The 72089-nt window shown below is 34.4% G+C and overlaps 2 protein-coding genes across 3 annotated transcripts; one reads left to right on the forward strand and one right to left on the reverse strand.

Moving 5' to 3' along the window:
• Positions 1-39743: 39743 nt before the first annotated feature.
• LOC132599223 (squalene synthase) lies at positions 39744-48773 on the forward strand. Of its 2 annotated transcripts, XR_009566786.1 has the most exons (15): positions 39744-40100; positions 40663-40705; positions 41104-41193; positions 42841-42916; positions 43745-43814; positions 44358-44501; positions 44595-44699; positions 44872-45018; positions 45739-45814; positions 46294-46382; positions 46993-47084; positions 47158-47203; positions 47296-47365; positions 48117-48222; positions 48572-48773. XR_009566786.1 is itself a non-coding variant. In XM_060312503.1 (14 exons), the coding sequence occupies exons 1-13, from the start codon at positions 39906-39908 to the stop codon at positions 47356-47358; spliced, it is 1236 nt and encodes a 411-aa protein (XP_060168486.1). In that variant the 5' UTR covers positions 39744-39905; the 3' UTR covers positions 47359-47365; positions 48117-48325. The 2 variants fall into 2 exon arrangements, 1 of the variants encoding a protein (XP_060168486.1); XM_060312503.1 differs by lacking the exon at positions 48572-48773 and having other exon boundaries at positions 48117-48325.
• Positions 48774-49597: 824 nt separating this feature from the next.
• On the reverse strand, positions 49598-56501 carry LOC132599224 (SH3 domain-containing protein 2). Its single transcript, XM_060312504.1, has 10 exons — positions 56314-56501; positions 53733-53849; positions 53003-53072; positions 52759-52910; positions 51395-51496; positions 51010-51210; positions 50849-50911; positions 50591-50746; positions 50423-50497; positions 49598-49987 (listed from the first exon to the last, which is right to left on the reverse strand). Exons 1-10 carry the CDS (start codon positions 56371-56373, stop codon positions 49871-49873), a joined length of 1113 nt encoding a protein of 370 aa, XP_060168487.1. The 5' UTR covers positions 56374-56501; the 3' UTR covers positions 49598-49870.
• Positions 56502-72089: the final 15588 nt, after the last annotated feature.

The following is a 72089-nucleotide window of genomic DNA, read 5'->3' on the forward strand; positions in this document are numbered from 1 at the left end:
TAAACTAAACGGAAACAGACTTATGATGCCAAGACTGCATAACAACACTGAACTAACCATTAATTTTAACCATCGATCCCAAATATTAACAAACACATAACAAACAGCAAAATAAAATCAGCACCCAAACAAAACTAAAACGAGCTCCTCTAAAACACCAAACAGAGTAGGCATATATGGAGACCTGACTGTAAACAAAATGGCTTAAGGAGAAGAAGTTACCTTCTTCGGGTGCAGCGAAGTGGGATTCGAGCCTCCGATATACCCTTGAACACTCGTTAAATTTGAGTTTGCGATGCTCGGTTTCACAGCAACAACAAAACAAAACGAATACGAACTGAACTAGTATTCTTGACCCAATATTGAAACAAGATTACGATTGCTGAAGAAAACTGATTTTTTAAAGGAATTCTACGCGGTTAAAGGCTTGTATTTTAGAGATTTTTTTTCGGGATTTCAAAGAAAACAAAAGAACACTTATTTCAGAACTTAATTTTTCCCAGGGGTTTTTCTGTGATTAAAAAAAAGCTACAAAATAGGGGCTGTTTTTTTGGGGTTCAAGAACTGTCCCCCCCCCTGAGCGATTCAACTCGTCCCCTTTTATAGGGGTTTGCTTTGTGCTTGAGGAAATAGAGAGAAGGAGGAGCGGTGGAAACAGACGCTCTGGTGGGGTTGAGATGAAAAGGAAGCGGCGGTGGTGGGGTTGGATGCGGCGTGGTGGGGTGACGATGAAAAGGAAGCGGCGATGGTGGGGACAGGGGTAAGTGGGGAGGAGCGGGGTGCGAGGAAGAGGGAGAAGGGAGGAGGAAAGGGAAAGGGAGAGACGAAGAGCGTGGGAGTGGGGTAGCGGTGTGCAGGCGGCGGTGGTGGGGCGAAGGAGATGATGACAAAGAGGAGGGAGCGGCGGAAAAGGGGAGAAGAGAGAAAGAGGAAGGGAGCGGCCTGAAGAAAAGAAAAAGAATAGGGGGGGGGGGGGGATTAGGTTTTAGGAAAACTTTGGGCCAAATCGGGTTGGGTTAAAAAAAATGGGCTGGTTTGGCTAAAATATGGGCTGGAAAAAATTAAAATAATGGGCTGGTTCGAAAAATGTTGGTTAATTGTTTGGGCTGGGGTGAATTAAATGATGTCAGGTAAATTAAAATGTGGACTGATTTATGAATTGGTCCGAAAGTAGCATGAGTTGATTGGGCTACTACATTTAAATAAAAGACCTATTTAAATAAACTTGTGTTAAAATATTACTTAATATAAAATATGCAATTATTGGTGCTCAGATAAAAAATGGCGTTGTAATAGCCGTGCAATAATATTTCGAAAATCCACAGTAAATAAACATTATTATTTAATTATGCAAAGATAAATGCGATGCGTGTGCGTAAGCTAGTAAGATGCCGAAATGATAAAAAAAAAAATTGTGAATAATAATAATAATAACAATAATAATAATAATAATAATAATAATAATAATAATAATAATGGTTAGTAACTGTAATAGAATAATGAAATGCCGATATTGATAAGAGACTAATAATTATAGTAAAAAATAAATATATATTTTAATTTTTCTAAAAATATTAAAAGCGTAAATAGGTATTTCGGAGGAGAGGCGGGACAAAATTGGGTGTCAACAACTTGTCCCTCTTTGCCCGGTAATGATGAAAAGAGTTGTCGGGCAAAGACGTTGACTCAATAGCCTATTTTGTCCCGGCTAAAAGAAACTTGAGAGGATTATGACCGAACTCCGGTCTCTGAGTTGCCTACATATCTCGGGCTGCACGAGAATCAGGTCGAGTGTAGTTCTGGAACAATTACGACACCTGAACCCGATTAGCGCGAATCTTGCAAAATATTGTCCCAGTGTTGAATTATGATAACACTGGGTATTATGATAGAGACTTGAGAATTCAATTGCTGGAATGCAAAAGAATACTTGTGATTAGAGACGAGTGTTCGAGGTAGATCCTTGACCCGTGTCGGAAAGTCTTATTATCCTTCCCGACAAATTGCCCCAGTTCGCTGCCGAAGAAATAGTTCCACGAGTTGATGTGTGATGCCAACTTCGATATTGTCAAAAAAGCCAACAGCTAAAAACAATTGTTAGCAATAAAGAAATATATGTGTAAATAAGACGAGGTTGGAGAAGTTACACTTGCAACCCCTGTTTTGAAAGTTGAATCCACATTCGGAGGTGGATGCCTGAACTGAAATATAAAATACCCGCATTCGGAGGTGGGCGCCTGAACTGAAATATAAGATACCCGCATTCGGAGGTGGGCGCCTGAACTGAAATATAAGATACCCGCATTCGGAGGTGGGCGCCTGAACTGAAATATAAGATACCCGCATTCGGAGGTGGGCGCCTGAACTGAAATATAAGATACCCGCATTCGGAGGTGGGCACCTGAACTGAAATATAAAATACCCGCATTCGGAGGTGGGTGCCTGAACTGAAATATAAAATACCCGCATTCGGAGGTGGGCGCCTGAACTGAAATATAAGATACCCGCATTCGGAGGTGGGTGCTTGAACTGAAATATAAGATACCCGCATTCGGAGGTGGGCGCCTGAACTGAAATGTAAATCCATGTCCACTTCCACGATACAAAAATGTAAATCCACATCCACTTCCACAGTGCAGAAAAATAAATCCACGTCCACTTCCACAGTGCAAAAAATATAAATCCACGTCCGCATTTCACGGTACAAAAAATGTAAATCCACATCTACTTCCACAGTGTAGAAAAATAAATCCACGTCCGCATTTCATGGTACAAAAATGTAAATCCACATCCACTTCCACAGTGCAGAAAAATAAATCCACGTCCGCATTTCACGGTACAAAAATGTAAATCCACATCCACTTCCACAGTGTAGAAAAATAAATCCACGTCCGCATTTCACGGTACAAAAATGTAAATCCACATCCACTTCCACAGTGCAGAAATGTAAATCCACATCCACTTCCACAGTGTAGAAAAATAAATCCACGTCCGCATTTCACGGTACAAAAATGTAAATCCACATCCACTTCCACAGTGCAGAAAAATAAATCCACGTCCGCATTTCGCGGTACAAAAATGTAAATCCACATCCACTTCCACAGTGCAGAAAAAATAAATCCACGTCCACTTCCACAGTGCAAAAATATAAATCCACGTCCGCATTTTACGGTACAAAAAATGTAAATCCACATCCACTTCCACAGTGTAGAAAAATAAATCCACGTCCGCATTTCACGGTACAAAAAATGTAAATCCACATCCACTTTCACAAACTTTAAAAATAAATCCACTTCCACGTCCACAATGTTCATATGAATCCACATTCTTTCCCACGATATAAATCTACTTCTACTTCCACGTCCACATCCACAATGTAAATCCACGTCCACTAAAAAAAATAGTATTGTAGAAAGGTATCCGCATTTATATCCACATCTTAATCCGTGTTCCGTTTGTGAGGGAAGTTAAATCCATAATTATCCCCACAATTTAATATACGACGCAAGATTTCAATCTTGTTATCTTATTAAAAATACCACATTCTAAAAGAACTTGTTAGCGACTTGAAATAAATAAAAATGTACAAAGTGATGACAAAGTTGAGGAATTCAAACCAATAACAGGTGTCCCATGTCAGTATCCACTTTGAAGAAGGTTAAATCCACGATTATGTGCACTTGATCCATCGAGAAATGCCACGAGCTAAAACAACTGTTAGTGGTAAGAATATGTAAATAGCTGGGTTTGAAAGAATTACGCTCGCAGTCCCTAGTTGGGAAGATAAATTCATGTCCACTGTTGCGATCAAAATTTCATGAATAGTGGAACAACGTCCATCGTTTAGCGCAGGCTGACTTTACATCCACATTGAAGAATATTTGCCTTTTGAAGAAAGCTAACTCTTTGATCACGTACATAATTAAAATTTTAAGAAGAGTCAAATATGCACCACATTCATGTTAATGAACCTGTCTCATCAAAGAAAAATTGTGAGTTTAAAAGAAAATTGGTTGACTTGTGCAGGTCGGGGAACTTGGCCTTTGAATTGATCCTTGTTTCGGTCGCGTTCACGTTCTTCGATACCTCATCCCATATTTTGCCTTGCCTGGGGAGTTTCAGTCATAAAAGTGTATTTTGCAAAAATAAGAATAACGAGATTTGGATGATTTCGAAGGGAAATACTTAGTGGCTCTAATAGGTAAAATGATTAGGAAGACTCTATTTTTGAATTTATCCGCATTTTAGAAATATATGGATGGACTTTTATTTAAAATTGTTAAACATTTAAAACCACTTTTATGCTACTTCTAAAAATTTGTCCCAGTTTTCAGTCCTGAAGACACTTGGCTTTAAACGATTGAAAAGTGAGAACTTATAATGAAAGTTTTTGGAAGCGATTTGACCGATTTCAAAATTTTGTCCCAGTTTCAAGTCCTGGAGGCACTTGGTTCTAAACAATCGAAAAGTGAGAAAGTTGTAATGAAATTTTTTGAAAGTGATTTGACCGATTTCAAAAATTTATCCCAGTTTCAAGATACTAGGACATATGAATTTAAAAAGTAGGAAGGCCAAAATCTTATATAAAAATCCTTATGTATTTTATAGGAACCAAAATGGTTGGACAAACCGAAGATATTAAAAATTTCAAAATAGAAGGGCCGAACCCACCTCGGGTTGCCTACGTATCCCAAAGGAATCAGGCCACACGTAGTTCGACTCATACAACAAAACACTGAAATATTTTGAAAAAGTGGCCGAACCCGATGTGGGCTGCCTACGTATCCAACGGGAAGTCAGGCCAAACGTAGTTCGTTAGCAAAATAAGAACTTTTCAGTTTTTGTTTTTAATAAAAGTGAGGGCCGAACCCGATATGGGTTGCCTACGTATCCAAAAGGAAATCAGGCCACACGTAGTTCGACTCATACAACAAAACACTGAAATATTTTGAAAAAGTGGCCGAACCCGATGTGGGCTGCCTACGTATCCAACAGGAAGTCAGGCCAAACGTAGTTCGTTACAAACAAAATGACAGAATCTTAATTTAAAAAGGCCGTAACAAAACATAGAGGCAGCATGACAAAAGGAACTAAATGTTCTAGTTGATGCCTCCGGCCTATTACAAAGGAAATTTAAACTTAAATTACTGAAACTCCCGGCGGGCTGGGGCTAAGATAGAAGTTCAATTCTGCAACTCAGGTCCTGGCTCAACAGCCTATAAAGTCAATATTTCAGCAAAGTCTTTGATTATCACAGCATGATCATCTTCATCTTCCACGAACAGGTTCTTGATTCCCTCCACGATATCATCATAGGCAACCTCAATAATTAGATCTGAAGGTTTTGAGAAAGTTTGATCAATGGTAGGAATAGGTTTTGGCAATGGAACCTCTTTCTTTTTATTCTTTCGTGCTTTCTTCACTTCTTCCTCAGTTGGCTCATATCCCAAACCGAATGTAAACTGTTGCGTAGGGAGAACGACTGGCTCAACCCGCCCATTTAATGTCTTCCCTAGCCCAAATCCAGGTTGGTACCCATTTCTCAGCATTTCTTTTGCAACCATAATCGCGGCGCATGACCTTTTAAACTCTTGAGTTTGACAGACTTCACCCACTTTAATGACATTCACAACCTCCCAAGCGTGGTAAGCTGCTCCGTCGAACCCTCCTTCTGCCTCGATGAATGGGATGGATTGCTCTCGATAGAAAGACGTATCCCCTTCTCCATGTATACATATTTGTTGCTGATCCCACTCGAATTTGACAGTTTGGTGCAAAGTAGATGGTACAGCCCCAGCCAGATGTATCCACGGTCTTCCTAACAGCATGTTGTATGTCGTGGAAATATCCAGTACTTGAAAATCCATAATGAATTCAACAGGACCAATCAACACTTTCAACTCTATTTCTCCAATAGGGCGCCTTTGAGCCCCATCAAATGCTCGAATATTCACATCACTTGTCTTGAGCTCACTAACATTATATCCGATCTTCTTCAGACTTGTTAATGGACAGATGTTAAGTCCAGAACCCCCATCAATCAACACTTTAGCCACAAACATGTTACGACACTTGACAGTTATATAGAGCGCTTTGTTATGCATGCATCCTTCTGGCGGCAGTTCTTCATTATCGAAACTGATTCGATGACTGTCAAGCACGCGCTCGATCATCCCAGCTAGCGCCTCACTAGTTGTTTCACTTGGAACATATGCTTCATTCAAAATCCTCAACAGTGCATTTCTGTGCATATCTGAACTCAAAAGCAAAGAGAGAATAGGAATTTGAGCATTGGTCTTTTTCAACTGATCCACAACTGAGTACTCACTAGCTTTAATTTTCCTCAGAAATTCTTCTGCTTCGAATTCAGTCACGACCCTTTTGGGAGGTACGTTGGTTTCCTTAAGTTGCCCCAATCTAACTAGTTCTTCTGGAGAATAGCACCTCCCAGACCTTGTCATTCCTGACGTCTTAACCTTGTCAGTGATCGTGTCCTTTCCTCGACACTCCATCACAGTTTGTTGATAATTCCATGGTACGGCTTTTGTATCGAGCACTGGCAACTGATTTGGTGCTCGAACTACTTCCACAGGTATTGATGAAGCTCCTAATATCTCGACAGGCACACAACCCCTTATCACTACAGCCGGAGAAGCAACGGCTACAAAATCATGATCCTCCACACGATCCACAGGCACTATAAATTCGGCTGGGTCGTCAACATTTTCATCTATTCCAATCATATTTATCGTGGCCCCATCATGGGTCGGGAGTGGATTGTTAACCACATTTGGTGTTGGTGGTTTGACCGTGATCTGTTTTGCTTCAATAAGATCCTCAACCTTATGCTTCAATGCGTAACAACGATCAGTGGAATGGCCTTTTACCCCCGAATGATATGCACATGTTTTAGTGGGATCAAAGCTTCTGGGTAATGGATATGGAATTCTACCTTCCACAGGATATACTAAGCCTGAAGCTTGCAGTCTTTCAAAAACAACGCTCAGTGGCTCTCCTAATGGTGTGAAATGGCGAAACGGTTTATTTGGGCGAGGTGCGGATGCATTGTTTGGATGATGAGTTTGTGATGGTGGAGTTGGATATGTTGGTGGTCGTGGAGCTCGATATGCTGGTTGTGTGTTGTAAACAGGGTAGGATATTTGTGGTGATTGAGGTTGGTAAGATGACAAAGCTTGGTCGTAGGGATGTGGAGAATATTGGAAATATTGTGAGTGGTGAGCGTTAGGCTGGTATCGCGGGGGTTGTTGATGGTGGTATGATGTGTTTCCCAAGGCCATTACCGATGCTGCTTCTTTCTCTTTTTTCTTTCCGTTCCCGAGAGTACCTGTTTGTATGGCCCTACTAGTAGACTGTAAAGCCGCAAGACTTGTTATTCTCCCTGTCTTAATGCCATCTTCAATCATGTCCCCGGCTTTGATCACCTCTGCAAAAGTTTTTCCACCCATTGTCACCAAACGTTCATAGTATTCCGGCTCTAGCGCTTGAATGAAGAAAGTAACCATTTCTGTCTCCTCCATGGGTGGGTGTACTCTAGATGCTTCTTCCCTCCACCGTATAGCATATTCTCGAAATGATTCGGTGAACTTCTTCTTCAACTTTGTAATTGAGATTCTGTCAGGAGCGATCTCAACATGAAACTTGTAGTGATCCACAAAAGCATTTGCCAAATCATCCCAAGTACGCCATTTGGTTGTATCTTGCTTAGAATACCACTCCAAGGCCTTTCCACTCAAACTTTGATTGAATAGTTTGACTCTTATCCCTTCATTCTTCCCCACACCAATCAACTTTTCACAATAGACCTTCAAATGGAAGAAAGGGTTCCCCGACCCATCAAACTTCTCAAATTTTGGAATCTTGTAACCTGGTGGCAATTCTACCTCAGGAAATGCACATAATTCTTCATATCTCACGCTTTGGTTACTACCAAGTCCACGCAAACTTCTCATGGCATCCTCCAAATGTTTGAGCTTTCTATTTATCATTTCATCATTAATTGACCGTGCCTCATTTTCAACTTCGACATAATGATCAACATCTGTGCGACATTGTCCCTGGATTTGTGTCATGGGTGGAGCTGTGGTATAAGTATATACTGGCGGAACTTGATGTGTATTGGTGACATCATGTGCCGGCGGTATGAACTGAGTTTTTGAAGAGGTGGTTGTAAATAAAAGGGGAGCATTTTGAGTGAGGGGTTCGGAACGAACTGGCTGAGAGGTGGTAAAATAATTTGCTTGGTTAAATTCGTCCAAATTTGGGAATGGATGTGGCATAGGCAAAGTCTGACGAACCCCATGAGATGGAGTCATATGTGGTGGCGTTTGAGAAAATGACCGGTTGTGAAGTACCATGTGACTTAATTCAGCAACTCGTCGCTCCAAACGAGCAATGATCTCCAAATGTGTTTCTGGTTGATTAGAAGATGTGGGATCACTCGTGATCGGCAAACTAAGAGATGTCTCAGATGAAGTGGTTGCATTGATCAAACTTTGCTCCATTTTAGAACGAGTCTTTTTAGTTAACCAGATGATTAGTGATGAGTCAGAGTCTGATTTTTTGGCTCTAGACCGTGTGAAATGTGGATGCTCCGCCAGTTCCCCTTTAGCACAAGTCAACCTTTTTATTTTGAAAAATAAATTTTAAAAAGAAAAAAGATAAAACAAGAAAAAAGAAAAAAGAAAATGAGTCAGTATACGGTAAGGACATATTATTGCATATAAACACATTATTGCACATAATACATCACGTTCTATAATGCAAGGGACCTCTTTATGCCAGAGGTAGGCCTAACGAACATTTGAAGGACAAACATGTTTTTTGATGTGTCATTCCATAACTCTTTCTAAAACTAGTTTACAAGAGTAATAAAAATTTATTACATGCCAGTCAATAATACAATTCAAAGTTAATCTAAGATATCTAATACTGCAACTCCACTAATTTCCTTTGGCTGTCTTCAAACCTCCGGCATTAATTTTGGATGCTCCACAACAACCTGCAACAAAAGGTTAGTTTCCTTGAAATATTTATCTATAGAGTATTAGGTCCACATAATCCACATATTTGTCCTCCAAATAATGCGCATAGATAGTGAGTAGTGTCACTTAGAGTCATAGACTCATTTGGACATTTGGTAAGGTTGACTAATGGACTTAATACACCAATGGTATTAAGCCTCCTAGGTTTAAAATGATGCATGTCCTTACAAGGTTTTGGTTTTCGCTCTACCTAGGTAGACTAAGAATGGTTTTCCTATGACACAAGGCTCCCCCAAGCGGACAACTTGGAAGTGGAAAGTCCGTGGCCGTCGACTGCACCACCGATCGACTAAATCCACAAGACCAATCCAACTAAAAGGGGTAATTTAGTAGTGCACGGGCGCAAACTGCGAAGCCGCTTTAAGTGTGTGAATATGTGTGAGTTTTCCAGGAGTGGAAGAAATATGAGCGGAAAGCCAATTTAAGGAAAGCAATAACATACATATTACATAGAAATGCATATAAAGAATAAAACAATAATAAACATTTAAAAGCATATAAAGCAAAAAATACAAAAAAAAAAAAAAAAAAAAAGCAAAACAAACAAAACATCCAACAAATTATTTATTAACCTAAGTTGTTATGGTTAAGAACCTAAAGTCCCCAGCAGAGTCGCCAAGCTGTCGCACCCCATTTTAACTCGGAGTCAAAATTAGGGAGTATGACGTATTGGTGATTCCTGTTTTTTGTTTATTTATTTTAAGGAGTCGCCACCTAATTAATTTAACGGTGAATTAGGACACCTAAATATTAACTAAGGTAAAGTTAAAAACTAAACCTCCGTTAATGGTCTGCTTAACCAGTGTGATTCTAGGTAAGGGCTCTATATTATCCTAAAGGGAAGGGGTTAGGCACCCTTTAGAATCCGTTATCTTACGGTTATCCGACCAAACTTAGGTTAATTAATTTAGATTAAATGCGAAAATAATATTTAAGGAAGTAATTTGTAAATTATTACTAAGGTTTTTAAAAGGATACAAATATAATAATGCTATTTAAAATAATGCTTATAGATATTACTAATGTTTTAAATGAGAAATATTAGCTAGCATAAGACGAATAGAAAATATGATAATTTATATAGAAAGAAAATTTTAAATGCCGTTTAGCAAAGAAGGTTTGAAATGCTGAGTAATATTTAAAAATATGTTGATATAATTTTAAATACTAATACTATTTTAAAAATAAAACTTGTAAAAGATAATTTACATATGAGTAATAGTTTTAATAGAAGATTTCGCAAATTGGAACTTTGAATAAAATAGTGTGATATGAATATGACAATGTAGAAAATCTAGACTATTCTTTAAATATAAAAGCAAAAGGACAGTGAGTTTTCTTTTAATTATTTTTTATTTGACTATGTTTAATTAAATGCATGATTGATTCGAACTTGGAGGGTTATCTATAAATTATACTTATAATTGCGTATTAGTGGCGTTTTGAAACGTTTTATGATAAAATGTGACTCCTTTTATTTAAAATATATAGTCATGTCATTTTGCAAATTGATTATTTCAAATAAAAGCATGAAGAGAAGAGAATAATTTATGAAATTAATTGTTAGTTCTCTCTTAAGTTAACTACCCATAACTAAGACTAATCCACTAAACTTGCTAAGGTTCACCTAAATTAAGAAAATAAAACAAAATATAAAGTTAGTCACATAATACAAGTTAAAGGCATAAAAAATATATAAAAAAAGGGCCAACTAATATCAAATGGGCCTGCCCGTTTTGGGCCACTGTGATCCACAGCTGCAGTTGGGCTCAGCCCATTTGTACACTGTCGCGCACTGTTCCTGCTTGTTGGGCCTTTGGCCCAGCATTTGTGTTTTCTATTTTTTTTTTTTTTTTGCTGTAGATTGGGCTGGGCAGAGAGTTGACTCGAGAGCTGAGTTGTGTTGGGCTTTTAGCCCAACCAAATGTGGAGGAAAACGAGTCCCTCGGACTCGTATACGATGATCATGCATAAAACAAAAAAAAAGGAAAAGGATTAGCATCTAATCGATGTATAAAGTTAAAACATGTGAAAATATAAATTCAAAAAAAAAAAAAAAAAAAAAAAAACAGATTGTATATATGTTGTGTGTAATTTATGTATATCTCACACATACACATTCACAACTGATCGGAACTCACACCAATATAAAATGATCGTAATGAGCATGACATTCTCAAGATTTCAAGGAAATTTACAATGACACTTTAACTAAAAGGAAAACCAACTTATCTGAATATCCCCTCTAAGCTATCATGCAGAAATTCATGATTTTAATTTCCCAGAAGAACATATAAGCAACGTTAAGTAAGCATCCATTACTAAGGAATCTAACTCCGTGGTTTTAAAACTAAGTTCTTCCAAATACTTGTCCAAACTAACTGGATACAGATTTGCTATGAAAAAGATATACTTCATATATATACTAAATATACAAGCTTGTGTATATGCGTGGCATATAGAGCTCTGAATATATTTGGCATATTTTGACAATATCCCCTGCACGCTTACAATCAGACCGACTGCCATGTATACTTTACTGACGACTCAGCCTATCATGTCACATTAACAGAGAGTTCAAAGCTATTCATAGGGCATCCTTCCAGTGGTATACTTCTCATATATTTGAATATGGATAGACTTAGGCTAGGATAACACAAACATATTTTGACTATGCTAAGTTAAACAAACATTCAACCATACTTCACTGTAAAACTAACTCATCCCAAAAACTTCATTGGACTAACTTTAAGCAGGCTAGGAAATTCAATCTCTTAGCAATCCGGGAGGGTCTTTCTGCTTCAACTATGATCACAATTTCAAATTGAGCAACAAACTGGGCCACTTTGCGTGTAATTTTTTTTTATGCTGATTCAACACTAAGCGGAACAGACTCAATAAATAAACATGACTTCATACCAGTTACCATACTAAGCAAACAAACTAAAAGGGCTAAGTATAGCTTTTACCAACTGACATACTAAACAAAAACAACCTAAATAACTGAATACAAGTTTCTTACCACCTGCAACGTTAAGCAACAAACTAAGTAGCTAATCCAGAACAAACTACTCACGATGGCATAAGAACCAAAATCAAAATAACAAGGGAATGAGCCAGATCTGCTCGATTTTAGCCACTTGAGGGATGAGGGGTACATGAGTATATGCTTGAAACATAAAGGACAATCTTGGATTAAGAACACATTACCATAATAAACATCAACTTCTATACTTCATCACACCAATCACAGCATTACATCCACTATAATAATAGACTAACAGAACCATTACTCAAGCAAACAATAGCTTAAACTAAAACCACCACATACTGGTAATCAGATCCAAATTAACATATATCTGAGTTCTACTTTAGATCATTCAATAACACAGGATATATGCTTAACAGGGACAAATCACACAATGCATTCGTATATATATTTAAACCGACAGGATGGCTATAAGCATAAAGTAAACTACACATTAATCAAGAGCATCCAAACATGTCTTAAACTGAACTAACATATAATGCAGACAAGTCGACAACAAACAACTAAGCAGGACAGTGAAAACTATATTTTACACGCATTTAAACACACCTTAGGGATATGTTGAGCTAAACAGCAAGTTAAGCATGGAAACAGACTACATATCAGGACTGGAAGATAAAGAATATGAAGTTTACTGACCTTGAACTAAAGCAGACATCATTCTAAACCAGCAAAGCTAACCATATATACTTATATTAACATGAAAAACATTTAACTATACCAACAGATGAATGTGCTTGCATTAATATTCAGCTAAACAGGCTCATGATTAACTGAACTAAGGGGGGAAATCATACAAATACAGGGGATAGCTAAAAGTAAAGGAGTTTCACATAGGTGCCAATGACTCAAGCCACTACTAATCAAACTATTTTGCAGGTTAAAATGACCATTACACATGATTTAAATTTATGGAGTAAGGATACATGACTAGGATGAATTAAACATAAACACCATTCAAATAGGATACTAGACAGCATCCAAACTTACATAAGAGTCAATAACATACTTAAGGACTAATCACGACGACAAAACTAACACCAAAACTGAAAACTGGACTATGTTAAAATAATAATGCAGTAAGCAGCTAAGCAAACGACATTACATTAAACTAAACGGAAACAGACTTATGATGCCAAGACTGCATAACAACACTGAACTAACCATTAATTTTAACCATCGATCCCAAATATTAACAAACACATAACAAACAGCAAAATAAAATCAGCACCCAAACAAAACTAAAACGAGCTCCTCTAAAACACCAAACAGAGTAGGCATATATGGAGACCTGACTGTAAACAAAATGGCTTAAGGAGAAGAAGTTACCTTCTTCGGGTGCAGCGAAGTGGGATTCGAGCCTCCGATATACCCTTGAACACTCGTTAAATTTGAGTTTGCGATGCTCGGTTTCACAGCAACAACAAAACAAAACGAATACGAACTGAACTAGTATTCTTGACCCAATATTGAAACAAGATTCCGATTGCTGAAGAAAACTGATTTTTTTAAGGAATTCTACGCGGTTAAAGGCTTGTATTTTAGAGATTTTTTTTCGGGATTTCAAAGAAAACAAAAGAAAACTTATTTCAGAACTTAATTTTTCCCAGGGGTTTTTCTGTGATTAAAAAAAAGCTACAAAATAGGGGCTGTTTTTTTGGGGTTCAAGAACTGTCCCCCCCCCCCCCCCCCTGAGCGATTCAACTCGTCCCCTTTTATAGGGGTTTGCTTTGTGCTTGAGGAAATAGAGAGAAGGAGGAGCGGTGGAAACAGACGCTCTGGTGGGGTTGAGATGAAAAGGAAGCGGCGGTGGTGGGGTTGGATGCGGCGTGGTGGGGTGACGATGAAAAGGAAGCGGCGATGGTGGGGACAGGGGTAAGTGGGGAGGAGCGGGGTGCGAGGAAGAGGGAGAAGGGAGGAGGAAAGGGAAAGGGAGAGACGAAGAGCGTGGGAGTGGGGTAGCGGTGTGCAGGCGGCGGTGGTGGGGCGAAGGAGATGATGACAAAGAGGAGGGAGCGGCGGAAAAGGGGAGAAGAGAGAAAGAGGAAGGGAGCGGCCTGAAGAAAAGAAAAAGAATAGGGGGGGGGGGATTAGGTTTTAGGAAAACTTTGGGCCAAATCGGGTTGGGTTAAAAAAAATGGGCTGGTTTGGCTAAAATATGGGCTGGAAAAAATTAAAATAATGGGCTGGTCCGAAAAATGTTGGTTAATTGTTTGGGCTGGGGTGAATTAAATGATGTCAGGTAAATTAAAATGTGGACTGATTTATGAATTGGTCCGAAAGTAGCATGAGTTGATTGGGCTACTACATTTAAATAAAAGACCTATTTAAATAAACTTGTGTTAAAATATTACTTAATATAAAATATGCAATTATTGGTGCTCAGATAAAAAATGGCGTTGTAATAGCCGTGCAATAATATTTCGAAAATCCACAGTAAATAAACACTATTATTTAATTATGCAAAGATAAATGCGATGCGTGTGCGTAAGCTAGTAAGATGCCGAAATGATAAAAAAAAATTGTGAATAATAATAATAATAACAATAATAATAATAATAATAATAATAATAATAATAATAATAATAATGGTTAGTAACTGTAATAGAATAATGAAATGCCGATATTGATAAGAGACTAATAATTATAGTAAAAAATAAATATATATTTTAATTTTTCTAAAAATATTAAAAGCGTAAATAGGTATTTCGGAGGAGAGGCGGGACAAAATTGGGTGTCAACACATATGATTCCAAAATCTATACTGGATTTGATCCATACGATATCCGAAAGGTACTTGATATGAGTGTTGCTTCGATTTTCCAAAAATGGCTTCTGAAATGTTCGTAGAAGGTTCTGTACTTCAAACGCTCATAACTTTCTCATACTAAATCGGATTGACCCGAAACTTGTTTCTGAGCCTTCAGGTGTCGGTGAGCATACTTGTCCATCGGGTCTTAGAATTGACATATGTTATATATGGATCGGGCCGAACGTTCCCCGACAGTAATATGTTATATATGGATCGGGCCGTACGTTTCACGCCATTAAATTGATATAGTATGATATATGAATCGGGTCGTACGTTCCACGACATTATATTAATACATGACTTCCATTTATAATTTATAATGATGACATACATGATCCTCGTTTTAAAAAGGCAAGTGTTTTGATGTTTTAAAGATCATGCTTGATTCTGGTAAATCTCTGTTTCAGTTATGATCCTCAAGTGTCAATTTGCGCACCTATCTATCGAGTCTTGATTTATATGCATATAGTTTCTCACTACTCTGCTCGTGCACGCCTCAATATGTCTTTCACTGAGTCCCGGGCCAGGATATGTTATCGTGCATATTCCTCTGCATTGTTCACCGAGTCCCTCATGAGAGGGCCGGGTACGGTATATGTATATGATGATATGATTATAGCACCGAGTCCCATGATGGGCCGGGTACGGTATATGTGCACATGATTTCATTTATCGAGTCCCTTAATGGGCCGGGTACGGTATGACTTCATTTACCGAGTCCCTTAATGGGCCGGGTACGGTATGACTTCACTCACCGAGTCCCTCACTAGAGGGACGGGTACGGTATGTATATGTATATGCATGCATGATGATATGAAAGCATGATGACATGATTTTATCCACCGAGTCCCTTAATGGACCGGGTACGGTATGTATACGATATATGATGTTCGCACACATGATTTCATTCACCGAGTCCCATAACGGGCCGGGTACGGTATGTGATAATGATATGCATGATTTATGTTTTAAAGGCAAGAGCCTTGGGCATTCTGGACAGTGTACATGTTTCTGTTTTTCGTATATCAGTTGTGATCCTTTTACTGTGATTCCATGCCTTACATGCTCAGTACATATTCCGTACTGACCCCCTTTCTTCGGGGGTTGCGTTTCATGCCACGCAGGTACACCCAGATGATTAGAAGATTTTGCTAAAAGATGTTTCAGCTGGATTGGCGAGCTCCATTCCATTTCGGAGTGTTGCCGAGTCAGAGTATATATGCTATGATTTCTGATTGATGTTAGAGACTTTGCAGACAGAGTTGTGGGTATAGAATGTCAGTTCTGTAAGCGGCTCCATCAGCTGATGTGTCATTTTGTGTTATGATATAAGTTCTACATGATTACAGATTTTGTTTGATTTGAGACCAACGAGAAAGAATATTTCTGAAAGTTCTGTTATGTATGTCATTTCTGTTTGATTTAAATTTCAAAAAAAATTATGTGTGCACTAAGGGTCAGATGGTTCGCTCGGCCCTAAGTAAGGGTCGGGTGCCCATCACACCCTAGGGAGCCTAGGGTGTGACATTTGTGTTATTCCACAGGTATATCCTCTTGGTTATTTTCTAGGCTCTCTTGCCTTTCAGTTTGTCTATCAAGCTAAAAGCTTCCTACATGAGGACATTTCTTATGTCACAGTTAACGATTCCTTTTCTAACTATTTGGAATTCCATTTCTTGTTCTTCCTATTTATTCAATTTTTCATAAAGTGTTTTTATGATGGAACTATATGTTCTGTCTTTTGGGATCGTTGATTCAATAGAGCTTGCTTTAGAAAATTCGATACTTTCATATTCTCTTATTGATTGATATTTATGCTTGGTTGATTGACCGCTGATTCATTAGAGTTTGCTTCAACTCTATGCCATGAAGTGTTGCTGCTATACAGTTTTTTATTACTGATGATTTAGTTGTTTAGATGAATTTATTTTATTAGTTTTCTGTTTCTTTATTTGGAGTCTGTAAACCTTGATTCTGCTTGTTATGTATACTGATCATGTGGTAGTAGGAGTCTTGCTTTATTTTGGGGTTGTTATCTAGTTGAGAAACAGGTGGTCAACCCTATTTAGTTTGTGTGAAAGAAAGTGTTTTTTATGATGGAACTATATGTTCTGTCTTTTGGGAGTGTTGATTCAATAGAGCTTGCTTCAGAAAATTCGATACTTTCATATTATCTTATTGATTGATATTCATGCATGGTTGATTCACCGCTAATTCGATAGAGTTTGCTTCAACTCTATGCCATGATGTGTTGCTGCTATACGGTTTTTTATTACTGATGATTTAGTTGTTTAGCTGAGTTTATTATATTAGTTTTCTGTTTCTTTGTTTGGAGTCTGTAAACCTTGATTCTTCTTGTTATGTATACGGATCATGTGGTAGTAGGAGTCTTGCTTTATTTTGGGGTTGTTATCTAGTTGAGAAACAGGTGGTCAACCCTATTTAGTTTGTGTGAAAGAAAGTGTTTTTTATGATGGAACTATATATTCTGTCTTTTGGGAGTGTTGATTCAATAGAGCTTGCTTCAGAAAATTCGATACTTTCATATTGTCTTATTGATTGATATTCATGCTTGGGTGATTGACCAATGATTCGATAGAGTTTGCTTCAACTATGTGCCATAAAGTGTTGCTACTATACAATTTTTTATTACTGATGATTTAGTTGTTTAGCTGAGTTTATCGTATTAGTTTTATGTTTCTTTATTTGGAGTCTGTAAACCTTGATTTTGCTTGTTATGTATACGGATCATGTGATAGTAGGAGTCTTGGTTTATTTTGGGGGTTTTATCTAGTTGAGAAACAGGTGGTCAACCCTATTTAGTTTGTGTGAAGTTGAGAAGATATTCAAGTCAATTCCTACTCAAAAGCGAAAAGAAATAAAAGGAAACTTTTTTCTTTGTAGGTTTTCGAGTGTTATTGGGAGAAAGGATCGGACCTAGTAATATAAATACATGCTAGCTAGGATTTATTAAGTAGGACAGAACATAGAACCTAATTAAGAGTATTCCATCTTGTAACTTACTTTCTCTCTTGATATTAATAAAAGTGTCGGCCGTTCTCCATGGACTAGGATCACATCGATCCCAACCACGTTAATTACTATGTTTTTATCCGTGCTAACCATTGGTATCAAAAGCCTACAAGTCGTGAGATCTAGGAGACGAGGAGACTATGGCATCTATGAAGTTTGAGGTAGCGAATTTTGATGGACGAAGTAATAATTTCAACATCTAGAAGATCAAGATCATGGCGTTATTACGGAAAAAAGGCTCAGTTTATGCTTTAGAAGACTCATATCCCAAAAATATGAAAGAGGCTGAGAAACAGCGGATTGAAATGGATGTGTTTAGCACAATTCAATTATCCTTATCAGACAACGTGTGATATGAAGTCAGTACTGAGAAAACAGCTACGGGTTTGGGGAAGAAACTTGAAGATCTCTACCAGAAGAAATCACTATCAACTAGAATGTTGTTAAGGCAGCGTTTACACACCTTCAAGATGAAGACAGGTACAACTTTACAGGATCATCTTGATGCTTTTAATAAATTGGCTATGGATCTTACTCATGTTGATATTCAACAGGGAGATGAAGAACTTTCGTGCACTCTACTGTTTTCATTATCACTGGCATACAAAGACGTAGTTAATTCAATGATGTACAGTAAGGAGGTGGTCACATTACAGATGTTAAGACATGCATTAAATTCGGATGAATTAAGAAACTATATCAACAACGGTGAGAAAGAGGACCATGGTGAGGGTTTGGAGGACCATAGTGAGGGTTTGACAGTTAGAGGTCGCTCGAGCCAAAGAGGGAGAGAAAAATCAGTAGCTAGGTCAAAGTGTAGGAAAATGGTGAGTAGGAAGGATGCTGAATGTTGGGGTTGTCATTAAAAGGGTCACTTTGACAGGGATTGCTCGAATAACAAGATTGATAAAACAACAGTCAGTGCATCTACAGTTCAGGAAGCTCAGACATCTAGAGAAGATTATGTACTAATTGATTCAACAGATGACATTTAGACACACAAGTGGATTTTAGATTCAGTTTGTACCTTTCACATGTGCTTCAGAAAAGATTGGTTTACTACCTATGAGCAGACAAGTGGGACTGTACTTATGGGTAACGATGCAGTATGTGAAATAGCAGGCATTGGTTCAGCCCGTATACGGTGTCATGACGACATCATAAGAACATTGTCTAATGTTCGACATGTTCCCGATTTGAAAAAAAATCTGATCTCTCTTTGTACTCTTGATAAGCTCGGATATAAGTATGCGGGTGAAGGTGGAATCTGCAAGGTGACCAAGGGTTCTCTGGTCATGTTAAAGGCCAAATTAGAGGGTGGTCTTTATGTACTTATGGGCAGCACCATTCTAGGTACTAGGAATGTTGCAACCTCACAGTTATCAGATGATGACAAGGCTAAAATGTGGCGTATGAGATTAGGTCACATGAGCGAGAGGGGGTTAGAAATTTGAGCAACCGAAATCTTTTGAAAAGTGAGAAGATTAGTACATTTGATTTTTGTGAGCATTGTGTCCTTGGAAAGTAGAAACGAGTCAACTTTAGCACGGGCAAGCACAAAACCGAAGTGGTACTTTACTACATTCATTCAGATTTATGGGGTCCATCTCAGGTTCTATCCAAGGGTGGAAAGAGGTATCTTCTTACTTTCATTAATGATTTTTCACGCAAGGTTTGGGTATACTTCTTAAAGGCTAAAAGTGATGTATTTGAGAATTTAAAAAACTGGAAGACATTAATTGAAAATCAGTGTGACAGAAAGATTAAGTGTCTTCGAACAAAAAGATTAAGTGTCTTCGAACAAATAAGAGTTCTGGGCGGAAGCAGTAAATCCTGCTTGTTATATTGTTAATCGTTTTCTAGTGTCGGCGATTGACTTCAAAACTCCAAATGAGGTATGGTCGGGTAAACCGTCTGATTACTCGTACTTAAGAATCTTTGGATGTCCCGTATATTATCATGTAAGTGATGGAAAACTAGAACCTAGAGCTTGAAAAGGTTTATTTATGGATATGCTGAAGGGGTAAAAGGATATAGAATATGGAGTTTAGATCCTCTTAACCTTTTAATCAGTAAAGATGTTACTTTTGATGAGGCCTCTATGCTTGATCCTGGAAAGACTTCTATTGAGTTTCCTGGACAGAAAATTCTTACAACAAAAATGGTGGAGGAAAATGTGAAACTCACTGAGCATGAGGATCAAGTGACTCGGGTGGAGTCAGATAATGAAAAAGCTCACACAATAGTACCTAAAGGTGAACCATACAGTATAGCTACTGGAAGGGACAAACGAACTCTGAAGCCTAATCCAAAATATTATCCTCAGCCTTCGCAAGCTAATCTTATGACCTATGCATTAGCTACTGCCGATGAGGAAATAAAAGATCTGGACCCTCAAGATATACAGAAGCTACTATGCATAGTGCAGCTGATCAATGACGTTTAGCCATGACCGAAGAGATTGAGTCTCTGCACAAGAACTAGACATGGGATTTGGTGAGTCTACCAAAGGGGAAGAGAATTGTTAGTTGCAAATGGGTCTTCAGAAAAAAGATGGCATTCTGGGTGTAGAAGATGCTAGATACAAAGCGAGATTGGTTGATAAGGGATTTTGTCAGAAAGAGGGAATCGACTACAATGAGATTTTCTCACCAGTCGTGAAGCATAGCTCAATTCGTTTATTGCTAGCTTTGGTTGCCCATTATGACTTGAAGCTTCATCAACTTGATGTCAAGACTGCATTCTTACATGGTGAACTTGAAAAGGTGATCTTCATGAATCAGCCCAAGGGTTTCCTTATTGAAGAAAAAGAAGACTAGGTTTGTCAATTGAAGAAATATTTGTATGGTTTGAAACAGTCACCACGACAGTGGTACAAGAGATTTTATATGTTCATGATTACTTAAGGTTTCTCGAGAAGTGCATCTGATAGCTACGTGTATCACATGACGGTATCTGGTAATTCAAATATTTATTTACAGTTGTTGATGATATGCTTATTGCTGCTAATAGTATGAAAGAGATAAATGATTTGAAGAAACTGCTAAGTGAGGAGTTTGACATGAAATATTTAGGTGAAGGTAAGAAAATCCTTGGAATGGAGATTCACAGGAAGAACGGTGAGGTACATCTCTCACAGAAAAAGTATATTGAGAAGGTAGTTAAGAGGTTTGGCATGAATAAATGTATACCCGTTACTTTACCGTTAGCACAACATTTCAGACTTTCTTCTTTGAGGGCACCACAATCAAAGGAAGAGGTGGAGTACATGTCAAAAGTTCCTTATTCTAGTGCAGTTGGTAGCATTATGTACGCTATGGTTTGCACTCGGCCTGATATTGCTCAAGCAATGAGTGGGGTAAGTCGATTCATGTCTAATCCGGGTAAGACACATTGGGAAGCAATTAAATGGATATTGAGATATCTTAAAGGTTCTTCGAATGTTGGTCTAACTTTTTGTAGGATGAGAAATAAAGGCTTCTCAGTCCTTGGTTATGTGGATTCTGATTTTGCAGGTGATCTTGATAGAAGGAGATCAACAACGGGCTATATCTTTACTCTTGCAGGTAGTGCCATAAGTTGGAAGGCAACTCTCCAGTCTATAGTTGCTTTGTCCACAACAAAAGCTGAATATATGGCAACAGCAGAAGTAGTAAAGGAGGCTATATGGTTGAAAGGTTTGGTATCAGAATTGAGTAGGGTCCAACATGAACCAACGCTAAAATGTGATAGCCAGAGTGCTATTCGTTTGATAAAAAATAAGAGATTTCATGATCTGATCGCACCAAACACATTGATATCAGATTCCATTTTATTTGTGATGTTGTTGAACAAGGCACAATTAAGGTCTAGAAGGTTGACATAAAGGACAACACAATGGATATGTTGACCAAGGTGGTTCCTTTTGTCAAGCTCAGTCATTGTATGAATTTGGCAGGAATTCGCATCAACTGATGCATCAGGATGGAGAACGACAGGGTAACGTAGAGTTACTAGTATGTACAAGGTTTCGGTTAGTGTCTCTTGTTTCCTACACAGAGTTAGCTCACGTACTTAGAGACATTGGACTGAATGGCGTTCATATGGAGGCTCGAAATTCATCTCAAGGTGGAGATTGCGAAGTTGAGAAGATATTCATGCCAATTCCTACTCAAAAGCGGAAAGAAATAAAAGGGAACTTTTTTCTTGTTGGTTTTCGAGTGTTATTGGGATTTAAATATTTTCTAGGAAAGGATTAGACCCAATAATATTTATTAAGTAGGACAGAACATTGAACCTAAGAGTATTCTATCTTGTATCTTACTTTCTCCCTTGATATTAATAAAAGTGTCGGTCGTTCTCCGTGGACTAGGATCACATCGATCCGAACCACGTTAATTACTGTGTTTTTATCGTTTCCGCGCTAACAGTTTGTAATGTTCACTTTGGTATCAATAAAATCATTTATTTACCAAAAAAAAAAAAGTACACAACCTTGTTAAATGAAATTAAATGAACCAACAACAACAACAACAAGCCCAGTATAATCCCACTGAGTGGGGTCTGGGAGGGTAGAGTGTACGCAGACCTAACCCCCACCTTGAAAGGTAGGGCGGCTGTTTCCGAAAGACCCTCGGCTCAAGAGAGGAGAAAAATAGAGGAAAAGACAAAAGGTTAGATATGGTCAAGCGTATCGAAAACAATATGAAAGCAAGAAATAACAAGAAATAACAAAACAAGAACGTCATGGTAAAAGGAGTATCAACTGCTATAGATAACTATGAAAATGAAACAATGAAATTAAATGAACCAAATATCAAAATTATTTTATTTGAAGAAAATGGAAAGCAAACAAAAGTCAGTAACAACAAATAATGTCAACAAATGAAATATTTCTGATAAGTGGTCGGAATTAATGGAATTAAACTTTATTCAACTTTGTTTTTGAGTGTTTTCCAATATGTTATACTTTTAAAAACATACACATAGTATTAGAAGGGAAGGGCTTGTTTGAGACTAGCAGTAGGCAACGATCTTTGACGCATCTATTAGCATATATATATATTTTTCTGAAGCTGACGAAAAGTAATTAATAATTTTACTCTCTTGAATTTACTAGGTTAATAGGTTATCCATCATTGAAGACTAAAATAGAAGAAAAAACTTTTTTTTTCCTTTTCTAATACAATGTGTCCGAATAGTTTATTAATCTTTCCCAAACACAAAAAATTATGACCAGAATAAAATCTCTCGTAAGCTACTTTTAAATCATGGCTGACCATAAAATTGTAGTCGCTGGGAAAGAATATATAGAAGTCGACAAAGAAGAGCATCAACGCAAAATTGTCTCATCATGAACAAGTGGCGTTCGTAAATCCACTCGTTGAATAACTCATTTATACATGCTGAATATTTAATCAGTTTAGAGATTGCAGTGGACCATAGTGCATTAAATTACAAAATTCCACATGCTGAATATTTAATCAGTTTAGAGATTGAAGTGGACCATAGTGCATTAAATTACAAAATTCCACACATGAACAGGCATGCCACATGAGCACTTAATCAGAGTCTGCATATTTTATTTTATTGCTTGTTCATTAAACTATTCTATATTCTAGCTTTTGTTCACATGTTGCTGGGACCAAAAAGGTAATCAATCGATTAAATAAAAAAAAGAGGCAGCTCGGACAAGAAAGTAGAGAGAGCTCAATCAAAGACATTTTTCATATAGTGTGTGTTTGGTACGATCAAGAACATTTTTTATAAAAATTTCATGTTTGGTTGGTGAGTATAATTTTGAATCCGCGACTTTTGTAACACAAAAAAAAAAAGTTGAATCAAACTAGCACAAAAAAAAATATTATTAGGTTTCACGCACTAAATTAGTGCGTGAAAGGACCAAACTGCAAAAATGCAACTTGGGCCTTTCACGCACGAATTTCGTGCGTGAAGGAGGGCAACAAAAAGCCTCCCCCTCCTTCCCCACCACAGACCCGACCGTTTCACCCCCACATTAGACCCGCCATTAACGACGATTTCAGGTGGTCCCCAACTCTCAAAACGTTATTTTCTTGTTGTTTTTCAATCAAAAACTCAATATTCTTGGTATATTGAAGTGTAAGAACAAGTTTCTAAGGTTAGATTTTGGAATAGAGCGACGCGGAGCTCATTTTAAAAACTCAAAACACCTTCATTCTAGGTATTTTACTACGAATTTTTTATTACATTGCTAAATATATTATTACCTTAGGTATGGTGGGAGGGATCTGTGGTGGATTGCGCATTTTTTTTGCGCGTTGTTGGGCAGTCCGCACCCACTACGACTGGCCCCTTTTTAAAAAAAAAATTGTTTATCTATTATCAATTAGTTAATTATTTATTGCTTGTTTATTTAGTATTTGTTAATTGTTCGATTAGCGACTTAAGTATTTATTAATTGTTAGAATAGCTATTTCAATTGTTAGACTTGCTAATTATTTATTTAGTTTTTGCTAAGCCAATTGTTTATTTGTTAATAATTTCTTAATTGTTTCATTAGTTAATTAATTGTTTATTTGTTAAATATATGATAATAATTTATTAATTTTTTGATTAGTTACTTAATTGTTTATTTATTAAATATATGATAATAACTTGTTAATTATTTGATTAGTTAGTTAATTGTTTATTTATTAATTATTTATACTAATTGTATGCTAATTAATTGTTAATTATTTGACTTATTAATTTTTAATCTTTATATTTTAGGATTGAAAACCCTTAGTTTAGGATTCATAACCCGTAGCTTAGGATTGAAAACCCTTAATATAATTTTCGATAAAAGATTACATAACTAATATCACTTGTTAATGATTTATTTAAAATACGTAAAACAGATGGGTTACCACAATCCTTAATAAATTTTTCGATAAAAGATTACATAACTAATATCACTTGTTAATGATTGATTTAAAATACGTAAAACAGATGGGTCACCACAATCCTTATGGCATGCACAATATCAACCTCAATTCGGTGGAGTTGATCGTTCTCCACACCATGACAGTGCTTATGAATAACAGTAAGTTCATCACCTTGATATTAAATTATTTGTATATATATGATGTTGGTATTTAAAATATGTTACTTTTCGCGTAGGAGGATGAATGCACTTAATAATGAAGATTTTCCTAATTATTATGAGTCATCATCAAGTGATGACGATGAAATAGCTAATAATGCAGAGGTAACCGATGATGAAGATGATGATGATGTTCAAGTTGGTATGACCAACAATATTCCTCAAAGCCAAAACCAACAAGAACCAATGCACCACCACGTACCACCACCAATGGCTGAAAACCCAACTTCTGAAAGCCCAATTCAGTGGCATTCTAACAATATCCCTTATCTTGACAGCCTGCAGGGTCGTGATGATGCATTTGTCTTCACAAGAGAAGATGATGATAGTCGCCAAAAAACCTGGATTGAACCAAGGGATCTCAACAAAGATCGATGCTACCTTGCAAAGGGAATGTTGTTCGCATCCAAAAAGGCATTGCAACGGGCTGTCAAAATTTATTGTTTTAAGGACATGAGGGAGTTTAAGGTTGATCAGTCAAACACAAAGATATGAAGGCTAGTTTGTAGACGACGGTATCAAGACTGTGAGTGGTTACGTCGGGGAATTATTAAGCCTGATGGCATGTGGGCTATCACAAAATTTCGCGAAAGACACACTTTTGATATGGAAGAAAATCGAGCAAATCATTATAATTTAGATACAAACATGATTGCTCAAGTGTTACTTAAAGACATTACCGAAATGCCAAGGTAACTTATCCTACCTAGTACATTATATGTCTTATATCAATTGAAAGATCATTACTAAATGTTGTTTGTTTAAACTTGTGCAGGTTCCCCATCAAAGATTGTATTCGAAACGTTCAAACCCTATATAGTAAAACTATAAGTAACAGAAAGGGATTTCTCGGGCGTAGACGCGCTTTTGAGATGGTCTATGGAAATTGGCATACTTCTTTTCAATCGCTGCCAAGGTATATGGCAGCTCTACAACATTTTAATAATGGTACTGTTGTAGAGTGGCGGCTTATAGAGGGTAAAATCTTCAACTTTGTATGTTGGACATTCAAACCATGCATTGATGGTTTTGCTCACTGCCGACCAATGATATCTATAGATGGTACGCATGTATATGGTGCCTACAACATCAAGCTCCTAATTGCAATAGGAATAGATGCCAATGGGTCAATATTGCTTTCGCAATTGCCGCTAACGAGAGCAACGACACATGTGGGATCTTTTTGACCCATTTGAAAACTCATGTTATTAAGGATCGTACAGGCATATGCGTTCTGTCTGATCGTCATAAAGGCATATTGCACAATATGGATAATTTATCGGGGTGGCAGCCTCCCTTTGTTTACCATCGCTATTGTTTAAGGCACTTGAAGGCAAAGTTGTAATCAAAGTTTCACAATGGCACTCTAAACAAATTGATGTGGGGGGCTGCGATGGAGCATCAACAACGAAAATGGGCTGCAAAAATGGATCTAATCAGGGCAGTGAGTGAACCCGCATATGTTTGGTTGATGAAGCTCGAAGTTGAAAAATGGACGCTTCATGCTGATTGAGGCAAAAAATGTGGCATGCTCACAACAAATAGCTCAGAGTCTTTCAATGGCTTGCTGAAATCTGCTCGAGGACTACCTGTCACCGCAACGGTGAGAATGACTTTCAAGCAGGTTGTGGAGCGATTTGTTGTTAGGACAAGGCAGGCCAGAGCGATATTAGCCGACGGCGGAACATGGATGCCAAAGCCCTTCAAAAATATGGAGCATTATAGAAAAAAAAAGTGAGCATCACCAAATGACCGAGTATGACGCAATTCAACATGTGTATGAAGTTAGGACGGGTTATTACAACGGTAAGGGTGGAAATGTGCATACCGTTTATGAGGCAACAAGAACATGCACTTGTGGTAAGTGGCAAACGTACCACATGCCCTGTTCTCATGTTGTCAAGTGCTTCGACAGAATGAGAAAAAGGGTAACAAGTTATGTGGCGGGGGAATACAAGGTCCATAGTTACCTTAGAGCATATTCCGGCCAATTCCACCCACTTGGTAATGAAGCTTATTGGCCAAACGAGCCGTTTTCGATGGTTGCCAACAAGGATTACATCAGGAAATTGGGCATTAACTCACAGAGTCGTAGACCCAATCAAATGGATGTTAGTGAAAGAACTTACTCTCGCAAGTGCTCTACATGTAAGCAATATGGCCATGACAAGCGTTCGTGTGGGCAACAAGGCCGTGGTAGTACAAGCACATCTCGAAGTAATAGAGCCTCTAGAACTTGAAGATTGTATTGTTATTGTAATTTATTATTGTATTGCTTTGAATTAGTATTGTAATTAAATGGAATGAATTATTTTTTAATTAGTATAAACCTCTCGTATTGGATGAATTATTACTAAATCAAATATTTATATTTGTACACTCAAATATAATAAAACACTTAAATCAAAACCCTATAAATATGACAAGTTTCAAAACTTACTTCGGGGCACTTTAGAACCCCTAAAACGACGGTCCAAACGTTCAGGTGGACTTGATGTAATGAGCCGACATTATTGTACGCAAGAAAAGATATTAAGTTTTATATAAAATATTGATATTTTGGGGTTTTGAAACATGACTAATCTTTGCCCAAAGTATGGAAAAAAACGTGATTTGAAAGGTAACACACAAAAAAAAAAAAAAAAAAAAAAAGAAGACCTCCTTCACGCACGAAATTCGTGCGTGAAAGACCCAAGTTGCATTTTTACAGTTTGGTCCTTTCACGCACTAATTTAGTGCGTGAAACCTAGTAATGTTTTTTTTTTTTTTGTCTAGTTTGATTTAACTTTTTTTTTTTTGTGTGTTACAAAATTCGCGGACCTGTATAATTTTCTTTCCAAAAGGTATATATTAAGGATTAACAATAACATTACCAAATCGGTAAGTGATTTGATAAATAGATTGAGTATTAAGAGCAATATTGGTAACGGCTAAATGTTAGTTAAAATAATTATAAGAAAATATTTTTCTCAAGTAAATAATGAAAGTCATTTACCTCGTATGATAAGAAAAAAGTGTCTTAGAAAATATCTTTCTAATAATCAAAAGAAAATATCTTTTTCATGAAAAATACTTTTTAAAAAAAGTGACATTCATCGTATCAAATACTATTATGTGCCAATATGAAGTTACCTAAAATTTGGTGATTTCTAGAAAAATCTACATCACATATTTAGAAGTTAGTGAAAATATTAAAATTTTGTGACTTCTACAAAAATCTACATCACATATCCAATTGGCTTCTAAGTGGTCTTGAGTTGCAAACTCGCAGTACTTAGAATTGATTGAGCAATGGGAAAAATCCTAACCCATCATAATTAGTGTATTATACCTACTAGAGAAGGAAGAAAACAGGAAGTCCATTCAATCAGTTCTTTTTATGCCTGTCAACCGGTTCCGTGTAACCGGTTTTAACCGGTAACCGGACCGGTTAAACCGGAACCGGAACCGGAACCGGTATAACCGGTCCGGTTTCAAATTTTTCTTAACCGGAACCGGTTAAACCGGTTTAACCGGAACCGGACCGGTTAAACCGGTTAAAAAAAAAAAAAAAAAAAAAAAAAAAAAAAAAAAAAAAGAGCCGTTGGACTTGGGCCTCGGTAATGGACCGTTGGCAACGGTCCATTTGCAAAAATGGCCGTTGCCAAACGGTCATTTTCTTAATTTTTGGCCCCCAAATTTTTTTTTTTAACACTTTAACCCCTCCCCCACCCCTATATAAACCCTTCTTCATTTTCATTTCAATTCACTCTTCTTCATCTTTCTCTCAAATCTCAATCTCTCAATTATAGTTACTTTGCAATAATTAGCCACAAAGTCTTATTATAGTTTGAACTTTCAATTATTAATTTTGCAATTATAATATTGTTGGTGGAGTTGGTGATTTTGCAACAATCCGAAGTAGCTTTGGTGGATTTGCAATTCTAGCCGTCTTCGCTTTGTTGGAAATTATTCCGGCAATTTGGTACCTTCGTTCCAACTCTATCTTTAATTTTTGCAATTTAATTCTAGCAATTTATTTTTCGAAATTTAATTTACGCAATTTAATTCTAGCAATTTATTTTTTGAAATTTAATTTACGCAATTTAATTCTAGCAATTTAATTTGTTGTAATTTATTTTATTGTGATTTAAATTATTTCTATTTAATAATGTCAAAGAGATTAAGACGTGGTGCCGGTAGTAGTAGTCGTACTGTTAGGGGTGCGCTTAATGAGGAAACATTTGTGGAAGAAACACCTAATTTAGGTATTGATGTTGGTGGAAATAATCCACTTTTAGGTCATGAGGCAATGCAACAACATTTTACCGACACTTTTAATGAAGACTTAGATGATGATGATGATGATGAAACACAACCCCCCGAAAATCCTATAGGAGATACAGGTCCTGCACAATCACATACACAAGACAAACCGCCTAGAACTCGTAGGCCAACAGCTAAAGTTTGGAAATTTATGACTAAGGATAGGGAAAATCAATCAGTTACATGTACCCTATGTGGACAAGTATTTAGTTTTAAGCAAGGAACTGGTAAGGATGGTGGAACGGGTACACTAAATGCTCATATGAGAACCAAACATATGGATGTTTGGGGAGAGCAAACGGGTTCAAATGTGGGGGGGATTCAAATGACGATAGACCCACGAACTGGTAGAAATTTTAAGTATGACAAGAAAAAAGAACGCGTAGAAGTAGCTAAAATGGTAGCTTATGATTGTTTACCATTTTCCTTTCCCTCGGGTTTAGGGTTTGTTACTTACATTCAACGTTGTTATAACCCGTTATTTGAGGGTATTCCTAGAAGTACTTGTAGAGCCGATGTTATAGATTTGTTTAAAAAATATAGATTTTATTTGCGTCATGTATTTAATTCTTTAAATTGTAATGTTTGTCTTACCGCTGATTTGGGTCTTAGTATTAACCATTTAGATTTCTTTGCTATTACATGTCATTGGGTTGATGACAACTGGGTTATGCAAAAAAGAATTATAGCTTTTTTATACGACGAAGGAAAAGGTCGTCACGATGGAAAATTTTTAGCCGATTCAATGTCTACTATAATGAGATTTTTTAACATTTATAGAAAAACACTTTGTATTGCTTTAGATAATGCTTCTAATAATACAAAGGCAATTGGTCTTTTAAAAAGAGAAATAAACCCTCCTCTAAGAAATATTTTTCATGTAAGATGTAGTTGTCACATTTTAAATTTAATTGTTAAAGATGGTCTTATGCATTTTGATGATTCTGTTCAAAAAGTTAGAAATGCTGTTGCGTTTCTTTTTTGTAATGCTAATAGGGGAAGAATTAGAGATTTTAAGAATGCTTGTGTGGAAAATAACCTTAGACCTAGGAAAATTCAAGTAGAAATTGAGACTAGGTGGAACTACACTTACATTATGCTACAACAAGCATATGAGTATAGGATTCCCATACAACAAGTTCACAACAAATATAATATTGATAGTGAGGATTGGTTAACTTATAGGCATTGGGAAGATGTTAAAGAATGTATTGAACTCTTAGAAAATTTTTATAATGCAACTCTTGCTTTTTCTAGACAATTCTATCCCACGGTAACCGGAATTTTAGCCTACTTAGCGGAAATAGCTAGAGTTTTACAAGAGTATAAATATAAACCCGATTATCAAGTGGCTATTTTTGAAATGATAATCAAATTTAAGAAGTATTTTTTTCCCATCCCAACTTTATTTATATTGGGTTCTCTTTTAAATCCTTGTTTAAAAGTGTCTTATACTAAAAATTTGGTTAGTCAAATTTATACATTTTTAGAAATTGAAGAGGGAGTTCAACCATCTTTAGCTGAAGCCGATCTCGCTATTGATGATGAGTTTAGAAGAGTTTTTACTCATTATTCTAGTTTGGAAGAACGTGCTACACCAGTTGCTCCACGCCCTACTACTTCTCATAGTAGCAAAAAGGGCTTGTCGGGTTTAAAAGTTTTACATTCACAGCCTATATCTTCTTCTACTGCAAACTTTGATGAATTTAACTTTTATTTGATGCAGCCAAATGTGGATATCAGCCAACTGGATGAGGTGGACGTCTTAGCATGGTGGAAGAAGTACAAGGCAAGCTATCCGATACTTTCAAGAATGGCTCGAGATATCCTTACGGTTCAAGTATCAACCGTGGCTTCGGAGAGCGCATTTAGCCAAGGAAGACAGCAAATTGGAGACCATAGACATTCATTATCCGGCTTTAGCTTGCAAGTACTAGTGTGCATTCGAGATTGGATTAGATCGGAGCGACGCAACCAAAACTCAGAAGCGGAGCAAGGCGAAGACGAAGAAATTGAAGATTTGATAGCTAGTGGACCGGACCAAATGGAAGACTTTGAAGATATTTCCATGACCGAATATGATGTGGGGGAAATTAACGAAATGGTTCAAAATTGGTGATTTTATTATTCTACTATTTTTGTATAACTCATGTATTATTTGCAAGTTAAAAAAAATACAACTTGCAAATAAATGTTATCCAAGAATGAATAAAATATATGGCTCATTGAGCTTTCTTCTATTTATTTGTGTTTATATTTTTACTTTTATTAAGTTAGGAATATACCTAAAATATACTAAGAATATACTTAAGTTATATAGTATACTTAAACATATATAAGTATATATAGTATATATAGAAAAAATAGTATATATAGTATATATAGTATATATAGTATATTCTTAGTATATTTTAAGTATATATAGAAAAAATAGTATATATAGTATATAAGTAAGTATATATAGTATATAGTATATAAGTAAGTATATATAGTATATAGTACATATATACAAGTATATATACTATATATATTAAGTTATACACATATATAAGTAAGTAAGTATACTATATATACTTACTATATATACTTACTTATATATAGTATATAGTACATATATAGTATATAAGTAAGTATATATAGTATATAAGTAAGTATATATAGTATATATAGTATATAAGTAAGTATATATAGTATATATAATAAGTAAGTATATATAGTAAGTATATATAGTATATATATTAAGTTATACACATATATAAGTATATATAGTATATAAGTATATATATTATATAAATATATATAGTATATATTGTATATATAGTAGATATGTATATATAGTATATATATTAAGTTATACCTATATATCTATTAAGCTATCCTATATATAGTATATAGTACATATATATAGTATATATATTAAGTTATACATATATATAAGTATATATAGTATATATATTAAGTTATACCTATATATCTATTAAGCTATCCTATATATAGTATATAGTACATATATATAGTATATATATTAAGTTATACATATATATAAGTATATATAGTATATATATTAAGTTATACACATATATAAGTATATATAGTATATAAGTATATATATTATATAAATATATATAGTATATATTGTATATATAGTAGATATGTATATATAGTATATATATTAAGTTATACCTATATATCTATTAAGCTATCCTATATATAGTATATAGTACATATATATAGTATATATATTAAGTTATACATATATTTAGTATATATATTAAGTTATACATATATATAAGTATATATAGTATATATATTAGTACATATATATAAGTATATGTAAGTTATACATATATATGTGTATGAAAAGCATTATTCTGTATTGCTGACTTGCTGTTAGGCTGTTAGTCAGTAAATATTTAAACTTTAATTATAAAATTGTATAACATATGTAAATATACCTACAATATACAAATAAATACTATAATATATATATATAATACAAAAAAAAAAAAAAAAAAAATTTAACGAGTCCAAACCGGACCGGTTCCGGTTTGGACCTTCAAACCGGTTAACCGGAACCGGTTAAACCGGAACCGGTTAGGCGGTTCCGGTTTTGGAACCGGAACCGGCCGGTTTCCTAACCGGTTACCGGTCCGGTTCCGGTTGGAACCGGTTGACAGGCATAGTTCTTTTCCGTAAAAAATAAAAAATCGATCTGTTCAAGTAACACCACAGAAAAATGGTGGAAAAACAATGAGATCGTGCCGACCGCGACTTTAGGTTATTCATCTTTCGTCAAACAATGCGGGCTGTAATTATCTGGCAAAAAAAAAAAGGATATTAAAAAAGTAAGGTATGTACGCATATCTTTTCAGGGACCAGTCTGATGCTATAGAAGTACAAATCATCGCAATTACTAATTACTAATTAGCATGAATCTATTTCACTTTCACAAACAGTTAAAAAAGAGGAAGAAAGATATTTATAGAAATAGTCGGTCGAATTCACAATTTACTTTTTTTAATATGTATATATAAATTATTCATTTTATTTTTAATTTAAACGGTTGGATGAGCGGCTACTTAAATTAATTCTTAAAAAGAAAATGCATAAGGACTTCACTCACAGGTAGTATTTGGTAGACGTTGAGTATTAAATTAAACTCGACAGCACATAATATGAAATTGTAGTTGGAAAAAATTATTAGTATTTTAGTTTTTCTTCCTTTTTTTTTCTTCTCTTTCTACTAATATAGTATATTCTTGCTGTCATAGTTTATTTATGTGGCACGGTTTGAATTTTGAGAATCAATTTTTTTTTAATTTGAACTATAAATTCAGGCAAAATTTAAAATATTAGAAAAATTGGTCAAAGAAATTTTTTGATCGTCTAGAAATGAAAAATGTGACAAATTGAGAGGGTTGAATATTATTATATTGCCGTTTATAGAGAAGACATACATAGGTATCATCGTTTCCACAAATTCATCATTCAAAAATATCCTTCACATACTGCCCATTTTACAACCGAACACTCCCCCACGACGCCATTCTTTCACATAGTGCGTACACAATTTGGAATCTCCCACACAGAGTTAGCTCGCGTACTTAGAGATATTGGACTGAATGGCGTTCAAATGGAGGCTCGAAATTCATCTCAAGGTGGAGATTGCGAAGTTGAGAAGATATTCATGTCAATTCCTACTCAAAAGCGGAAAGAAATAAAAGGAAACTTTTTTCTTTGTTGGTTTTCGAGTGTTATTGGGATTTAAATATTTTCTAGGAAAGGATTAGACCCAATAGTATTTATTAAGTAGGACAGAACATAGAACCTAAGAGTATTCTATCTTGTATCTTACTTTCTCCCTTGATATTAATAAAAGTGTCGGTCGTTCTCCGTGGACTAGGATCACATCGATCCAAACCACGTTAATTACTGTGTTTTTATCGTTTCCGTGCTAACAATTTCTAATGTTCACTTTGGTATCAATAAAATCATTTATTTACCAAAAAAAAAAAAAAAGTACACAACCTTGTTAAATGAAATTAAATGAACCAAATATCAAAATGATTTTGCTTGAAGAAAATGGAAAGAAAAAAAAAGTCAGTAACAACAAATAATGTCAACAAATGAAATATTTATCTGATAGGTGGTCCGAATTAATGGAATTAAACTTTATTCAACTTTGTTTTTGAGTGTTTTCCAATATATTATACTTTCAAAAACATATACATAATATTAGAAATGAAGGGCTTGTTTGCGACTAGCAGTAGCTGGCAACGGTCTTTGACGCATCTATTAGTATATATATATATATATATATATATATTTTTCTGAAGCTGACGAAAAGTAATTAATAATTTTACTCTCTTAGAATTTACTAGGTTAATAGGTTATCCATCATTGAAGACTAAAATAGAAGAAAAATCTCTTTTTTTTTTCCTTTTCTAATACAATGTGTCCGAATAGTTTATTAATCTTTCCCAAACACAAAAAAGATTATAACCAGAATAAAATCTCTCGTAAGCTACTTTTAAATCATGGCTGACCATAAAATTGTAGTCGCTGGGAAAGAATATATAGAAGTCGACAAAGAAGAGCATCAAAGCAAAATTGTCTCATCATGAACAAGTGGCGTTCGTAAATCCGCTAGTTGAATAACTCATTTATACATGCTGAATATTTAATCAGTTTAGAGATTGAAGTGGACCATAGTGCATTAAATTACAAAATTCCACACATGAACAGGCATGCCACATGAGCACTTAATCAGAGTCTGCATATTTTATTTTATCGCTTGTTCATTAAACTATTCTATATTCTAGCTTTTGTTCACATGTTAATGGGACCAAAAAGGTAATCAATCGATTAAATACAAAAAAGAGGCAGCTCGGACAAGAAAGTAGAGAGAGCTCAATCAAAGACATTTTTCACATAGTGTGTGTTTGGTACGATCAAAAACATTTTTTATAAAAAATTCATGTTTGGTTGGTGAGTATAATTTTCTTTCCCAAAGGTATATATTAAGGATTAACAATAACATTACCAAATCGGTAAGTGATTTGATAAATAGATTGAGTATTAAGAGCAATATTAGTAACGGCTAAATGTTAGTTAAAACAATTGATATGAAATAAAAGTTAACATAATTATAAGAAAATATTTTTCTCAAGTAAATAATGAAAGTCATTTTCCTCGTATGATAAGAAAAAAGTGTCTTAGAAAATATTTTTCTAATAATCAAAAGAAAATATCCTTTTCATGAAAAATACTTTTTAAAAAAAGTGACTTCCATCGTATCAAATACTATTATGTGCCAATATGAAGTTACCTTGGCAGTGAAGATAATAAAAATTTGTGATTTCTAGAAAAATCTACATCACATATTTAGAAGTTAGTAAAAATATTAAAATTTTGTGACTTATACAAAAATCTACATCACATATCCAATTGGCTTCTAAGTGGTCTTGAGTTGCAAACTCGCAGTACTTAGAATTGATTGAGCAATGGGAAAAATCCTAACCCACCATAATTAGTGTATTATACCTACTAGAGAAGGAAGAGAACAGGAAGTCCATTCAATCAGTTCTTTTTCGTAAAAAATAAAAAATCGATCTGTTCAAGTAACACCATAGAAAAATGGTGGAAAAACAATGAGATCGTGCCAAACGCGATTTTAGGTTATTGACTGCCAAACTTCATACTCCATTTTAATGGGAAGCTCATCATCTTTCGTCAAACAATGCGGGCTATAATTATCTGGCAAAAAAAAAAGGATATTAAAAAAGTAAGGTATGTACGCATATCTTTTCAGGGAGCAGTCTGATGTTATAGAAGTACAAATCATCGCAATTACTAATTACTAATTAGCATGAATCTATTTCACTTTCACAAGCAATTACTAATTAGCATGAATCTATTTCACTTTCACAAACAGTTAAAAAAGAGGAAGAAAGATATTTATAGAATAGTCGGTCGAATTCACAATTTACTTTTTTTAATATGTATATATAAATTATTCACGGTTGGATGAGCGGCTACTTAAATTAATTCTTAAAAAGAAAATGCATAAGGACTTCACTCACAGATAGTTTTATTCAAATTTATTTGGTAGACGTTTAATATTAAATTAAACTCGACAGCACATAATATGAAATTGTAGTTGGAAAAAATTATTAGTATTTTAGTTTTTCTTCCTTTTTTTTTCTTCTCTTTCTACTAATATAGTATATTCTTTCTGTCATAGTTTATTTATGTGGCACGGTTTAAATTTTGAGAATCAATTTTTTTTTTTTAATTTGAACTATAAATTCAGGCAAAATTTAAAATATTAGAAAAATTGGTCAAAGAATTTTTTTGATCTAGTCTAGAAATGAAAAATGTGACAAATTGAGAGGGTTGAATTACTATTATATAGAAAGGTGAGTGTGGGCACCTTTTGGTGGTCCGTTAGCACTTTTTCGTCGTCCATTTGTGGGCCCAAAAAAAAAATTGTGGGCTCACATATTTTAAACAACTACTAATATTTTAAAAAAAATTGTGGCCCACATATTTTAAACAACTACTAATATTTTTTAAAAAATTGTGAGCCTCATATTAAACACCAACCAGTAATAAAAAAAAGAGAAGAAAAAAAAGTGGAACCCACCACAGCCAAACTCACGGAAAAAAAAAGTGGATCCCGTATTAACATAATCAAGCAATATTAAAAAAAAAAGTGAATCCCATATTAAAAAAAAAAACAATGTTAAAAAAAGTGCTTAGAAAATCAAACAATTAAATCAATAATGATGGATTCATTGCCACATGCGTATCAACCCATTAGAGGGAGCAAATGAAATTATTGTACAGCAACATACTTAAAATACAAAAATGCTTAGAAAATCAAACAATTAAATCAATAATGATAGATTTATTGTCACATGCGTATCAACCCATTAGTGAGAGCAAATTAAATTATTGTACAACAACATACTTAAAATACTTATAAATATATATATATATATATATATATATATATATATATATATATATATATATCCGTTTTTCAATTTTTGAAAAAAAAAATTGTGAGCCCATATAGCCTGATGGATTCATTGTCACATGCGTATCAACCCATTAGAGGGAGCAAATGGAATTATTGTACAGCAACATACTTAAAATACAAAAGTGCTTAGAAAATCAAACAATTAAATCAATAATGATGGATTTATTGCTACATGCGTATCAACTCATTAGTGGGAGCAAATGAAATTATTATACAGCAACATACTTAAAATACTTTAAAAAAAAAATGTGATCCCCATATTAAACACCAACCAATATTAAAAAATTCAAAAAAAACACCAACCAATTAAGCATTTAAAAAAAAAGTGCGGTCCCCATATTAAACACCAACCAATATTAAAAAAAAAAAAAAAACACCAACCAATATTTTTTTTTAAAAAGAAGTAAATAAAGTGGAACCCATCATCTCCAAACTCACGAGAAAAAAAAGGTGGACTCCATGTTAACAAAATCAAGCAATATAAAAAAAAAAGTGAATCCCATATTAAAAAAACAAACAATATAAAAAAAAGAGTGCAGACTTTGTATTCATAGCAAACACTAATAAAATAAAGTTTTAAATACGGAGCACAAACTACAATGTTATATTAATCGTGTTTTGAACATAGTATCCCATATTGACAAAATCAAGCAATATAAAAAAATTAAAAAAGGTGAATTCCATATTAAAAAAACAAACAATGTAAAAAAAAAAGTGCAGACTTTGTATTCATAACAAACACTAATATAATAAAGTTTTAGATACGGAGCACGAACTATAATGTTATATTAATCGTATTTTGAACATAGTATATATATATATATTATATGCATAAAAATAGTGCAAACTAATAATGTCCAAAAGGGTGAGCCCCATACTAAGCAACACCAAGCAATATAAAAAAAAAGTGAACCCCATATTAAAAAAAATATAATGTTTTAAAAAAAAAGTGCAGAATTTATATTCGTAGCAAACACTAATATAATAAAGTTTTAGATACGGAGCACAAACTATATAGTAATCGTGTTTTGAACATAATATATGCATAAAAATAGTACAAACTAATAATGTCAAAAAAAAAAAAGTGCGCCCCATAAAGGGTGGACTCCATACTAAACGACATCAAGCAATATAAAAAAAAAAAAAAAAAGTGGATCCCACCATCTCCAAACTCACGGTAAAAAAAAATGGACCCCATATTAACAAAATCAAGTAATATAAAAAAAAAAAAATGTGAACCCCATATTAAAAAAAAAGTGCAGACTTGTATTCGAAGTAAACACTAATATAATAGAGTTTTAGATACAGAGTACAAACTACGATGTTATATTAATCGTGTTTTGAACATAGTATATATATATATATATATATGCATAAAAATAGTACAAATTAATAATGTCAAAAAAAAAAGTGCACCCCCTATTAAAAAATCAAACAATATTCATGTAATTTCCAATGTATCTCATTAAGTCAATAATGATGAATTCATTACCACGTGCGTGTCAATCCATGAAATTGCTTTTCTTCAAAAGGTTAAGTAGTCAAAACATACAGTTTTCTTTCTTTTTTTATATTAGTATGAGATATAATCTAGATATTAAATTGTTATATTTGCTATTCCGCCATGTCATTTATTTGTTATGTTTACTAAAATAAATATACTTAAAATATTTATATTTTAAAATAACATAGAATTTAATTATTTTTTTATATTTATTCTTACTCTAATAAATGTGAAAATAAATTAATGTCGTAAAAAAAAAATTATCAAATGGAGATCAAATAATCAATAAGGTAAATTAGTCAAATTATAATTCTAATCGACGTTTTCTTAAAAAACCATACAAAAGACAACATGACAAATAAAATGAGCTAAACCGAGAATATTTACTAAAAATAAAAAAATAGTATTTCTTCGTTTAAATAAAAAATCAATTTATACTTTGTTTCGTTTTAAACATGTAAAATTAATTTAATAATTTGAATTAGAATTGTCCAGATCAAAATTTGATAAAAAAATAATAAGTATTTTACACCTTTAAATTAATTAAATTAAAATTGAAAATATCAACTGATGCTTAAATATTGCTATTGTTTTATCTCAAAGAGAAGAAAATAGTTTGCTTTTAAACAAGTCTTTCTCTTTTAAAAAATATTAATAAATTTAGCGATTTTGTGTTCATAACAAATATTAATATAATAAAATTTTAGATATGAAACACAAACTATAATGTTATATTAATCGTATTTTGAACATAATATATACTTTTTATATATATATATATTCAGTATTTAAAAATAAGTATATATATGCAGGCCGTCTAGTATTATTATATTGCCGTTTATAGAGACATACATAGGTATCATCGTTTCCACAAATTCATCATTCAAAGATTTCCTTCATTTTACAACCGAACAGTCCCCCACGATAGTGCGTACACAATTTGGAATCTCCGTTTCCCTTTCTGGATCGGTAAATTGATAAGCGTATTGGAAGAATGGGGAGTTTGAGAGCGATTTTGAAGAATCCAGATGATTTGTATCCATTGATAAAATTGAAACTAGCGGCTAGACACGCCGAACAGCAGATCCCACCAGAGCCACATTGGGCCTTCTGTTACTCAATGCTTCATAAGGTTTCTCGTAGCTTTGCTCTCGTCATTCAACAACTTCCTCTCGAACTTCGTGACGCTGTAAGTTTTTTCTTTTACAAAAATGCATGTTCACTTATCTTATCTGTGTGTGCACACGTATTTTTCTTATACAAGTTGCTTAATTAGGAAAGAATAGTTTATTTCCTGCTTGTGAATTGATCCGAATTGCTTTCAACTATCGTTTTGCGATAACACTTTCTATTTTCTTCCGTTTCTGTTTTGTTTTCAATCTATCGTCTTTTGGATGCACATGTGGCTGATCTGTGCGTGTATTTGACTATTTGTTTTATACAAGTTTTTTTTTTCGTACTATTCACCCCATTTAGGAGGATTTATAGTGTTTTCACACTTCCCCTCCAGTGTGACTTGAACCCAGGACCTACCGGTCGTGGGTGGAGGTGCTTAACATCCTCGCTTGTCTTTATACAAGTTTGGATTTGTGCTTAATTAGGAAATAATTTATTTCCTGCTTCTGTGAATTGCTATAAACTATTGTTATTATGCTGATTTGTCTTAATTTGCTGGATTCCGTGTGTTCTTATTACTGATATTTTGAAGGTTGATTTTTAATTTTATTTTTAACTTTCATTGAACTTTGTAGGTATGCATCTTCTATTTGGTCCTTCGAGCACTTGACACTGTTGGTAAGCTAAGTTACTATCTTTTTATTAAAAAAAAATAAAAAAATTAGGAATTCCGAGGTATAATAAATTATTGAAAACTTCAACTGCGTAATAATTAAAAAAAAGGAAAAAAGAAAGTTATTCTTCAAATACTAATTAGTTGATATGTAGTTTAGATGATTCCGAGCTGCCTATCAGCTTTCTGTGGAACTCTTCTTGGTTATGAACAAGCTTTGACTAACTTTTATTGCTTCGTACTAGTGTGAGTTATCATCTGTCACTTTCTATTTCATTTTATTCTAGACATTCATAAGGGATTTAAGCGTGTAATATTAGTTGATTCAAGGGTTGTGGCAGTCATATTTCAGTAGCACATATTTTGCTTCTTTTTCATAATTGGAGGTTCTTATTTTGGACAGAGGATGATACCAGCATTCCCACTGATGTTAAAGTACCTATTCTGATCTCTTTTCATCAGCATGTTTATGATCGTGAATGGCATTTTTCTTGTAAGTCTCTGAATTCAACTTGCCGATCTCCCTAAATTCTCAATATCGCTTTTCACTTATAATGGGTGTGCTTTTGCAATCGAAGAATCCAAGTTGGAAAGACTTCAACTACTTTTTGGAGGTTTGTATGGAACTTTTTATTAATAAGTTAGATAAAAACCAATGCAAAATAATTCACTGGCTACCCAAAAATCTTTCTCTTTTTCCTCTGGAGTCAAACTTCTATAGGCTGCGCATATGCAGAACGTTGGCAATGATGACATGGACCATGTTTGATAGTTGAAAGCGCAGAATGCATCAAAATAGATGGTAGTTGCCTAACAAAGAAAATCAGAGTTTTGACGTTATAACCTCTTGCCTTTTACTGATTGTAATCAATGTGAAAGAGGTTAAGCTAATTGTTAAGTTTATAGCAAACATGTCACCCATCTATATTACCTCCAGCCATGGTGTTTAATCTCGTCCCACACTGTTCCCATTTATCAAAAGTGCCTTTGATCATCTACTATCAAATACATTCTGTTCATAACTCAATGCCCACACTTGTGACGCGTATTCGCAATGAAGTAGTAGCAGTGTAGCATGTGGTTGATGCCATTCTCTGTCTTCTTGTACATACTGCACCAGCTGACCATAATGCACTCCCCTCTTCTCAGGTTGTCGGATGTCAAAATTGAGCCCCGCCTCTCACACTTAGTGATAAAGGCCATAGCTTCCTTTTGAATGTCCTAATTAATACTACATTAGATATACTGTCAGCATGCTTAGTCATTCAACACCAAACAACTCATAATACTTGAAAATTATATTATGTCTCAGCACACCCTCTCACATGTGGGCCTGATTTGGACCAGACACATGGAAATATATTTTGCTCTTTTTAGGTGGTGGTGAGATTTGAACCCAGGCCCTCTGCCTGTTTCTGTTATCAGGTTGAAGTGTCTCGTCTAAAACCTTAAATTGTTAGAGAGAGCACTTTTGATTACGTAATTATATTATTTCTCAACAACCTCATTGAAAAAATAAATCCATACTTTAGGGGGAAAAGCTCGAGACCCTATCATTACTAGCTCATCATCTGTATGCTATGGAAGCTATCACAGTGATCTGCATTGCTAGTTATACACCTGCCGACTCATGTATGAACATGGAGGAGCCTTCCCACCCTGGCTGGCTAGTGGCCAGCTTTAAAATATTGACATGAATAAGATAATATATACTAGTTCTAGGACATTTTGGTGGGTCATCTAGTCCAACTTTTCACTTGCTCTGGGTAGATAACTTATGTTGATTTTATTTCTTTCTATATGTAAATAGCTGGATGACAGCTTCAAAATCTCTGGTTTAACAATGATTTCCGCATTACTAGTGGTTGTAAAACGTCATGACATGTTGGCCTAAGGGGTCAACCTGACTCAAAGGTAGGATGCTAAGGGGAAAGGAGCAAGCTAGAACTCCTGTAATTTGTTATACTTATTTATACTGCAGTTTCTTACCTTAAATGGAGGCTTTTCTTTTTCTATTTGTTTGTGTGCATTGCCCTCCCAACAAAGACATTCTGCCTAGGGTGGACCATGATCATTTTTTTTTCGGAACTAATTTGAAGTATTATAGATTGATTTCCTAATCCCTACTTCAACATGTTAGGTGGTACAAAGGAGTACAAGGTTCTCATGGACCAGTTCCATCATGTTTCAACTGCTTTTCTGGAGCTTGGGAATCAGTGAGTTCTTACCCAGCTTGTATGCATTTCTGATATAGGTCTTGCTCAATTGAGAGGTTAGCTTTTTTGTTTGAGAAACTCGTGGGGGCCAACCCTTAGGACCAACCGCAACCTTCGAAACTCGGGGATAATGGGCCTGCCCTTCTTATTTTGTACAAATACTAATAGTTATCATGTAATATCTGAAATCACCTGAGTGATCTTATGATGACACTAATTTAGAAGCCTCTTTATACTTGGAACCTTAAGAGTTTGATGGAATAGGGAGCATGAAGCTTTCTACCAGACAACAACATACCCAGTGTGGTCCCACAAGCTTTCTACCAGACTTTGGATATCATTTTGATGAAACAGATACCTATTCATCACTGTAACAGTTTTCTTGTTGCCAGAACTAGAGGCTTCTTGGGTTTTACTTTCTCGTTCAAATAAGTACTTTGTGCAAATTGCCTGTTTGTGATGATTGTTCCCTGGCAATCCAAGCCGATCGAATGACAAGTCTCACATCATTACGAGTCAATATTCAGACAGACAATGAATATGATGTAGCAGTATGTCCTCCAGAATTTAAACTCTTTTGCAAGGCTTGGAGAAAACCAAACTCAACTCTAGATCCACGTGATACCTGTCCCTAATATGAAATCAGACATGTTACTTATGAACGGTGCAGTTCCTCTGCCCTCCTCAACCCTAAAAATTGGGAGAAAATGTTATTCATGAAACAAAAAATGTGAACTCGAATTGTAGTCTGAATTTTAAAACATATGAACTCTGTGTCCCATTGTATTAGTAGGTTATAATGAAGATTGTGTTTTTATACCTGTGCAGTTATCAGCTGGCAATTGAGGATATTACCATGAGGATGGGTGCAGGAATGGCAAAATTTATATGCAAGGAGGTATGCAAGATGTACCATAAAGAGCAGGATTAGATTATCTGATACTCACATAATTCAGCTTATACTTGTTTGCATTTTTGTTTTGTATGCGTTGGCTTGATCTCTAAGTTTTCCCTTTTCATGCAATTTCTCGTCTTCAAGCCATTGGATTCCACCTCCTCAAAAGTATAAACCACGGTTTCGGCTTCAGTACATGACGTGGTCATTACTAGTCTTTATGCTATTTGAGATTAGGTGTCTTTTTCACCTATATATTTCTTGAACATTTTATCGGAAGATTGTTGGTCTATGATGTTAAGCGTTCTTAGCCCGCACAAATACTGTCATCATTGTAGAATTATCATCTCAGCCTTTGCTTGTTAAGCAAAACAAGGCAATTAACATTAGCTAAAATCTTGTATATTTTGAGAGGTAATTTTTTAAACTTTAAGAGTGCCGAATGTGTAGCTACTTTACTGAGTTAATAATTTTTGCTCCAAGCTTCATTACTAGAACGCTCTTCAATCCCTGTGCATTTCAGTTTCAACAAATCTCTTCCTGCAGGTGGAAACAACCGATGATTATGACGAATATTGTCACTATGTTGCTGGGCTTGTTGGGTTGGGATTGTCAAAACTGTTCCATGCCTCTGGGAAAGAAGATTTGGCTTCAGATTCTCTCTCCAACTCCATGGGTTTATTTCTGCAGGTACCTTAGCATGTGTGGCAGGAACAACTGCCCATCATTGAGATTCTTCTTTGTTGAGGGCAGTAATACTAACATATTTGCTAAATATTGCAGAAAACAAACATCATCAGAGATTATTTGGAAGACATAAATGAAGTGCCCAAGTGCCGTATGTTCTGGCCCCGTGAGATTTGGAGTAAATATGTTAACAAGCTTGAGGTTTGAGTTCTTCATCTCCTTGGTCTTGTATGAGCTTCTCATTTTGTTTTTTCCCCTGCCATCATAGTTATCAATTAACTTGAGTCCATTGTAGCAAGTGCTGTTGTTTGGTCAAAGTTCAAAGATGGGTTTCATTCATAATTTAACTGACATCTCTGTTTATTTCCCACAGGACTTAAAGTACGAGGAGAACTCGGACAAGGCAGTCCAATGTCTCAATGACATGGTCACCAATTCTTTGTCACATGTAGAAGATTGCTTGACTTACATGTACAATTTGCGTGATCCTGCCATCTTTCGATTCTGTGCTATTCCTCAGGTATATCCTCTTGGTTATTTTCTAGGCTCTGTAGCCTTTCAATTTGGCTATCAAGTTAAAAGCTTCCTACATGAAGACATTTCTACTGCCACAGTTGACGATTCCTTTTCTAACTATTTGGAATCCCAGTTGTTGTTCTTCCCATTTATTCAATTTTTCAAAAAGTGTTTCTTATGATGGATTATGTTCTGTGTTTGGGGGAGTGCTGATTCGACAGAGTTTGCTTCAGCAAACTCGGTACTTTCATATTGTCTTCTTGCCATGATTGATATTCATGCTTGGTTAATTGGCCATAGAGTTAACTGTGGTGAATGAATAGATAGTGTATCTTAAGACCAATTGTTTATTAACTTTATATAGTTGGGATAGACTAGCCCCTTTAGACTCTAATGTCGATCTTTTGGACTTTGTAAGCTCTTTAGTCATTGCATAGGACACTTGTAAATGAGCTTACAATCTCACTACTTTTTTAACTATCTAACTTGCATCTTCTTAATGCCATTTATACCATGTCTTACTTTATCCGGAAAAAAAAAAAAGAGGCAGTGCGCATTTCTGTAAACATGGTCTTGTAGGCTGGGGAAGAAGAAATTTGCGTTACTGTTTTTGTTCAGTTATATGCCTTTTACAGTATCCAGAAACATTGTTTTTGCACTAGTATTTTGCTGAGCATCCTTCTTGACTATGCTTTTGCCTTGTTGTATATTCTAATGGTACCAGGTCATGGCAATTGGGACATTAGCTATGTGCTACGACAATATCGAAGTCTTCAGAGGAGTGGTAAAAATGAGGCGTGGTAAGAACTATGATTCTCATTTATCAACATGCATTTCTTGTGAATTCATACCCAATTGCGATCTGACCCCTTGAAGTTCGGCCAAATTGTTTTTGCATCCCATCCTTCTGTCAATAGCAATTTGTTACCCAGATATAATGTGCAAAATGACTTTCTTCCACTAGCAATCCATCATGTAATGGAGGCACTTTAATCTAAAACTCTTTCTATTATACATTCATCGATTTTATAGGATCGAACTTTCTTGTCTTTCAATCATTTCTTTCAGAACTCTTTCCACAGCTCCCTATATCTATCTATGTATTATTCATGCATCTATATGTTCTACTACATTTGCAGATTGAACTTATTTAAAATAAATTTCGTGTTTTTTGAGCATTATTGTGGCTTTCTGTTTTTAATATATCTATCCTTGTTCGGCTTCTTAATATTTCCATCATTCCCGTCATAGTTAATAACTTTTTGTTTCTTCTTTCTAGGTCTGACTGCTAAGGTCATTGACCGGACCAGGACTATGGCAGATGTATATGGTGCTTTTTTTGACTTTTCTTGTATGCTGAAATCCAAGGTGTGCAACTTATTTATTTTTTACCATGCCTAATTACCCAGTTGTAATGTGCTCATGTTGAAGTTGCTTGGTCATATTGAGGATTACCCCCTCCCTTTTGCTTAATATTTAAAATCCATGTCTTGTCTTGGAAGAGGTATATGTGCAGTGTGCCTTTGTGGCTCGTAGTGATTATGTGGACCTTGCATCATGCTACTACAAACCTTGTGCATACAAATTGTGATAGGGCTTATGAACTGTCTTCCTACTACAGATGCCTGTCACTCTGTAGATTTAGAGTTATCTTCCAGAAATACTTAATTATTTAGTGCAAAAATTAGTTATCCTTGGAGTCTCTCTCTCTCTCTCTCTCTCTCTCTCTCTCTCTCATGTGGAAAGGTGTAACACAAGAATAGAACAAATTAATACTCCTCTAAACGTAACATGTGCCTAGTACAGTACTAATACCTACTATTTGAACTGGTGATACAAAATTTGGTGAAGCTTTTGCTTAATGGGCAAGAGAAATGGGTTTTCAATCTGTCTGCTATCTGTGTTCCTTTTTTTTATGTCAAAGTTTCCTTTCTTGATGAAAAGACATGCTACTAAATCTGCCTTTTTATTGTCTTAGGTTAATAATAATGATCCAAATGCAACAAAAACTTTGAAGAGGCTTGAAGTGATCCTGAAAACTTGCAGAGATTCGGGAACCTTGAACAAAAGGTTTGTACATATCCTAGTTGCTCTCATCTTCACAATGCTGTGAGTATCAACTAATGCATCTTCTTATCACCAGGAAATCTTATGTAATCAAGAGCGAGTCTAATTACAGTCCAGTTCTGGTAAGTGTTTAATGCTTATTGTTTGTTCAGGCTTTAGATACAATTTGCCTTTCTGCAGTAGATATTTTCTTATTCTCTCATATTTACTGCAGATTGTTGTCATTTTCATCATACTGGCTATTATTCTTGCACAGCTATCTGGAAACCGATCTTAGACCATCTGTAAGTATCATAATGACGATTTACTTGAGTGGCATGCCAATCTGATCCATGCCTCATGTTTCAGAAGTATACCTTCTATGCACCTTAACTTTCGTTTTAATGATAGGCCTGTGGATCATTACAGGACTTTTTTTCTTGGCCTTCAAAAAATAAGCACGATAATTTTCCAAATCATGTTATTTGTATTCTCTCTTTCCTTGAACGTAATTGACAATTTATTTCGACTATGTCATTCTTCTGCCATCACAGATTTCGAATTCTAAGTGAAAATTCTCTGAACAAACTGTTGACTTCCTGGTAAATGTGTAAGGTGATATTTTCCTCTATTTAATATGTCAAACGAAAATAATAATGCCTCATTTCCTAGTTAGTTGAGTTTGGTTGTATGGATCCTAACTATTCATTTCACTCCAAAGATATTGTTTGATCATAAAATTGACTAGCTTCACACTGGTTGTCAACCTGGCACAATTCTTCTTCTTTATTCAGGCTTGAGACTGGTTATATGAGCAAGCTCACATAGGTGGAAGTGCCAATGTTTAATATGTTGAAACGCTAAAATTGTAACGTCATATAATTGGTTAGATTCATTCATAAGTCAACAATGTCATTAATTATGAGTAGCATCTTACTTACCTAGATTTAAAGTAAGTGAATTATGTTAAGAGTCAACAAAGAGACGTGGAAATTGTAGCCTTTTCAGCTTTAACATGGAGATCGTTAAACCAGTTTTATTTGTCCTACTTTGCAGATTGGGTTACAAAAAAGAAGTCTGGTCAAGGAAGACAGCACAAGCTCTTGGCCAATTATGTGATTAGTGAAAATTGTAATGTTTGAATTACTATGTTCATCAAGTGATAGTGTAATAAGAACAGAGGTTCAGAAATGGATAAATAAAGAGAAGTTACTCTGATATTTTAATAATAGAGAGACACAAGCATCTCATATCTCTTAGAACAATCTGTCTGCATACAATAGATGGTTACCATACAATCCTACAATACTAAGATGCATTATTTATATAATAGGATGACCCATAACTACTAAACTACATTTATGATAGGAACATATAACTTCTAGTAACCGTAAGAAATTGCCTAGCAGATAACTTTCAGTAACTTATTAAGTAATTGCTCAATCCTCCAGGATTTCTATATTTCTTTGCTTCTTCCTCCTTGAATAAGTATGAAATATACGTGGCTTATCATAGTGCACCTTCAACCTGACAAGATAATTGCAAGCCTATTTTCGGTACCTTCAACCTGACAAGATAATTGCAAGCCTATTTTCGGTAGCTTGTTGGGTATGTACTTGTTTGCAAGCTACAAAAGCAAATTCCAAACTGTTGTAGAGGCACTTTACTGTAATACACATTTCATTTTAATAATGTGTCCATTTTTGTGGTAAATTGACGTATATTTTTAGAATAGCCGTTGTATTTTGACTTCCATATTTTCAGATATTTTCCCGGAACTGGAAGCAATTGCAGTAGTGTCTTTCTCATCTCGTGTGATCGTTAAAGTGTGAATGAAAAGTGACGACCTTTTTACGCAATTATTTGAGGTGAGACTAGTCTCTAGGTGGGTGCAATATTACTCTAGAGCCCATAAGCTCTACAAAATTTTATTGTTCAATATACGCAAAGGAAAATACTTTTACTTGAGGCATAATTTAAATATAAAGAAAAACATTTCAGATTTTGTTTACATGAGGACCATAACCGGAACATTGGAACAGTCATCCTCATCTGCCAAAGATAGTTTTTCGGTTCTACATCCAAAGGTGTAGCCTAGTAGTTAATAAAGTGAGAAGAGAACTATAAGATTTCAAGTTTGAATCACAAGTGGAGGTGAAAAAACTCTGATTACTTCCAGCGCCTCTTAAACCTTGGGAGGTAGCAAGTTGGCCTGAATATCACTGTTACTAATTTTTTCTTTTTTTAAATTCTACTGGTAAGTGAATTGAATATGTTAGGACCTACTCAAACTCTTCAATTGACCAGCGTAGGTTTATCCTGATATTTAATGTGGTTTTCCCTTGATGGTAGCGCGGAACGCCTCCTAGTGGCCGGTCTTTGCAATTAGAAATGTTTCGATACAAAATTCTGCAATGTTTATCAAAGTGGTGCTATCCATCACCTTCTAAAGGGACAGCATATTATTTGCTCCCATTCTATGAGACCCAAAAACAAAGAGAACAAGCTATAAAAATGAGTTTGCAGAGAAACAGATGTTACTAGGAATCTAGGATAGCCATTGCTACAAAATTACTCACAACAATTGCAACATACAACAGTCATCTCCAAGTCCTTAAACGGGGGATATAAAGAAGAAATTACCCACAAACGGAATAAACGATCAAAAAAAGAGGGAAGAAAGAAAGACCCCTATAAGAAGTATTTAAGGGAACAACATAGAGAATGTTGCAAAAAGGCAGCAACGATTGCAAGCAGCAGAAGATACAGAAATCCGATGGCACCTTTAGAATAAAAAATATCCCTGCATTTCAGAAAACTTCGGCCACTTTGCTAGCTAGGACACGATCTCTTCTTTCAATGTAACCAAAAGGGAACCATCCTGCTCTGCCCTTGCATTCACCTTCAGCCCAACCATTGTTAGAAACCTGCAACCAATGAAACACATTGGCTAGTTATCTAAAAATGATTTGGAGAAAAGCAACCATTTGAAAAACATCCACTGGGGGAGTTGACGGAGAGAATTGTAACAAGAAACAGATGTTACAGAGCAGGCGACTCCCAGGTACAATATCGCTCTCAAATGTATCTAATACTTCTAGAAGACTATTATTCGTAGAGGTCGCAACTGAACCAATACGCAAACTATAAATGTAGATACGGAGTAAAATCACAAGCTAAGGAGATTCAGTAAAACATCTGGAACTGCTATATCACTGGAACCCAAAAGCTTCCAGAAAGTCTTCTAAATGCATCATACTATACTTTTGTTTAAGTCATTTCTCAAGTTTGGATGAGAAATACCATAAATAAGACACCACCCTGCAGAAGTGAATCGAGTAGACCAAAATAAACTAACAAACCTTGCGAATAACGATATATTCTCCAACAGACAAATTAAGCTCCACATCAGATTCAGCTTGATATGGGTACATGACCTGTTACCAAACCAGAAAGAAGCAAAGTTATTGAGCACTCAACACCGAGTTTGGTAAATCGTTTCAAGTTACTTGAAAGTTCAAAATACTCACTTCTCCGAGAAAGTAACCCATACTATCAGTTGATCCATTTTGTACGGGTGAAGTAGAGACACCATTTACTTCTTCATATGAGGGAGGTGGAGGCATAGTATCCATGCTAGGAGCAGGAGCAGGAGCTGCTTCAATACGCTGGCGCTCTGATAACATCTGAATCATAAAAAAACAAATTACACTTAGTTGCTCTAGAAAAGTGGAAAAATCAGAAGGGGTCCATCATATTCAGAATTCTTTTAAAAGAATCACACGTACCTCGGCTTCTAGCTGATCAAGAATCTGAAGGATTCTCTGATGGTATGACCGTTCTGATTCAACCTAATCATAAAGATGAATGATATTTAAAATAATCAAAATTACTTTATGTGGTACCTTTTAACAGCACCATATTCCATAGCTCTAAAAAGGAAGGTTACCATGGAAATCAATCGTTGGAGTGTCAATCTTTGCTGCTGAGCTTCAACAGCAGCCATAGCTGCTGAAGCTTCTTTTCCTAATGTATTCGTGTTTGACTTCAAGTCTTGTAGCTTTGCCTCAGCTGCCTCCAGTTTATATGCCATGTCAGGATGACCTGTTCCTTCTCTCAATTTAGCTTGTCGTCTGGATACTTCAACAGCCTATCTAGGTTAGTCAGAAAGGAGAACTGGCATCTAGCAAGTGCAATTAACTTCTCCAAATTTTGTATTGTCATCAAAGTAAGTTAAAGCCGCACCATCAACGAAGTATGTAAAAGAAGAAATTTGCACATCAATTGCTTTGATGTCCTGCGTTACAATTTAAAACAGTGAAGCAACTAAATACCTGTGATTCTGCCTCTTGTCGCATTCTATCATATCTTTGAGCTAGATGTCGAGCATCTTCCAATGGAGCTCCCATCACCATGGCCCTTAATGGTTCTGCAACCTGGAAAGACAATATCAACAGTCAGGGAGATGGCTTGAAACAGACTGACATGCTAGACATAGAACAATTGGAGGGTCCTCGCACAGAAATGCTAAACGGTTACCAAAATGAAGTGTGTTTTTGGACCTAAACTTACGGGGAAAAAAAATGTCTCAGATCTAAAAGAAATAACATCTGCTAGAGCTCATCAAATTTTGGCTGTACAAATAGAACATAAACCAAAATCATCAATTGATTGAAGCGGCGAAATTTTAAAACCTTAAAGAACATTGTTATCTAGAAGGATACATACAACTCCACGTCATCTTTCATCTAATGGATTCATTCCAACCCCCTTTCTTAATTACCCAAATGAACTTCAAGTACGACCAATGGCCCCAAATTCTTGATAACTAGGCACTTGCACTGCTAACAAGTTATCTTATCCCCTTGGTCAATCTCAAGAACCTGCAGCATTTCGCTTGACTTCATTTACTGTGATGAGGTCTAATTTACCCCAAAAGAAAAGCTTGAACATGTCCAGGGTTCATCAAGAGTAAAGAGTACAAAGAGATAGCACGTGACAAAGAGATGAACTAAATAAGACATCTCCCGCTTGGTTTGTTACGCGTAAGGAATGTAATGAATACCATTCTCATAAAAGTCCTTCCGTCATTATCTTTGACAAAGAGTGAATAGTGCTCAGCATATTTTAAGAAACTGACATTTTTTTTTTTTTTTTTTTAAATCGCTAGTATGAGTTTGCTCATATTGGTGGTCCCAAACCCAGATAAAAGAGGAGGATAGTAGTATATTTCCAGCTAGCATATAACTTTCCAATTTACGATAAATTCTTAATACATAAAATGTTTAATAAAAACTTAAACACTATATTTCCCTGGGAAAATCACATCATGGCCAAAAACAATAGATAGCGTAGCAGGAAAAAAAAAAATGGTCTTCAACAATAACAAGGGTTGTGCAGTACAGGAAGTAGTGGTCGAAAATGCTTCTCCGAATTATTTGATGCATGGATTAGAAGAAACAAGGAAGCACTTCAGAATAGAAACATACGCATGCACAAGACATAGAAAGGTCCCACAAGACAAAGAATTTACAAGTACAGAGTACTTTCGGAGCCAATTCATTTTAATTTCTGCCTAATACCAAACATAAACCACAAAGAATATGCATCTAATACAGCAATTAGATAGATCTACTTGTTCGAGAGAGTGACGTTAAATATAATTGAGAAGGTTATAAAGTTGAGACTATTCATTAACCTGCGTTCCAAGGGCTTTCAACAGATTTCCTCGCTCCTTCTCCATCTGTGCACGAGCACGTGAAAAACCTAATGCAGCCTTTGACAATGTTGTACCACTTGTACATGTATTTTCAGCGCCATATTTCCTGCTATCTTCTGACAGCTTAGTTCCTGTTGGAGAGAAGCTCATTTGTCAACTGATATATAAAGTTAGTTTTTGACCTAAAAAACAATCATCAATGTGGAAGGGGTCAGAAAATGACCTATTTCAATTTGTTTAGACCCAGTAACAATATAACCTTCAACACCACGAACAATATCCCTTTGAAAATGCTGCATTTCAAAAGATGACAAATGTTTTCAAATTCAGGCTATAGCTCAAAGTTTCTGTATATGTATCTCCAGTTGGAAAAGAGAAACAGCAAAATATTGACAATAAAATAAGCTCAATGGTTCAAAGTAATGGGACTCTTTAGGAGCCAATGTAGACTTAGCTAAGGATAAAACATAATGGAAAGAAGCGATCTATGTAGGAATGACGACTAGTTGGGTTAAAACTAGTTATCTTTGTAGGTGTAAGTGTGAGATTTAGGAAAAAATCTAGTCTTCCTTAAAAAGCAAATTCTTTAAAATTAGAATAAAATGGACTTTGATTAGGGCAGAAATCAATAGAGATGATTTATATAACTAACCCCAACTCATTTTCAATCGAGAAGTAGTAAAGTGATTGATTCAAAGTAATGCAACTAAAGAACTACAAGAACGTGGCTTAGTTCATCCACAGAAAGAATCTAAAAATGAGAATATTCAAAACTCCGATTATGAAAAACTGCATTCAAACAGATATACCATCAGCAGAAGATAAAATGTTTGATTAATGTAAGATACAGTATTACATAAACTAGTTTGCAAGTGAGACTCAACTTCCTAAATTCAATACAAAGGCTCCTACAAATCAGGGAAAAGGGAGAGTTATCAGCTGAAAAGAGCAACCTTTGCAGCACGAGTGGATATGTAAAGCTTTTCAAGCTTATGATGCTGCTGGAGTTCAGCTTCATCAGTTGCAAGATCTGAACCATATCCCCCTGCTCCAAACTGCTTGAGGACAGCCTGAAAAGAGAGAAGTGAAGAATATATTAAGTACTTCCAATAACAGCAATTTGATAAGTTGCAGCAGCTAAATACCAAATTACTATTCATTCGAGAAAAAAAGCGTAAAATAAAAAAATTGAGGCCAGAGATGGATGAATTAGAGTCACAAATCATATCAAAGCTAAAGCTGGACAAGCTATCCTGGATCAAGAATCTATAAATGAAGGAGGAGCATGGTAGACGAACTGATAAATATTGTAATGGACATGTGGGCCACACAATAGATAATAACATAAATTATGAGTAGAGAACTTCGAACTCATTCTTCGAGGAGAATAACTGATCTCCTAAAACAATTCTTCTCAAATTTCAATTTCCTATGCTATAACGACAGTACTATAAAATATGACAGAATCTACAACATTTTGCAATATGTGGACGAGAAAAATCACTCGAAAAATAAATTGAAAAAGCATTCAGAATTTTGCAGCAAGATTGTTTACAAGAATTTGAGTACCACACACCCAAACTACAAGTCTACAATATAACAACAGGTTTCTCGTTCATGATTTTCAATATCTAATATTTCAGAAGACCGAACAAGCTTAAAAGATAGTACAAGTGTCATACTAACTGAAGAGAGCCTAAGGCAAGTCATAAGATTTCACAATGTAGACATTTCAGAACAAACAATGCATTCTCATCTCCATAGATGATGAGTTTATCATCTTAAAGCATCAAAAAATCTTTGGTTGTCAGACCTAGCAAAAAGCATAATCGTCTAAAACCAGGGAGATTTAGTACACATTGCAATACAGACTCCTTGAATATTTTAAAAATACATCAAACAAATTTAAACTTCCACTACCATTTTTTTTTTTTTGGATATGACAAGAGAACCCGCAGCCACTACCTTTCGGGTGCGCACAGGGTAAACCCCGCTCCTGTGCAATAGCCCGCAAACTACACAGGAGAGATAACCCGCACTAGGCAAGCCCCGTGCGACAAGCTCGACCCAGAAGGCAAATCCCCAGCTGTCGTAGGCAGGGGTTTGAAACCTGAGACCTCCATTATGGAAGTACCATGCTTAACCAACTGAGCCACCCTTGCGGGTTAAACTTTCACTACCATTGCAGCCCGATGCACTAAGCTCCCGCTATGTGCGGGGTCCGGAAAAGGGCCAGACCACAAGGGTCTATTGTACGCAGCCTTACCTTGCATTTCTGCAAGAGGCTGTTTCCGCGACTCGAACCCGTGACCTCCTGGTCACATCACAACAACTTTACCAGTTATGCCAAGGCTCCCCTTCAAACAATAAGACATATAATATAAAATTTATTATCTTTGAGCATTACTAGGATATGATACTATTTTCAGGGTCGTTTGATTTAAAGACAAGTTATGCTAGGATTATTTATGTTGGGATTAGTTAAGCTGAGATTAGTTATCCTGGTGTTATTTCTGTTTGGTGTGTTGTATTAAAAATAACATGCATTGCATTATTTCTAAGAAGAAGTTGTTTGTTTACAAAAATATCCTTTCAGAAAAAGGGTTTGAGGGACCTGAGGGGTACTTTTGTCATTTTTATTGTTTTATCCAGGGATAGCTAATCCCGGTACCTTTTTTTTCCTTTTTTTTTTTTTTTTTTTTTTTTTGTGGGGGGTGGAAACTGGTCAAGTTTAGTCCTGGTACTATTATTCCACCATCTGGCGGGGATAACTTATCCTAGTACTATTATTCTTCCACCATCTTGCAGGGATAACTCATCCCGATACTATTTCTAATCCTGATATAACTTATCCCAGGATTTGTAACCAAACAAGGGATAAGGCAGTAATAATTTATCCCAAGACTATTTATGCTTGTCCAGCATACCAAACGACCCCTAATTAAAAAAAAATAGTCTACTAAATCAATCGAAATACATTTTACCAAAACTAAAATTATCAAACATCAGATATCATTGAAATGAATAGGTGTAAAAGCTATAGGTGCACATGAATCAACAAATAATTGAACTAGGAAATATCCGATATTCAGAACAGGGCTACAATAGGCACAATTTCACAGATCAATCGAATCACTGAACAATTAAAAAGTAAAAATTGATGCAATTAGCTAACAACGGATCAATAAATAGACAACACAAACACCAAAATCCTATAGAATTTACAAATTACGGAGTGAAAAATATAAGATTTTAGCTCAAATCTTATATTTGTATTAAAAATTAATTTAACATGTATAAGAAATTTATTCAGAACCTAATAAGCCGCCTTTTCTAGAATCTAGAACTCTTAAATTCAAAAGGCACGACTCTCATTTCTCAAAGATCAATGCAATTACAAAGTAAAAAAAATCGATGTAATTAGCTTACAAACGGATCAATACATAGACTACGCAAACATTAAAAAACTAGAGAATTTACGAATTACGTAGTAACAAATAAGTATTATATGTAGATAAAGGAAATGGATCATACTTGTTGTTGACGAGCGACTTGTTCCCTAAGCCTAGTAGCTTGTTTTCTGATCGCGTCCATTGACGAAACAAACAGGACCTTCTGAATTTATAGAAATGCAGAGAGATTTGAGATTGTGCCGATTCGTCGAAGGGTGATGTATTTCCTTTGGACTGCCAATTTTCCGAAATGGGAAAATTTGAATGGGGCTGTTTTCGAAAATAAGGAAAGATGACTTGAGTAGTTCTGTAAATTGTATTGTTTCCCCTGAGGTTTGAAATTTGACGTGTTGCCCCTTCTTGCTTTTTTTTTAAAGAATACGAAGAAGATTTTTTTTTTATTTGTTTATAAAATACTCCTTAAATAAATACTCCCTCAGTTTCATTTCACGTGAACAGATTTGACTAATCATTGAGTTTAAAAAAGAAATAAAAGTTGTGTAGGTATAAGATTTTAGAAATGTGTGGTCTTAAACATGTTATGATGTTTGTGTCAATAAAAACTTCTTATTGCTAGCGGGTAAAGTAGAAAGTTTAAGTTGAATTGTTTTCAAATTTCGAAAGGATTCATTTGTTTTAAAACAAATTAAAAGTTAAATTGGATCACATAAAAATAATTATCATCCATGCGACGATTTGAAAACCGCTTTACCTTCTCCTATTGTTAGTTTCTATCCAGACCTAATTGTATTGAATCACAACATTTTTATTATTATTTAAAGGACTGTTAATCTAGAAATGATTTTCAGCTAATTTAATGTAAAAGAGCACAGGAGTGACGATCATTGGGTTTTTTCATGTAGCAGCTAGAGGAATGTTAATCATTTGTCCAGGTGGGAATATTGGTATTCCTAAAACAGTTGTCAATAATGCTGTTGGGTGATAACATTTTTTGTAAGAGCCAGTGGTGTGTCGTTTTAATATGATTTGATTGAAGCTTAAAATAAAAAGGCAATTTGGAAGTAAGGCCTAATTTGTTTGCAATGAAGGTTTGAATCTGAATCATTTAGATTTCAGTCTATTAAATATATTTATTTTAATTAAAATTTTGTCACTTTTTAGGTCTTAACAGATCTGATTCATGTGCAGAAGTATTAAATGTATTCAGATGCGGGTCCTAAATACAATACACCTTTCTCTCTTTCTTTCTCTGTCCAACTATCAACAGATTATTTGTTCTTAATTGGTAAAGATTTCAAAGAAAATTTACATAATATTTTGTTTATCTAATTTGTGAAAGTCACAATATTCTTACTGCTTGCTTGCTTGATTCACTAAAGTGCGTTTTTTTTATTTTATAAATAAGTATTTTCAAATATTTGTTTGAAAACTTATACTCCGTGTTATCCAATTACCAGTTCATTATTGTTACTCTTTTTACTCATAATTTGCATTAGCGGTGAGTGCATACTAAAAGATTAGCTTTATTATCACTTTATTCCAAGGCCAAGTAGCTATATTGTCTATTAATTTCTATAGTTATCGTGTAATCTACTTAAAATTCTCTGAGTTATATTATGAGATATAATTGTTTGAAATTTATATATTTAAATATTTTTCTTATCAAATAATAACTTTACTTTGTTTACATTAAGTTTTTCTATTTAAATGTAATGTTTAATTGATATTTTACTTGAATTTTGTATCTATTGTTTTTATATATAAATAATGTATATCTATTCAAATGCTTAAAAATCAAACAATGTTATTCATTAGTGTTCAGATCTATAGACAGTATCTTAATATTCAGATGCGCATTCAGATTCAGACATTTTAATCTTAATGAAAACAAATGCAGCCTAAGTTGTGTTTGAACATAAATTTTACTTTTAAAAGAATTTGAAGTTAAAATAATGAATCACATTATGGGCGAGTTAAGACGGGCTGAGGCGATGAGTAAGTCATGACCAATTAGTCAATTTGAGCTGACCTTTATTACAGATTTATAACCCAATTCGTCTAACTCAATGTCATTTTCTTCATTTATTTGGTTATTTTCTTATCACTTGTATATCAGACTAAAGCCTTTTCTTCGTGGAGAGAAAATGGACAAACACAAATCAAACCATAATAAATAAATAAATAAATAAATCAAGTTTTTGACAAAATGCTTTTGTGGATCAACTAAGGATAGCTATGTAACCTCAATTTACCAAAATTCTTGGATGGGAATTTATTCCAAACCCAACTCACCCAAAGATAGATTTGGCATAATATGTTACACTTGTATGGGCTGAATTTGATACTCTTTAAGTCATAGGCCCTGTGTGTGGGCTGGGCTGTGGCACCATAGTCTATACATTATTCAATTTTCTGTGTTACCGTGTGTGTAAATTACAGAAGGAGTTTGGTTTATTCAATGTAAAATTTTCACAAATAGCTACCTTTTAGCTGTTTCTAACAAGCTATAACTATAAGTTTATTATTTACAATTCGTAGCTGGTTTTTCCTCTATTTAGGTCTTGGACGCGTCACATAAATATAGCTAAAATATAGACTAAATACACGGAACTGTTGAGCAAATAATGCCCCTATTTAAGGGGAAAAAAAATCAAACTAAACAGAAATCTGTTTTTAATGTTCCATAAATCAGGCAAATCTTATTCTCTTCCATATCTAATCACATAGCTCATTCAACATATAATCATTCACATAAAATTTGAATTCAAAAACTCTCTTCATATCTTTTCCCAAAATATAACTAAAAAAAATCTCTTTTTAATGTTCCATAAATCATGCAAAGCTTGATTTGTTCATCAACTGAATTACACGTTTCACCGTGTAATTGCAACTTTTTTATTTTTTATATTTTTCTGAACTTTTTAGTTGTTTTTCATATATTTTGGCTATATTTTTAATTGTATTTTGATTATTATGTTCAATATTACTTATTCTGGTTTCTGTTGACTATATTTAAGATATATTTTTCATATATTTTGACTATATTTAGAAAAATTTCAGAAAAAAAAAAGTTGCAGTGAAAACGTTGCTACCTCAATTATGAACTCAATTATGACTATATTTTGGCTATATTTTTTAATTATATTTTGATTAATATGTTCAATATTACTTATTCTGATTTCTGTTGACTATATTTCAGATATATTTTTCATATATTTTTCAAAATTTCAGAAAAAAAAAAATCAGTGAAAACGTTGTTACCTCAATTATGAACTCAACTTGAATTCGATATTTCAACAGATGAATTCAAATATATATATTCGTCGTTTAAAACGCAAAAATAACAGAGAATCTTACATATTTTAGGAAATAGAGTTGAATTTTGGAGGTAAAGGGTTGAAATTAATGAACAGTTAATACAAAGTAAAAAAAGAAAGTGAAAGAAATCAGAAACTGATTTGAAAAGCACGAAATTAGGGGAGATGGGGAGTTAGAAACGTGTATATTTAGGAAAAGAGGGGAGAGAGAAAGTGTGCAGCTAAAAAATAGGGATGTGGGGAGTGGTAAGTTAATTGGTAGAAAAGTGGGTAGCTATAAGTTGTAAAAATATAATATTATAGTTACTAAACTTAATTATTAAAAAGTATAGTTATGTTTCATAAATATGTAACATAGTAAGCTATGCCAAGTAAAAATTACTTATTCATACCATTTCACTCGTGAGAGAATACAAATTGGTTTATACAATGAGTTTTAAGTTTCGTGCTGATTGTATAGAATATATTTAAACAATTATATAAGCAATTATTGATAATTTATAAAACTTATAACAGGTCATTATATTGATCGTGTAAAAAATCTTTACACTGTCAGTGTATATAACTTAATTCATATACCATTACAATAGAAGAATAATTTACCTCATACAGTCGCTGAATGTCAGAGGAACCCCATTAGTTTTAGAAGATTTATGAAGAAGTTCATTTATGAGATGATCAGATTGATATCTTAATTTTACCTTCTGTAGTATGCTATCTAGTTGTTTATACTCTTACCGTTAAAAGTAATGGAGCTCCACGTAGGCCGGATAGACTTCATATGTCAAATTACTTTGAGAAATATATAAATTCGTTCCTCTACTTTTGATTTTGACTAGCGAGGTTCGCCCCGAAAATATCTTTTAAAACTCTGTTTTGACTATAATTTATAATTGTTATTCATGATACGCCAAATTGTTTATATCTCTATTATAGTCAAGGACAGACATAAGACGATTAGCTAACGATAAAAATATAAATACCCCAATAATGCAACAGAAGATAAATTAAAGTGCTTCATATAGTAGAAGGCCGACAGCCCGACACAAACGATGAGGCGAAAAATCACTTTCTTTTTTCCTAGTGATATATTTTAATTACTTAACTGGGTGGGTTAGTGGCCGAGTTAGATAACTACAATGATCTAACAAAGACTCACTTCGATTTAGATACCTCTAAAAAGTGCAATGTCGTGCAGTTGCACTCGAATCGTCTAGCACATAAAAAATTTTAGCCCCACTTTGGAATTTGATGAGAAATAGATGCTACATATAACTATGTTTGCTTAATATTTTGACGTAAAAATAAGTACTTAAAAATATTTTTTTATTATACTCAAACACCACAAAATGCTTAAAAACACTTAAAATAAGTCAATCCAAACAGGCTCTAAGTGTAGTTATATTTTTAAATGGAGTGGTACTTATATAACCTTTAGGGGAAAAGAAATGAAAGAATTTGGGTCATAGCTTAAAATACCATATCATGTGAAAAGTCAACTTTGAATTTGCTTATCGAACAGATTTAGCTCGCCTAGAATTGTGAATTCATTTGGAAAACACTTTAGGACATACTTTCATTTATCAAGATGAATTCTAGCTTTCCCCGTCCAATATTTTACAGAGAAGTCTTAAGAACTGTATTTTTTTTTCCTATCTAACAATTCCAACTATTACTTCAAAGAAAAACTGCTATCTTTTTCATGTTTTTAAGTAGGGAATAGTATTACGTACTGAGTAATATACTGTTAACAAAAAAAGTAAAAAAGTAAACGAGTGTTGACTTTTATTTTTTAATAACATTAGGGGATCAAGGAAGAAGAAAGGAAATAGTCAGAATAAAATCCACACTTAAAAAGATTGGCCTCTATACAGTTACTGGACTATAAGTTTTGGTGAGTTTTGAGATTTATTTATCCGTTTACTTGGAAAAAATTTACTATTTGTGCCTAAAACAATTGACACTAATTTTATGAAACTTTTTTTTTTTTTTTTATCTAACAAGGTGATGGACTCAATTAATCTTACACGTTTGGGCCCATAATTTTTTAATCCACTAATTTATGAGACATACCGAAGTCTTACCCGACTAGTGTCAGTCGTATGATGTCTTGCGATATTGGTGATTTTCAAGACTACTAGTGCCTTTTTAATTCCTTCGGAGAAATGCTAGTTGAAGTGAAAAATACTCCACATATAAGCAACCATATTACTCTCGACCTTCTAGTTCTATTTTGAGAAGGACAGCATAGTGGAAGTGCAATGCCTGCCAAACACGAAAAAAGGAAAAGAAGGAATAAAAACACTTTCACCTATTTTCCGTTTCTTGTTGTTGGATTCTTGCTTACTCCTATCTTAGATGTGTACGATGTTAACATCAACCTCATTTTCTTTTCTCCCAAAAAGAGAATATTTCGAAATTCATCTATAATTTGGAATTTTTCGTTTTTTCAAATTTTGCACAAGTACCAAACTTTATTGAAATTTCCAAAAAAAAAAAACATTTAATTTACAAATTAGCGAAATCAATGAGACCGTAATCAAATCTTTTTTTTTTTTTTTTGCGTGTGTGTGTAAATAAAGAAAAGTGATAGGAGTACCCACTTGTGAATCACTTATCCGATTAAGTGTACGTCGTATCTTGTATAGCAATTGTATAGTATTAATTTTATTGTTACAGATGACATAGATCCCCAACACCAACCACTCAATAATTCCTTTTTTAATGCGTAGCTACTGGAGTAGTAGTATATAGCAGAAAATTGGCCAGCTACTATTCATCAAATTGTGGACATGTGACTAGTTAGTCAAATAATGTTTGGTGATAATTTGGTAAAATTGATTTGAAAAATATATGTACATAGCATATTTTTACAACTGACGTAAGCACAGCACGTCTACAGTACTAACACGCACTTATTAAAAATTACCAGTAACACACTTGTTATTATGCCTTAATCTCAAGCCAGATGAAATCGGTTGTATAATATTTCTGGATATTACCATCCCAATTAAGCCCGTTTCAAATCTATATTATACAAATTATTAAAAATAAATAATAGAAGCTCCATATTTTGTACGAGTATATAAATATTTGATGAGACTATAAATGTGTGACACACAACATCATCCCAGTATTTATAGCCGCCAAGCCACATGCTTCTTCGTATGTGTCTCCAAACTACAGGTAAAAATTGTAAATCGGCCAACAAATACTAAGTCAAGCCTCACATCATCACGCTGAAAATTTTATACACATTATTAAGCTAAACTCACCTAAAAATATTCTTAACTAAGTGCGATATTACATTTTATTTTAAGCCCGTACTGTCTTCCCAAACCTTATAAGTAATTTCTGTTTTCATTTTTAAAATCTTCACGTGGAACTTTTTATATATACACAATGTAAGAAGAAGAAAAAAGAAGAAAGAAGAAAGAAATTAAAAGATGACAAATATTACATGGCTAACATTCTTGGCGGAGAAAGGACGTAGGATGCAGGCCCCATTTTGTCGTTTCCAATCGTGCTAGTTTGACTTAGACTTTTGACTTGCAATTTTCACATAATTATAATTGTATATTGATATTTTTTAATGAATTTTTCTTTATTACATGGGAAAAGGAAAGGAAATAAAAAAGAAGGCAGACTATGAAATTGAACCGATTCAAATGGTTTGAGGACACGTATATTTTATACGTAATATACTTGTTAAAAATTTCGTTAATTACAAAAGGTTTGAAATATATAGAACTTTTAAGAATATAGGCTCATTTAAAACGAGAAAAAAGGAGCACGAAAATTGTCTTTCATGGTCCAATGTGGTCCTCGTTGTTTACTATCGTTGACTAGCAATACTTCTTAATTAGTGTTGTTAACACTTAATTAGGTTGGCCAAGGGTTCATCCGAACCTCCTTCAGCAAAACATTACACTGTATATACAAAGTTAAAATTATTTTTTACGTACATGTAATATATGTTGAACCCCCCTAGGCATCTTAGTGTGTCTACTTCTTTATATTTTTAAACCCCTTAATAAAAATCCTGGCTCCATCACAGACAATAAGATGATGGAGAAAATGGGATTATTATGGCATCGACGTAGAATTCGTAAGATTTTCATTAAGCTGAAAATTAGTATAACACTATAAATGATGATTGAATCTATATATAATATAAAGTTAGGCATAAACAAGGTGATGTAATGCCTCTCTATGGCTACCATTCATATTTATCTTTTTTCTCCTTTTTTTGTCTTTTTCCCTCTCCTTCATCCTATTAATTTTATTTAATTTATATTAAAAAGCCTATATGTCTCTATTAAATTCTCTAAACGTAATGTTCTTCTCCCTTCCCCCTAATTAATTTGTATTCATGTGTATTAATTTCCAGAGGATAGGAGAAAAATAACGTGGATAAAGATAAGAAAACGTTATGGTCCTTCTCACTTCCCTCTAATTAATTTTTATTAATGTGTTAAAGATGGGAGATAAAAGGACAAGAACCAACTACCTGTGCCTATTTTTTCTGTAACCTCACTCTTTCTTTGGATGCAAATCTATGAATGCATGTATGTGATTTTTTTATATAGAGAATTCGTTGAACTTTTGTAGAAAGCTACCACAATAAGTAGTTGCTTATTTCGCGAAGTTGATGTATCTGCGGGAAATGTTGCTAATTTTATTGTATATTCCTGAGGATTATATCTATTATAGGAGTTCGGAGCCTAAAGGGTATAAAAATACACGGTATAAACCAAAAGGGGATATCCAAAAATTTACATATCAAAACGGGTATAATGTGGACTGATCCACGTTATACCCCAAAACTTTTTTCAACTGTTAGAGCCGATCACCGGAAAATTTAAAAAAAAAAAATTGAAACGTATAACGTGGACGGATCCACGTTATACAAATAATTTTGTATAACGTGGATCAGTCCACGTTTTACAAATATTTTGTTTAGCAAACGAAATATAGTTATTCCTCGATTCTATGCTTTAGTTACATCTCATCTTTTTTTTTTCTTTCTTTTTGTTGTTGTTGTTGTTGTTGTTGTTGATACGTGATCAAGATAGGAACCTTTTCCTTTTGTATTATACGGGGTCAGGTCAAAGAAATATGTGCAAGAGAGGGAATTATAAGCTAATCAAATTTTCACCAACAAGGTGAAAGTTCATATATCAAAAAATTAGACAATTGAGATCTTTTATATATTGAAATCTCAGACTAAATTATGCCTCTAATTAAGTTTCTTCTTATTTTTTTGTTTTGTCTGCTAGATTGTTGTGCTTAATAATTGGTCTAGCGCTCAATAAATATATGTTACCTTCATGGAAAATTATTCATGTGGTCTTTCATAAATATCGATCTTTTAAAAGATCTATCTTCATTCTGGCACCCAACACTATATAAATCATCTACCAAATATAATTCACAATATTTGCAATTATAAGAATAAAAACATGCAGTAAAACGAAACTAAAAAAAAGGGAAGTATTGGTGCGCAAATTTCTTTTAATAAACCTTTCTTACTTTTCGTATTTGAACTTCTCTTACAATTAACTAAATTTTTGTTGTGATTTTTTTGTTGACTATATATTCTGCTCGATTTCAACTTATGATTTGAGAACCATGAAAGTTATACTATCGTTGTAAATTATTTTGGATGCCAAATTAACGAGATGCAAAATAACGGGACTTATTGGTAATTTTGAAGCGAGTCATAAAGGGATCAAGACTGAGTCGTAAAGGGATCAAGACTGTTGACAATGTGAAATCATACGAGTAATCATAGAGTTCTGATCTTTGCATTTTTCTTTCACTTGGAAAGTTGTTAATGGGTGTGTAGTTTAAAGGCCATTATTTTTCGGATCCAAAATTCATATGGATTAAAATCGTAAACGTTTTAAAAATTATTTCTTGAGAGACAAAATAATTACCAATAACTTACTTTAAGTTTCGGAAACATACTTTGTGATTATTTTAGTATTCATAAAATTGAAAATTTTATATTATAAATTTAAGGAGGTCTTATAACTGCGCGAAGCGCGGACATATTCACTAGTCTATTACAAAAAACGAGACTGATCTAAATCATATGAATAGCTAGAAGTTGCTTTGAATTAAGACAATTATATATATAATTGCCAAAAAATAAATGTAAACTCCTCTAGGTATGGAGGAATGGAGCATATGAAAAAATTGAAGCGAATGATTCATATGAACGACCATCTAATTGCGATTAACTATAATGCTGAGTCGTTTTTGTAACAAATCCTATGATGTGTAGCATGAGTTTTTTCTCATAATAGACTCGTGAGATTAGCAAATTTGTAAAGTTCGAAAACTCAAAACTAGTAATAAGTGCCACCAGTATAAAGCGCAATGATTTTAATTAGTACAACTAATGTCAATTAATTTTAGATCAAAAGATTGATAAAGATCCTGGCCGAAGTTAGTTTTTTTGTTCAATCATGCGATTGAAATGATTTATTCATGTCATATATATGTCTGTCTTTTTTCTCTTCTCTTAAAAAAAGGTAGGTTCACGTCAAACTTTCTGCATGTGGGCTCAGAGGCTATAGACTATAGTTAGCTGCGTCCCTTATAATCGTTAGCTCGGTCTTGAAATTTATAACTTAGAGTAAAAAAATTATAACTGTTGCGAGTGGTACTAATAATCGATGTCTTACCACTTAGCTATACGCCGCAAGCATATTTGGAACGATAGGAACGGGAAGAGGGACACTATAGCGTGCCACATAAGTCATGATAATCATTAGTATTATGCCTCAGGCGAAACAAATTATAGGTTGTGACAAACAGTCTGTATAGGACCTCAGATACATATTCACCGCGACATGCCATTCCAACTTCATGCTCTCAAGTGTTGTAGAGAACACTATGGACTGAAGCATTCTTTTCGGATTCACTCAGATTTATACAACATTAATTTATATTGTAATTATCATTGTAGCACGTATGCAGCTCAGTCCTCAATGGCCAGACGGACTTGATGTCAATCTTTTCCGGATAGAGTTAACAAGAGTAAAAATTTCTATAATAGTGATTAATTAATTTATGTAAGAGCCAATGTCATAATGTTGCATTTCAAGTTGTCCAGCATGTTTGACTAATGAGCCATCTGTCTAGGGAACTAGTAAAACTATGTTACTAGACTATTATTACTAATCAAGTTTGACGTAAGAAAAAAGCCAAACAAAACAAAAAAGAAAAAGGAAAGAAGTAAAATACTACTCGTACTTATCAGAAACAAAGAAAAGTTTCACCAAAAAAAAAAAAAATGAAAATTCGACAGATAGGACTCACATGTGGCGCTCCTCACTTCTGTGTTGTAGCTTCCGCTTTTGACTTTTTCACAGAATTGTATAAGAAATACTCTTAGAGCCCGTTTGGATTGGCTTACAGCTTAAAGCTGTTTGCAGCTTATAAGCTGAAAAAAATAAGTTGGGGTAGTCCAACTTATTTTTTTTGGCTTATAAGCTGTTTTCAGCTTATAAGCTGCTTTAGATAAACTAAGTCAAATGGGTCCAATTATTTTTTTGAGCTTATTTTAAGCATAAAATGACTTTAAGCTGGCCAGCCAAACACTCAAAAAAGCTGAAAACAGCTTATAAGCTAACTTATAAGCCAATCCAAACGGGCTCTTAGACTCATTCTCCAGTCACTTTCTTCTTCTAATGAACAAAAATAATTACGTAAAATAAAAAAGATACAAAATGAGAGGAAGTGGTGGGGCGACCGGTGGCTTTTCGCCCTTTGGAAAAGTTTGGTAGTTGCCGGCCTCGCACGATGTGAACTATTCATGAAAGACACGCCTCCGACTATCGAACAACTAGTTTGAATTGTTCCTATTTTGACATAAGTTTGGTAAAATCGAAGATAAAATAGACACCATTAACAGGATTGGTAAATATTTATTTGCATTCAATATTTTTACTAAATCGAATAATTTAACCGCAATAATTAAATATTAAAGTCTATATATATTACTTAACCAATAATTAGGAGACTTAGTCTACAATTTATTACATATGTTGTTTTTGTTATATAATCATTTTTCATATGATATCAGTAAGAAAGTAGCACAAGATCTTTACAGGGTCTTTTTCTTTCTATTCATATTGTATGCTTGCATAAAGAATCATTTCCTCTTGGGGTGTGTTTGGTACGGAAGAAAATGTTTTTCTGGAAAATGTGTTCTTGGAAAATAAGTAGACACTTATTTTCTTGTGTTCGATTGAGTAGTGAAAAATAAGTGAATTTCTTACTTATTTTTTCATGTTCGGTTAGTTGGTAGAAAATATTTTTCGAAAAATACCATTCATGCCCCACCAACCCATACCAAACCAACCCCCGCACCCACCCAACCCAAGCACCACCCTCCAACCACTTCATTTTCACCCACCCCTACACCACACCACCACCCACCCCAACCCGCACCGCCGCTCTATCCAACCCTCACACCCATCAACCCCTCATAAATTTTCTATTTCATATATTTTATTTAACTTTATAAAAAATGGAAAAAAATTAATTATCCACCCCACCCCCCCAACTACAACCCAGCTCCCAACTACGAGACACCACCCACCCCACACTAAATTTAACCACGAAAACTTTTCATTTTTATAAGGGTAAAATTAAATATGAAGTAGAAAATTCGGGAGGAGGTAAGGTGTGGGTCGGTGTAGGGAATTTTTCAAAACTATTTCTTTTAAAAGTTTTTTTTTTTTTTAGGGGGTATTGGGCGGGTGTAAGAAAACCAAAATAAAAGAACCTTTTATTTAAAAAAAATATTTTATTGGGGGAAGGGGGGGGGGGGGGGGCTTGGGATGAGTGGTGTAGAGAACCCCAAAAAAATAAATTTAAAAACTTTAAAAAAAATGGAGTGGTGGGGGGTTAGGGGTGGGGTGGTGGGTGCGTGGGGTTGTGGGAGTTGTTGGAGTTTGGTGGTTGGGGGCTGAGTTTGGTGGTGATAGGGTGGTTGGTGAAATGTGAATTGTTGACTTGTTTTTCCTACTTTGATTAGGGAAGTCATTTTTCCCATTTTTGGAGAACTTTCCAAAAGAAAATATTTTTCAAACTTTTTGACCAAACGAACATGAGAAAATTAGATTTCCTTCATACCGAACACACACTCAATAACCATTGTTAAATGATAATGCGTATGAAAAGATATATCTGCTTTGATATGTTTTCTTTTAAGTCGGGGGTCTATCGAAAACAACCTATCTACTCCACAGGGTAGGGTTAAAATTTGTGTATACTATACCTTTCGTAAGCCCCACTCGTCGGATTACATTGTGTATGTTGTTATTGTATATGTATGAAAAATATATGTTGTGTATATAGATTTGGTGTAAACATTGAATAAGGATAAATACTTACATAGTATATTATTGTGGCTATATATTATGTGATGTTTATAAAAAAAAAAATGTTTTTTTGTATGTTATTAAAGGGTTGAAAATTAGTTATACCCTAATTTTACTTTAAAAATCAAACTCTTCGTCCAACGTTGAATAATAAACATTTCCCATAGGTCGTAACCCTTCTGAGGCCTCATTTGTTTTCATTAAGATTAAGATGTCTGAATCTGAATGCACATCTGAATGATTAAGATGTTTTCTCTAGATCTGAATACTGAATGATTAAGACTATTTGTTTTTCAATATCTGATGTGCATAACATATTTTTTAAAACATAATAAATATAAAATTTAAATAAAAAAGTAACAAAAATTAGAAAAAAAAATACAAATTTAATAAGATAAAAATATTATTTGACAAAAAAAAGAAACATTTATGTTCACTAGTAATGGTGGAGATGCTCTGTGATAGTGGTAGGTGGAGTAAGTTCGTGGTGGTGGGTGAGGTGGGGGTCATAGGTAGGGGTAGGTAGGGGTGGGAGGGTTGTGGGAGGTTGAGTGGTGGTGGTGTGGCAGGTCTAGGGTTAGGGTGGGGTTAGTTGGTGGTGAGAGGGTGGTTAGGGGGTAAGGTAGGTGGGTGGTAGGGGCAGGGTGATGGTTGTGGGTAGGTGGGTTTGGTAAGCAGGGGGTAGGGTTGGGGGTGGGTGGTGGGGGTAGGGTAGTGGAGGGTTGGGTAGGTGGTGGGTGGTGGGAGTAGGGTGGGGTGAAGCTAGTGGTAAAAATTATCCATACAAAATACCTCCTAATCATATTCAGACTTTGTTCAAGATCTTAATGATTAAGACCTATTCAGATCAAATAAGTGGTTAGACCTTAATGTAAACAAATGCACTTAATAGCTTAAGATCTGAACCATTCAGATTTAGACCTCCATTAAGTGCAAACAAATGAAGCCTTAATTGACTTCTTAAAATGCTTAGTTTACCCTCTAGATTCACACACTGAGATTTACACCAAATTAATTAATGCAAAACATGAGTCCTTCATACACGTGTAATTGTCACTTAGCTACAAGTTAACTGTGTGTCCTCTCACCTCCATTCTTAACTATTAAAATTAGTTACTTTCTCCATTTCAATTTATGTAGCATTATTTGATGACACGAAGTATAAAAAAGAAATGTGAACTTTTGAAACTTATTAGTTAAAACAAGCTTTAGATATTTATATAAATATAAATCATCTCATTAAGCTAGAGTAAAATAAAGTTTAAAATTAATTTATTTTTAATATAAAAACCTGATATCGTTTTTTAGACAAACTAAAAAGAAAAGTGTGATTTATAAATTAAGATTAAGGAAATACTTGATTTCGTATAAAAATACCAAAGTGCATGTAAGTACATTAACCAATTTGGACTCAATTGGGCTTGAATTCGAATTTTTGGCGCATGACTAACATTCAATCAGGAGGATGATTGATACTAACCGAAAGTTCCAAAAACAAACCGAATAACAGCGGCGCAATCAACGCGGTAAAGTTTGGCTATTTTGCCAAAATATACCTAAAGAAAGGTATAGTTTGATTTTTAATTTTTGAATTTTCATAGCGCCATGGTTTTCTAACTGTTCACTCACGGCCCTCTTGTCTTTTTTGATAGGAGTGTTTATTTTGCTTTCATTTATAGTTTGTCGTTCTTGACATTGGAAATGCTTAGACCATCAATATCATCAATCGATATATTACATCCCCTCTTTTTTACAAATTTGAAATTCAAATCATGAAACAGTTTAAAGTTTATATGCATCCAAATAATGAAAATATTAAAACATTTACTCATGGATCATAGTACTACAATAGATTAGAAAGGAGTATACTGCATATGTCTATTAATTTAAAGTCTATTGTTATGTGATTATTTTGTTTCCACATTTATTGTTACTAAAGCATCAATTTAAAGTTTAGACATTATCCGAGATTAATTTTTAGCCACTCACATCAGAAACCTATTGATTTACATTAGGCCAACTGATTGGAAGCAGAGAAGGATCAAACTTGTCCCTCTATTATTCGTAAAGATTTAAATTTGTCCTCCACTATTCCATCCGAATATAAAAACCTTTAGCGTTACCTAAAGGTCCAAAAATACTCCTCTTCACTAACGACCGTGAAAAATTATTTCTAAATCAACTACCTTTTCCCCTCATTTGTATCAAATTTACTCTTTATTTAGAGGGCAATATAGTTGATTCATTTCGAATAACACAAACAATTTTCTATTAGCATAGACAAAATTGTTCCCTCGTAAAAATTACGAAAAAAAGCAAATGCTTCTCGATACACCACAATGAAAGCAATAATCATTGTGTTGCCCAACTAAAGTTTTGAATATTGACCTATATTACCCCCACCAAGACAATAATCACCTCCTCTCAATATTTAAATTTGTTGAAAAGATCTCTGTTATTCTGTTTAATGCGTGCTAATAATATCTACTAATATTTGCTGGCAAATAGTACCACTTGTGACTAAGTACAGGACTTTTTACTCTTCTAGTTGTTTGGTTTATGGACAAATAAAAGATGTGTACTATGATATCTTTATGAAACAAACATTCCGATAAAACTCTAATATTTTCTTAAATCAACTAAAAACCACTAAAGAAATGGTTATCCAAAATTTCGAAAAATGGAGGAATGTTTTCAGAATTTTGTATTTGAACTTCATCAAGTGTTTGGACTTTGGAGTGATAACTTCATGAAGTGCCTACATTACGAAAAATTAATATTGGATCTATACTATATCGAATAATGCTATGAAATTGTGCAATGATTTATTTCAAAAACCAATTTCACAAACTAAAAAGTAAGTTTTCACAAAAATTGTTATTTTGCCACTAACTTCAACTAGTTTGCACGCCTCTAAGTCTAAACCAATTTTTTCGAATAATTATGTCAATCAAAACTTAAATTTTTTTGAACTTATATTAAAATTTGAACCATGTGTAATATTGCAGACTAGTTTTAATCGGTGGCCATTGGTTGATAAAATCGAGGTCCATTTGTTGCTTAACTTTGTATATTTCCGCGTATATGCTAGTGAATCGCAGCTAAAATTTAATTGCTCCTTAAACTTATTAAGAAAACGTCAATTGGAATTCAACGCGATAATAACTTAAAGTCAATTTAAG

The sequence above is a fragment of the Lycium barbarum genome, chromosome 6 (genome assembly GCF_019175385.1).
Source record: "Lycium barbarum isolate Lr01 chromosome 6, ASM1917538v2, whole genome shotgun sequence".
NCBI classification, from domain to species: Eukaryota; Viridiplantae; Streptophyta; class Magnoliopsida; order Solanales; family Solanaceae; genus Lycium; species Lycium barbarum.

Coding starts and splice junctions, on each gene's coding strand:
- LOC132599223 (XM_060312503.1), top strand. CDS start 39,906: ATGGGGAGTTTGAGAGCGATTTTGAAGAATCCAGATGATTTGTATCCA. Junction 40,706..41,103: donor TCGAGCACTTGACACTGTTG/GTAAGCTAAGTT, acceptor TATTTTGGACAG/AGGATGATACCAGCATTCCC. Junction 45,019..45,738: donor GATTCTGTGCTATTCCTCAG/GTATATCCTCTT, acceptor TAATGGTACCAG/GTCATGGCAATTGGGACATT.
- LOC132599224 (XM_060312504.1), bottom strand. CDS start 56,373: ATGGACGCGATCAGAAAACAAGCTACTAGGCTTAGGGAACAAGTCGCT. Junction 53,850..56,313: donor AAGTCGCTCGTCAACAACAA/GTATGATCCATT, acceptor CTCTCTTTTCAG/GCTGTCCTCAAGCAGTTTGG. Junction 50,912..51,009: donor TCCAACGATTGATTTCCATG/GTAACCTTCCTT, acceptor CTTTATGATTAG/GTTGAATCAGAACGGTCATA.